Source organism: Electrona antarctica (genome assembly GCF_951216825.1).
Source record: "Electrona antarctica genome assembly, chromosome: 24".
Taxonomy (NCBI): Eukaryota; Metazoa; Chordata; class Actinopteri; order Myctophiformes; family Myctophidae; genus Electrona; species Electrona antarctica.
In genome coordinates this window covers 22,627,402-22,698,840 of record NC_136803.1, presented here as the reverse complement: position 1 = coordinate 22,698,840, position 71,439 = coordinate 22,627,402, and the positions used below count along the sequence as shown (strand labels likewise).

Sequence of the window (71,439 nt, the reverse complement as noted above, 5' to 3'; positions counted from 1 at the left end):
GCGGGATTTTGGTGGAAGTACCGCTCAAGGAAATTACGTTGATGCTTTACAAATCAGTTTACATTCTCCGTGTTGTGATTGGTCGGAATAATTGTTGTTTATTCATTTAGAAATTAAGTGTTATTGAGGTAAGAAACAATCATTTTGTGACACTTCACACTGGAATCAAAACATTAGGACAGATACGGAACTAACAACAGAAGTTTCATGTAATAATGTGTTTCTATTCTGTATCTTCTGTCTAGACTCCATACACCTCCTTGTGTGTAAAGAGGAGGTATTTACTGAGCAGCAGCAGGAGAGAACCTCCAGTCTGGTCAAAGAGGAACCAGAGTCTCCACAGATTAATGATGAACAGGAGGAGAGAACCTCCAGTGTGATCAAAGAGGAACCAGAGTCTCTACAGATTAAAGATGAACAGGAGGAGAGAACCTCCAGTGTGATCAAAGAGGAACCAGAGTCTCTACAGATTAAAGATGAACAGGAGGAGAGAACCTCCAGTGTGATCAAAGAGGAACCAGAGTCTCTACAGATGAAAGAGGAACCAGAGTCTCTACAGATGAAAGAGGAACCGGAGTCTCTACAGATGAAAGAGGAACCAGAGTCTCTACAGATGAAAGAGGAACATGATGAGCTACTTCAAAGATCAGAGGAGGATGGTGGATCAACGGAGACATTGCCATCAGTGAAACATGAAGATGATGAACACATACAAACAGAACCTGTAGCAAGTACCTCATCTAAACACATGGAAACACAAGCTGATGTAGAGGACCGTGGAACATCACAACAAACAACTAGTGATGATCAGCTCTTCTCTTCACACTGTTCTGAATCTGATATCACTGAAGACAGTGATGAGTGGGATGAAACCACGGATAACCAGTTAGGTTTAAACACACTGAAATCTCCTAATACACAACACATGGGAGGAAATAGTTTGTCTTTAAGCAACAAGCTGCTCCATGACCTCAAATCACCAAAACAAAGTAATTGCACAAGGAGTCACACAGGTAAGAAATATTTTAGTTGTGCAGACTGTGGCAAAATCTTTAATCATAAGGGACCTCTAAAGATGCACACAATGATTCATTCAGGGGAAAAGCCATTTGTTTGTACTGTGTGTGACAGTGGCTTTAATCAAAGGGGTAGTCTAAAAAGACACATGATGACTCATACAGGGGAAAAGCCCTTTACGTGTACCGTTTGTGGCAAGGGCTGTACTCATAATGACCAATTCAAAATACACATGAGGACTCATACTGGGGAAAAGCCCATTACATGTACAGTTTGTGGCAAGGGCTGTAATTTAAAGACTGATCTAAAAAGACACATGAGGACTCATACAGGGGAAAAGCCCTTTACATGTACAGTTTGTGGCAAGGGCTGTAATTTAAAGACTGATCTAACAAGACACATGATGACTCATACAGGGGAAAAGCCCTTTACATGTACAGTTTGTGGCAAGGGCTGCAGTTTAAAGGCTGATCTAACAAGACACATGAGGACTCATACAGGGGAAAAACCTTTTACGTGTACCGTTTGTGGCAAAGGCTACACTAATAATGGGAATTTAAATGTACACATGAGGACTCATACAGGGGAAAGGCCCTTTACATGTACAGTTTGTGGCAAGGGCTGTAGTCAAACGGGTGATCTAAAAATACACATGACTCATACAGGGGAAAAACCCTTTACGTGTACAGTTTGTGGCAAGGGCTGTAATTTAAAGACTGATCTAAAAAGACACGTGATGACTCTTTAGTCAGAATTCCAATCTAAAAACACACATGAGGACTCATACAGGGGAAAAAACATTTACGTGTACAGTTTGTGAAAAAAGCTTTAGTCAGAATTCCAATCTAAAAACACACAGGAAGACGTGTCATAAAGAGGAAAAAGCTTTTAAATAATGAGTGTTCAAATACGGCATTATGTTGACACTTAATGTAAATTATCAGCAGTTTAGCTAAATACATTAAACATGATGGACTTAAATTTTTTGTTATTTGTCAGCAATTACAATGTCATATTCATGAATATTCATGCAATAGAGGTACAATTGAAACTTGTCTCTGTGTGTTAACATGTTGTTTGGACTATGTGGACTGGTGTATTTCAATCACTTAGTTTGATTATGTGTTAAGATTTTCTGTAGTATGTTTTCTTCATAGCCTAGAATGCATTGTAACAGAAAATATTTACTCTGTAAAAAACACTGTCCGTAATTTCTTCTTTTTCAAATAAAGGTTTGACAGCTACAGATCCTTTGTGTGTTCATTACAGAAAGTTCATGACAACACATGTGTTTCACCTCTAAGTATGGACATCTTGTACTGCACTGAACAATACAGTGACAACTGCTTCATTTTACATCCTTCATACCAAACTATTACTATAAGGAACATGAGTATGAATTAATGATTACAGTCTACACGTATTTTACTTGAACTTGCTATATTGAACATGACATGAGTAAGTCTTAATGTTACAGTGTGCATACTGTCCATTGTCCTTAGCCTGTAACTACAAGTACATCTAGTAGAATAAGAACAGGGTGGTCCGCCTGTGCGCGCGCATCCGTGCACATGCACAGGTGCTGGGCGCAACAATGGCCAGGGCCGGCTGATGCTAATACCTGTTAGAAGACATGGGTTGTGAATGTTGTGGAATGTTTATAGGAGCATGTCTGTCCCTGTAAACAGGGTTAGGGTGTGGGTTAGGGTGTGTAACCCTATTGCTGAATGGATCGACCAACCAATTTGCATGTGATCCTTTTAGTGTGATAAGTAGAGTGCATATCCTACTCCTACACAATGTTGTTTTTGGCAGCAAATTTTGATTTTAGTTGTAGTCATAGTCTCTTGAATAGTTTTCATTTGTTTTAGTCACATTTTAGTAGGAATGGAACTTGTTATTCTTATTGATAACGATCACCTTATCGATCAGGCTTATCGAGACGGTTTCTTATATCGAGCCCACTATCGAGCATTTTCTATTATTTTGTTGAAAGACGGGAGATGACAATACATTCTGAACAGAACCAGTATCTTTTACTAGGGCCTTCAAATACAGTACTTTTGTAACAGACAGAAGGCAATTGACCTTTTTACCAATAAAATATATAGCCACTCCTACTGTAGTATAGTGTGAATGGAGTGGAACGTGTACAGGATGAATGGAGATCTTTAAATATGTGGCCTGAATACCGCCAGGTTGAACTCTGCTATTAAAACAAACTGCAACGATTAACATTCAGACACTGACATTATGTGATTGTCTACACGATTGTCACAGATTTCAGCAGGTCACCAATTTCACTGTAACACCATCGAGTGGCCGATAATTTGGCTTCAGAGTCTGATATTCAGGCTAGAGAGTTTCCTAACCTTTTTCCCCTCACTGTATATGTTTCTTTTCCCTTTTTACCTCCATTATGATGAATTCCTGTACTGTTCTTTGTCTATATAGAAGTGTCTATTTGTACGTCTCTAAATGTTTTGATGAATTGAACATGGTGGACCCTGTTGTAAACAAGTGTAATGCTTAATTAGGTCGTCCACTCACAGTTAACAGCCTTTGTATTGAGTTTGTGCTTGAAATGTACTGTAATTCTGCAAACTGTTAATGGGTGGGTGACGTGACATGCTGTCCTTTGCTGTCCTCAGTGTCAAACGCATATAAATACAAAATATATTTGTCAAAAACCTTCTGAATATTGTGCAGGACATTATGCTTCATGTGAACATACTCAAGATTAAAACATTTCATTCCTCATTTCTTCAGAATTTTCAACCAAACATAGCAAAACTCATATGGTGCGACTGTCCTGGCCCTGTTTCTCAAAGTAGGAACTTGAATAAAACTAAGGGGAAAAAATGCTAAAATTCTTTTAAAAATTCCATAAATATAATATAGATGTTTATTTGTGAGCCTAATCTTTTCAAAGTCCAAGCATAATGTTTTCAGTAATTTCTGATCAAAAAGATTTTGTCCCCCAAACCAAAATCATATTGTGTGACACCATTTTGGGAAATTTCAACAGGCAATTGTTTGGACACCCATTGGGATAGAGAGGTCCTTCTTCAGTAAGGCTGCTCAGCACTTGCATTACAATAGCATGACAGGTGTCTGTGGTGAATTATCATTTTAACATTTCCATGAAATACGATCTTGTTGGAACGCTGACCAATGCGACTCATCCGAGTGTCTGTGGGTGTGACACCTTTTTCATTAAAAAAGCTAAAGTTATTAGATTTTTTTGGTCATAATTACATGTAAATCTATGTTGCTTTGTTATAGCTAGCATGTTGTTAGCATGCTAATGTGTAGCTAGTAGCCTCAAGGTTATGTTAAGTGCAGAAAACATAATATGGTGTGACACTATATCATAATGGTGTGACTGTCTGCCTGTCACGCCATATGACTTTTTTGTCACACCATATGATGCAAACTGTATTTTCCTACAGATATAACAATAAATAACAAAGACCCATGTTTCTTTTGTCCATTTAAACATTTGTTTTAAACAGCTTCACCTAAAATCTGCAACTATCCACAATAAAATGTGTTTAATTTTGTTTTATTAAGTCATTTGCATGTTATTCAATGTTAAAGCAATTTTCCTGTTGCTGTTTTTCCTGAGTAATTGTTTAATCAATCTGTAAAGTTCAGTACTCACTAATAGGTAGGTTAAAACACAGTTTGCTTTGAGAAATGAAGATATGATCATACGGTGTGACACTAAAGGTGGCCTTAAGGTGGCCTTACACTAGCCGATAATCGGGCATTTTTTGACGCTCGGGGGGTGCCCGACTCAATCGATCTGCTCGGGGCGCGATCGGGATCGACCCGATCAACATCAAGCATGTTTGATATTTGTTCTGCCCCGCTCCGATTATCCTGTAGTGTGTGGTGCTATCAGATTTCAGATTGAAAAGAATCGGCTAGTGTAATAGACCGCATACATTGCTGTGTTTTAGTTGAACACTGGGTGACGCTGTAGTGTTGTATTATGGATTAGTCTGACTGTAGCAAGCAGACGATCTGTGACGCATGGCTTAGGGTCGGCGACAGGGGCGGCAGGTTCCTATAACGGCAGTGGGTGCCCCCCGCCCCGCCTCCCTGCCCCCGCCTCCCTGCCCCCCCCCCCCCCCCCCCCCCCCAGTTTGCTAATAAATACAGTGGTGCGCGCTTTCAGTTCACAACAATTAACGAACACATTAAATTGTTTCAGCATCTTGTTTCAACATTTCAGCATGATCAACAGTAAATAATTAAATTGTTTCAGGCAGCCATAAGCGGCGGGTGGATTTTACCTTTAGCTAGGTGGGACGACGACGACGCAGATTTATTTATTTCCCCCAGATGGTCTAACAATGTCATGATTTGACCAATTTATTACCAATCTCGTACACCATTGCTCACGAAAGCAAGATCCTTGACCCAATTACAGCCACTGCATCTTACCTTTTAAAGTAAAAGTAGTCTGAGGAAAAGGAACAGTTCTGTTCCCCGGACATTGTTTTGGGATATTTTGGCTGAGATGCAGCTCTGTTTGTCAAGTCTCAAGTCATGGCTCTTTACAGACGGGCCGACGGTACACAGACAGCAGCCTCTCCGCTGACTGTGTTAGTGTTGTGTTGCTGCAGGAGACGGAGTGTGAATGAACCGTGCGGTCACTGGAACAAAGCCACCGTATTAGCATTTGAATACCTGTTCTGTGAACACCGTAAAGGTGTGTGGCTGTGCCTACGTGACAAAATGACCAGGGGGAGAGGATCTTCAACTTAATCTCAGTGGGTGCTATTTGGCTTATTATTTTTTCAGTGGGCGCCCAAGCCCTCAGGCACTCCCAAAGTTGACGCCGCTGGTCGGCGACAGAGTACAGCATCTTGCAATGGGTCTGGTCCACAAGATTCGATACTCCACCAAGATACCCATGTACCTGTGTAGATACTTCCTTAATGTTAACAAAGTCCACACCCACAACACCAGAGGGAGTGCAACGAACCATGTTCAACCCAGATTCGGCACAAACAAGGGACTAAATTATTTTCGCTCCTATGCCACCAAAATGTGGAACGCCCTACCAACAGTCATTAAGACATGCGAATCCCTTGACTCCTTCAAAACCGCTCTCAAAGGGCACCTACGGATGGCTGCAATTCGAAACTGGCTCCCGTAAAATCTGAATCCCCCCCACCGCCCCCCCCCCCCTTTCCCCTCACTGTATATGTTTCTTTTCCCTTTTTACCTCCATTATCATGAATTCCTGTACTGTTCTTTGTCTATATAGAAGTGTCTATTTGTACGTCTCTAAATGTTTTGATGAATTGAACATGGTGGACCCTGTTGTAAACAAGTGTAATGCTTAATTGGGTCGTCCACTCACAGTTAACAGCCTTTGTATTGAGTTTGTGCTTGAAATGTACTGTAATTCTGCAAACTGTTAATACAATTTTCAATCAATCAATCAAAACGCAGGGCTCATTGACTATGACGTACTCTATGTATGGCTCTGGTGACAAATTAACAATGTGTGTGTGTGTGTGTGCGTGTGCGTGTGCGTGTGCGTGTGCGTGTGCGTGTGCGTGTGTGTGTGTGTGCGTGCGCGCGCGCGTGCGTCACAGGGGGCAAACTTTCATCACAACTACTTGTTTATGTAGTTGTGAACATTCCAAGTGACCTGTTCTGACGATTACTTTTAAAATATGCCTTATTGATTTGATCGTCTAAAGATTGGGGGGGGGGGGGGGGGGGGGGGGGGGGTCCAGAGATGAGGCCCAGAATGTTATTAATTCATTGAATGTCACCGATATGCAATGTCTGTCATGTGTGTCAGCTGCCACTAGATGGCGACAAATGCATTCCATATTATTTTGCATTTGGGGGAGAATTGATTGACTGCTTATTAGGCTCATGTTGTGATAAGAGAGACAGAGACTTCACTATAGATGTTTAATTAAAAAAGGCTTAAGCTATTTGTGGAAAAAGCTGAAGTAAACCCTTAAAGAATTTAGAATGTCAGCCACCCAGGCACTCACCGACTGACATGAGTTCGTTTTCAGTCACTCACACAATCAGTCAGCCAAACGAGGTTGTCACTTGCAATATCAGGTTTTATGGTTATAAAACGCTACCTAGCTGGCAGGAACAAACAGATGATGCAACAGTGGCAATCTCTCTCTCTCTCTCTCTCTCTCTCTCTCTCTCTCTCTCTCTCTCTCTCGCGCTCTGATTCACTCTCTTGTGCACATTGTGATCACTTAAATTTGTGAACTTGTGAACTTCACGATGAGCCAGCAACATCTGGAAAGAAGGAGAGAGAGAGATAGAGAGGCACACGCAGTGAGACAGAAAGCAGATAGTGTAAGGGGAAGATAATTATAGAGGGGAAAAAATAATACAGCAAAGTAAGAGCACGAAGAGAGAGAACAGCAGAGAACAGCAGATACACATGAAGATGGTGATCTTCATGTGTATAAGGGGGCAGGCAACGGTCCACGCCCCACCACCCCCCGCCCCGGACAGACAGGTTAAACAGACGTTAAGGTGTCAGACTTGGATGGTTAGAGCAGCGCGATTATACATACAAAGTAAATGCAAGCTAGAATTGCGCGAACGGGCGCGACCTGATGCGGCACAAACGGGACGAACCGAGGCGAATATATATTCAGGTCCAATTCCTCATGGGGGCCGAGATCCCTGGTCCAATTGATATGATATGATATGATATAGTACTTTATTGTCAGTTCACACTGAAATTTGTCTTGCGACACAGCAGCCAAGTATGCAGAACACTATATACGTACACACATTTGACATAACACAAAAAACAAGACAATTTACATACATAAAGACATGAAGACAAGAGCAATATTCCTCATGGGGGCCCTGGCCCCCCTGGCCCCCCGGCCCCCTCAGACTGCTATGAATGACGGTGACAAATATGTATTTATTTATATGTGGACTGAACTGAATATGTAAGTCAGAGAGACTACCTATAATAATTCCTAGTAGGGTCACCCTACAGACAAAACAAATGTATTTTTCCAGGCATTCAATTACGTTCCATTTCAAAGAAGTAAGGATGCATCATTCATTTCATGCCATTTTCTCCCATGTCTAGAAATAACTGGAAAAACGACATTCCTCACCTAGGCCTATGGGGAGGGGTGCTACAGTGCTAATGTCATTGTCGCAGTGGTCAGGGTGCCTAAATGGGCAGCTGTAGATATGCAAATGTGGGGCATTGTCTTCATGTCCAATACCTGCCAGGTACACTGTATAAAGGAGCACACAGCTGGGAACCAGAGACTATAGTTTATCAACAGAGAGACAACATGCCGGCCCTCCACCAACTAAAAAGAGACTCATCGAGGCGGGCCAGAGAACGCTACAATTCTTCAAGAATAAGATGCCAAGTTTGCCAACAGCCGCTGCCGGCTCCACGAAGACTCCACCAGCTGCCGCCGAGTTGCCGATCCTGCCTGCCCTGGCACAGGCACAGGACACCCGCATCACCAGCAGCGGGATATCCTCACCATCACCAAGCCCTGACGACGCCGAGATGCCGCCCACCACCACCAGAGCCAGAGGCAGCCGTGGCTGGGCCCTGCAGTGTCGAGCTTGTAGCAGAGGACGAGGCTGAGCTGGCAGCCGCCATGCCGCCGCATCAGTGCCATTTGTCAGGCGCCCCAGCCAGCAGCTGCATGCCAGATAATTTAGGCAAAGACAAACCAGTCCAGGTCCAACTGAAGCCGTTTCCCAAGCGGCAACATAAATGGAAAGGCATGCTGCTCAAGAGGTTCCACTCTGAAATCGAACGGCTTTTTTAAGCAGCAAACTGTAATTCCGAGACTATTTTAGTCTTTATACCCTTTTCCATTTCTTATTCTTATTTCTTATTATATTTTTTACCACGAATTATTGTTGCCTGCCTCTCTTTTTTTGATAGCCTAATTAAGCTGTCTTACTGAGGCCTTTTTGTATATAGCCTAAGCCACTGTATATATATCCATTTTCTTAACCATTTTTATTATTGTATGCTTTGACAATGCAAACGTATGTTTCTCATGCCAATAAGAAAATAAAAATCTTTCATTGAAATTGAAATTTGTACGTGTACCATTACTTTACATTTTACTTTTTAATTAATATATATTTTAATTTTAAAAATGCATGTGTGCTTGCCCTGCACAGTGCAGGTGCAATTAAAAAGATGATAATAATCTAATATGAGTTCTTTATAGATCTAGCCTCTTCATTTTTATCTCAAAGTGCACCAGATTGAAGCATTTTCATCGCAAAAAAAAATCTGGAGCACAGATGTGCAAGCCCCCCCGGACCCCGGTGGGGCAGTGCTATCATTGATAGCACTGAAACTTGAAACCCGATACTATGCACCACCCCCCATCCACTAGCTGCCGGCCGCTGCGGCTGATGAGATGTTGCATGTTGCCACACACACATTAAACTAAAAAGCTTTGCTGTTTGTTGAAGAGACACATTTTCGCTGAATTAATAGAGCTTCGGAAGGACCACAACAAGCCACTGGCTTTATTGCGTTGTGTGATGTAGGCTATATTGTGCGCACCTCAAAAGCTATAGTTAATTTCTCTCTGCATGCCTGAATGCACAGACTGCTATGAATGACGGTGACAAATATGTATTTATTTATATGTGGACTGAACTGAATATGTAAGTCAGAGAGACTACCTATAATAATTCCTGTTATAGTGTCCGTTATTTGCAAAGACCGTCGGAGGAGGGACTGTCCGAGGAGGGGGGGGGGGGGGTATTTATACGAGCAAATTTACTAGGGCCTTCAAATACAGTACTTTTGTAACAGACAGAAGGCAATTGACCTTTTTACCAATAAAGTATATAGCCACTCCTACTGTAGTATAGTGTGAATGGAGTGGAACGTGTACAGGATTGGGAATCATTTGCATTGAAATGATTTAGGCTGGAAAATACTTAGCATCCCTGTGACAGCATCTGAAAGGTGACAAAAGCAATTTGAGCTATTTGTCACCCCTACATTTGGATTTTACAAGGTTAAGCATTCCTAATCCTAAAATGGAGTTGATATGTTATCTGACAATTGGTATGAATGAAACATGTGAAACATGTCTTTCAGATTGACCATTTACTCTTGATGGACAATTGAGTTGTGTGTAGATGTGTGTCTTTACATGTACGGTAAGCATGACGCTACTGTACAATACCAGTGCATTATTATTTCTAGTCGTAGGCTATGGGAATTCCACCTTTATCTACCTTGTTAGAAGACATGGGTTGTGAATGTTGTGGAATGTTTAGGAGCATGTCTGTCCAATTGTTAATGGACGGGTGATAATGGGTTAGGGTGTGCAACCCTATTGCTGAATGGATCGACCAATCAATTTGCATGTGATCCCTTTAGTATGATAAGTATGAGTGGATATAGCCTACTCCTATACTGTAGTATAGTGTGAATGGAGTGGAACATGTACAGGATTGGGAATCATTTGCATTTAAATGATTTAGACTGGAAAATACTTAGCGTGACAACATCTGAAAGGTGACAAAAGCAATTTGAGCTATTTGTCACCCCTACATTTGGACTTTACAAGGTTAAGCATTCCTAATCCTAAATTCACAGCACCCACTGCAAATGAAATGAAATGAAATTAAATCTATATTTACCCAGGGTATCTGGGCTAAGCTCAAGAACTTGTTTCCAGCCAGGCCCTGCTCATAGAACACATTTCATCGTAGTGGTTGATGCCTTGTTCAAGGGCATTTCAGCGGTGGTAATTTTAACGTGTCGGACGGCCGATTCGAACTGGGAACCTTCCGGTATCTAGACCGCGCCGCTATCCGTTCGGCCACCGCTGCCACAGCACACAGCAATAGTCATTGTATGAAGTCATTCTCTCATGGTCAAATAGACATTTCATACATGCATGTTTTAATGGCCACTTCAGCCCCTTTGCAACCATATCTTTCCTGGTGACCAAAGTGACCAACCAATTGAACAAATGTGAATCACTAGACTCCTTCAAAACGACTCACCGGTATGAGGTATCCAATTGAAAACGGAGGACCCTGATGTAAACATTATAGGCTACAACGTATTGCTTTTTCTGGTTTCATCCTCTTTTTGTATTGACCTGTACTTTCTTTGAATTACCCATTCTACAAACTGTGAATAAAACCCAATCAATCAATCAATCAGTTGTTGGAAAAGGTAGAACATCGATATTTTACATTGCCTGGTCTTTTAGGAAAAGCAGCACACAACGTATATACAATTATTAAGTACATTGCATAAGAGTAACACACTTTAATAGTGAATCAATACAATATAGGAGTTCTGTTTTTATTTTATTGGTTTGCTGTGCAGTTCTACACAGTCCAGTTGGTGGCGGTAATGCACCTTGGTATGCGCGGTATGCGGCTCTACCTCGCGTCACCAGGCCGGCGCGCTGAGCGCTCGCTCATCTATGGCCCTGGATCTCCATTGCCAGTCAGCCACTGCTGTCCCAATCCGAGAATCCCATCGGCAACTCTTGTCCTGACTCCTCCATTGTTGAACTTTGTTTATAGTTCAGGTAAAACGTCTCCTCACTCTCCTGTATAAATGTACTCGCTTGTTGTTTTCTTGTGTTACTGTCTGTCACATGATGATGCACACCCTGGATAAGGATGGCTATTTAACACGACACAATAAGACAAGTTAACTACTTACTTAACATTGTGTGATAGGAGCTTAGCTGCTAACGCTAGTCCTAGCAGAAACAGCAGTGAATCTATGATAACCCGCCACAGAGATGATGATAACGGCAAAAAATATGTTAAGGACTGGTTTTCAGCTGATCTGTTTTCAGCTGCGGTAAGTGTTATTCATGCTGCTGGATGGTTTTTAATGGAAACAAGCCCTGGGGGCTTATCTGGTTTATCCTTTAGCATACCTTGTTTTTTTTGTTTTTTTTGCAAACTGTTAATAAAGTAATCACAAACTGTTAATAAAGTAATCAATCAATCAATTCAAATGAATGTTATTTAAAGAGAATTGTGATGTCTGCATCCAGACTTTAGCATTCCTTCTCTATTTGAGCGGATGCTGGCAAATACTGCGGCATGGTCATACTGGACCTCTAAAAGGCTTTTGACACTGTGAACCACTCCATACTGGTTAACAAGCTAAAAGCAATTGGTTTTGAATTTTGATAGCACATCAGTGAGCTGGATGCAATCCTACCTGGAGGGGAGAGAACAGATGGTGGAGGTGAACGGAACACTGTCCCCCACACACACCTCCCAGTGAGCTGTGGCGTTCCACAAGGAAGCATATTAGGGACTTTACCGTTCCTAATATATGTAAACGACATGACATCAGCTTGTTCCACTAATATATGTAAACGACATGACATCAGCTTGTTCCAGTTCGCAGATGACTCGGCACTGCTGGTCTCGGACAGGAACAAACTGGATGTTGAAAAGGCCATCAGCTCTGAACTCGGTAGTATCTGCACATGGCTCGCTGATAACAAACTATCTTTACACCTAGGAAAAACAAAAAATAATCTCAGCAAGGCAGAAGTGCCTTTTCATCCGTTTTGCATTGAACCTTAATCGTCAAGCCATGTAAAAGTCCTTATTCTATTCCTTCATTCCAGACCACTCCTGTGGAGTCCAGCCTGCAGGTGAAGATGAGTTCTCCAGCACCAGCCAGCACCGTTTCTATTAAACAGGAACCTGAAGACCTCCTTATACAGGAACCTGAAGACCATATGGACACCAGTAAGTTTCATGTCCTCGCTTTCTTTATTTTCTTCTGCTCCGCATTCCGCAGAAGAAAATATGTCTTTCTTTAAAAATTGTACATTGAGCCTTTTCCAAAGCATAGACTGCATATAAACAATACTGGAACGATAATGGCCAGAGAATTTATGTGTAATCATTTTTCACACTATATGTAAAGTAAGCTTTGTGGAGCCATGAGGGCAAATGGGGCAAGAGCTTGTTTCTATATCGTGAGGCAGCTTGATATCTCACGGTGTGTGTTAATAGCAGCTGTATTTTCCCCCAGAGTTGGTGTCGAAGTTAAATAAAGGGCCAAGGCGCTATATGTAAATGCACCATTTACCATTTATGGTAACAGTTATTTATTAAAACAAAAAGAAAAAGGTAAGCTTCATGGTAACATCCAGAGAGTTCTGAATAATAACGGCAAACTCTTATGGTAAGGGAAGGCTGATCTGGCAGTATGTGGTGCTGCAGCAGCTGTTTATTGATACAGATGTGTTGCTTTTCCTCATGTTTTCATTGCTGCTGCTTTATATTATTATAAGCTGTCCTGTTTTCAGCTGTTTACTGGTGTACTGGTGTGTTTACGGTTTAAGGTTGTGTGCTGTTGGCTGTTATGTGATTGTGCTACATCGATCCAGACTTATAGATATGAAATCTGTCTGTTAACACATGCTACACAGAAAAAAATAAGAGATTTGGCTTTTGCAAAAAAAAACATTGATCATGCTGTAACAGTTGCAAGCATGTTTTTTTTTTTTGCGAAAGCCAAATCTTGTGAGACCTACAGCAAGAGAAAAATTGGGCCTGAGATCTAAACACCTAAATCACTTGAAGCTTACACATGTACTGTATATTGGTTCACTACAACTTCAGTTCTTACCACTTCTGGTCCCTTTGTTTTACATTCAACCATCATCTACGACTACAACCCATGTCAAATCAAAATTCTATTCCTTCATTCCAGACCAGTCTGTGGAATCCAGTCAGGTGAAGAGTTCTCCAGCCAGCACCGTTTCTATTAAACTGGAACCTGAATATCACCTTAAACAGGAACCTGAAGACCATACGGACAGCAGTAAGTTTCATGTCCTAGCTTTCTTTATTTTCTTCTGCTCCGCAGCGATATCACCTTATGAACTGTATATGATTATTATCTCAGTATATGATGATCATGATACAAAAGAAGAACAATGCAACAGACACTTTGTGTTATAGTGTCATACAAAAGATATATCACTAAGATATATCTTTCCAATAGTATAATTGTATTTTATTTTGGTCCCTGCTCAATCTCCACGTATTTTCACCATCAGTTTAACACTGAACCTTCGAGTTAAACTACCTCTGTCTTACAACAAAGATTTATTTTTGAGAGTCCTACTCAGCAGACCTACAAGCTACAAGAGTCGCATCCGCGGCACATATGTGAGCTTGTAGATCTTCTATTTTCGGTGCAGGACGCCGTCATTCAATACAATATACATTAGGCTGAGGAAACGGCAAACAATAGCCAACGGATCGGGGCGTTTATCCGGAGGAGGCATTTAATAAGCGAATGCTGTCAGACCCCTGGCGGGTATTAGCTAGTGTGCGGGTATTTGCGGTAGGGCTACTATTTGGAAATATATGGCAATTGTTATTATTTAAGTCATTATTCTATTCCAGACCAGTCAGTGGAGTCCAGCCTCCAGGCGAAGATACATTCTCCAGCACCAGCCAGCACTGTTTGTCCAGAGCGCCCTGCAAGACGGGGGAAGAGACAGAGACGATTACCCCAGCACCTCCAGGACTTTGATTTGGGTGAGTGAGTGGGTTAGTGTGGACATTGGATCCCCTCATGTGGTGGCTGTGCGTGTGTTAGTTTCACCATTTAAACAAGGAAGAGGATGCATTAACATGTGTTTTGTTACTCTTAGGCCTCATCCCACGCTGGGCAAGACCTAAGCTGTAGAGGCTATTATTTGTTTTGGGGCGGAAGTTGTGGGATTTTGGCGGAAGTATACCGCTCAAGGAAATTACGTTGATGCTTTACAAATCAGTTTACATTCTCTGTGTATGAAACAAGTGTTGTGATTGGTCGGAATAATATCGTATCCGGGGGAAATTTGTCATTTGTCACTTCCGCCGATAGCGTCTCTGCCTTAGGTTGTGACCAGGCTTTACTCTATGCAGATGAGTAAGCCTGGGACCGAGGCTAGCCTCATCCAGACAGAGACGTTTACCCTACAGACGGAATCGTCACATGAAATGTATGTCTCCACTTGAGAATGCTCAGAACGCACTGAGAACGCTGTAGTGTATATGCCCAGCCTGTAGACGGTGCTGCAAAGCTGCCACAAAAGCACCCAAAAAGAGAGAAGATGTGGAGCATGCGGATTGACTGTGTACGGCGAAACGGAAACATGCCAGAAACTACTTAAGGGGAGGAAGAAAAATGAGCAACATAAACAATAATGGCTTAGTAGAAAACCGACAATTGTGTGGACTGACTGCCACACTTGACTACAAGGTGACCCATCCCAGTCCTTTTTCTATTCTTTCATTCCAGACCAGTCTGTGGTGTTCAGCCTGCAGGTGAAGACTAAGAGGAGTTCTCCAGTGACACACAAGACTGCTTCAATGAAAGAGGAAGCTGAGACACACATTAAATTGATTAAATTGATTAAAGATGGAGCTGAATTTGAATATGAAGTTGAAGATGACTTGGATCTCGGTAAGTTTAATGATCATTCTTTCTCTCTGTTCTGTTGTAGGTTCTATATCATATTATCAACAATAGGGCTTGCAAACCTCGCACCTTAGTATGCAAATTCGGGGGCGGGCGCCATTTTGAAGGACAGGTATAGCAGATCAACAACAGTGCATCAGCACTCCCAACAATGAATTTCATCAATGTTAAAATCCAGCTTCAAAATCTAGCCTACTTGGAAAAGGTGGACGGTGGACAGATTCATAAGGACAAATTGTGTTTAAGTAATGGCGCTGGTTCATATACAGTATATCGATCTCGCTATATATTAGATCCATCGAAAAGTAGCTAATACACACCCACACAAGTGCCTCCCGATAAATCACCGCCACTTAAAAAGCGACCGAAAAGTTCCGAAACACTAAAGCTAAAATACTGTGAGAACTAAGTTAGGCATTTCCACTCACCAAACATCCATTATTGTGGCTAACTGGTGGATTAAACAGACTAGGCCTCGATCAACTTGAATAATGATGCTTAAGAAATTATAACATTCATGTTTCTTCAAATCATGTTATGTTATAGTTTTCATGAAACATTTATTTGTTTTACCTCAATCTCTATCACAGATGTCTCAACTGCCCAACTACCAATGAAGAAACCTACCTTCTGTGACCAGTGTGGGAAAACATTCACAACACCCCAGAGTCTCAACATACACCAGAGGACTCATACAGGAGAGAAACCTTACCCCTGTGACCAGTGTGGGAAAAGGTTCAGTGTAAAGTATTATCTGACAACTCACCAGCGAACTCAGACAGGAGAGAAACCCTACCATTGTGACCAATGTGGGAAAAGTTTCACTATAAGCACAACGCTCAGAATTCACCAGAGAATGCATACAGTAGAGAAACCCCACCAGTGTGACCAGTGTAGTAAAAGGTATCGCAGAAGCGCTGAACTGAAACGTCACTATCAAATTCATACAGCAGAGACAAACTTCCACTGTAAGTGTGGGGATAAGTTCAGGACGAGAAATCTTCTTAAACGTCATGCGAAATTCAGGTGCTATGACCTCCCGGTAGGGCTCCTCACTGACAGGTTAGTCAATAGCGTACATGGTTATAAAATTCATGGAAATATATGATATATGGAACGTTATTGGAATTGTTTTTTGTTTTTTTTTACATCTGACCTCACTGACACCAGTGCTTGTGCTTCTCAACTGTGCCGTCTTAAGAAGCTCTGTTGTTTCAGGCCTGAAAACATCAATTAAAAAAAATGAAAAAATGAAAAGAATAAGTCAGAGGTTGCTTCTCGCCCTAAGGGCGTCTTACTGGTGTGTTATTGGCTTATGCTTATGCTTCCATATATGTGTGACATTTTCTTATGGTAAAGATATGTGCCCTATGGTTAATGAGGCCAACGAAGAAAGAGATAATCTTTCTTGACTGTAAATCCAGGCCACTTCTCTCTGTCCACCTCCAAGGTAAGATGTTGTGTAACGCTTCTGAAAAGACAGCACAGTATCATTGCTATGTCTTCAGAGGAACGAGAATGTGGCAGCGGTGGCCGAACGGATTGCGGAGCGGTCTTGATACCGGAAGGTCGCCAGTTCGAATCAGCGGTCCGACACGTTAAAATTACCACCACTGAAGTGCCCTTGAACAAGGCATTGAACCACTACGATGAAATGTTCTATGAGCAGGGCCTGGCTGGAAACAAGTTATTGAGCTTAGCCCATAAGAATCTGTATTTCTTAATAGGAGCTGGGGACTTGGGAGGGAATGACCGGTAGGTAGACTGTTCATATTAATATATTAATTGGAGATATAAGTATATATGAATTAATGCATTGACTGTTGATAGACTGCACTTACCGTAGGCCTATTTTGGTTTGTTTTTGGGTGACTGCAACTGCAAGTAGTGAAACCATGGTGCAACTTGCTGCCTTTTTAATATTTTGTCATGTAATTTCTCATATTGTCCACTAGAGGTCTGTCTTGCTTTTAAAATCATTGTATTTTAAACGAATACCAATACAAAACGCTCGCCTCAAAACAGTCGCCTCGGGCGCTGAAATGGAAGCCATTATTTTTGCGTCAACTTTACTTTAGTATGACTAAACAGAAATTACAGAACAGACCAGGAATTAAATCAGTGTAATATCGGGTGTACGCTTCCCATTGAAGTCAACACAATCTTTGAACTATTGCAGCTGAAGAGAGAGAGAGAGAGAGAGAGATGGTTGCAGTTATTATGCAGTTATTAACACTAAAGTAAGTAGGCTTCTTATAAGCCAGTGGTTCTCAAACCTTTTCATGTCAGGACCGCCAAATTGACACTATTATGTTAGCCAGAGAGACCCCAGAAGATTTTTATGGCGGTGAATCATTTTAATTCCAGTTTAATATGCACAATTTAAGGTCACAACATGCACCCTTTATTGATACCATTTGGATATCTGGGACCCCAATTTATATTGTATCATCAGTGTTCATCAGTGGTGGAAAAAAAATAGTAAAGTAATTTGTATAAATACAATTTTAGGTATTTTCTTTTACTTTACTGGAGTATTTTCAATTTTCAATACTTTTACTTCTACTCCACTATGAGGCAAATATTATACTTTAACTATTATTTGAAAACATGACTTTACAGGCAGGCCTACTTTGTAGATTTTGATTATTATAACATAGGCCAACATCATCAGTGCCATTTTGGCCATTTGACTCACAATACGTCGCATTGCGAAAAATTGTTATCTTGTATAGATCGGCTATTTTCAAAAAAATATAGTAAGATTTTTCATTGTAATTGAAAACTTGTGAAATGGGACATTCTGCAAATTCTTTCTTGTAACAGTCACAGTTGGTTCCTGGGAGTGGAGGCTCCCAGGAACCGCTTCAAGGACCCCTGGCGGCCTGGGGGAGTCCCTGGACCTATGCCCTGGACCCTGATAAACGAACCCGACGTCAGAGCAAAACAACAACCCCCGCCGCTTGGCTTGTTTGTGGCTTACGCCCGTCGCGATATCTGGCAACTTGTTAGTGAGTGAGTGTGGCAACTCTCCTCCTGTGAAAAGAGCGTCAGCCGCAGTTGTGCGGTTTTCATTGTCGAACTTTGTTGTTATTTCAGGTAAAATTACTATAATTGTATGTGCTTGTTGTTTTCGGTGCAGAATGTGTGTGTTTTACTGTGTCATATACTGCGCGCCGTGGATAAGGATGCATGTTTAACAACACAACTATAGTGTGCTAGCATAGCTGCTAACGCTAGTCCTTGCAGAGAGCCAGAGCCATCAGCCATGTGTGTTGTTGGAATGTCTTGTGGAATTGCATCGTGGTGGTCATTGTAGAAACAGTGGTTCCCAAACTTTTTCATGTCAAGGACCCCCAAATGGACACTAATTAGCCCGCGGACCCCCATATGAAAAGATATGCCAGGGACCCCCATAAGAGAATATTTTTACGGCTCTATAGCAGTGAATCTCAACCCGTTTAATTTCAAGTGTTGTAAAATGTAAAAAGGACCCCCTTGCAGTTTGACATGCATTAGGCAACAGACCCCCATTGAATGTCATTTCTATCCCTGAGACCCCCAATTTATATTGTATAATCAAAGTTGATTTAACTCTGAGTCTGAGAGTGTACAAATGGAACCAAATGCCTAGCTCTGGTTCATAGCTCTAATGCCGTTGCAAGTAACGGAAGCAAGAGCAGTAGGCTATGGATCAGAGCTACCAAATGCCATTTGGTTCCATTTGTACACTGAGTTACAGACCCATGAGGGTCCATTTGGTTCCTAATTATCATTTAGCTGTCTACCATTACTGTTGCTAAGAATAAATTGGGAGTTGTTGTTTTTTCTATCAAATAATACAATTTCAAAATGCGGAAAGCCTCTGGATAAAACGCCATCTGTCACTCTGAGCTTATCTGTACTTTGTAGACTCATGGGTACAGGTCAATACAAAATCTGCTAGGATCATAGAAACGGAAAGACAACTAAGACTTGTTTACATAAGGGTCCTCCTCAATATCTATTGTAATTGTGCATTACGCTACAATAACAATATATTGTGTATTGTTATTACTGATTATGATCAGGGCTGCCAACACTGCTGGAGGACCCCTGCATTGTCATTTCTCCTGGATTTGGTATCATAGTTCCAAAATTCACCAGAAAACAGGAACTTTCATCTACTACACAGTCTGTTAAAAAGTTTCTGGCGGAGGACCCCCTGACCCTCTGCTTGGGGGGCCTTGGCAGTGAATGCAATCATACAGAGTTTACTTAAATAATGAATGTGTTTTAAAGATGGGACTATCCTGCCAGCAAGGTGCTACCTAGGTGCAACTTCCCATAGACAGCCCATTCATCCAAACAGAACTGTCCTATCAAATTGTATTAAATGTCAAACTCACCAACATTGCAGCTGTACGGAAAGCTTGAATTAATCCTCTTTCTCTCTGCAATGTGTTTGTTTAATAAAAATCCACATGTTATGAGCTACTCCCTGTAGAAATTCCTTGCAGATGATTTTTTTCCCCAAGTGCTGGAGTTTGGAAGTGCTCGTTGAGTATCACTCAACAGCCCATGTGTACCACCTGTTTTGAATGTGCACATGCAGCAGGAGGTTGCTTTACTTACTGTAACAAGCACTTCCAACACACAAGGAATTTCTGACAGGAAGTAGCTCATGTCTACGGTGGATTTTTATGAAACAAACACTTTTGCAGATAGTAAGACGATAATTCAAGCTCTTCGTACAGCTGCAATGTTGGTGAGTTTGACGTTATTTAATACAATTAAATAGGACTTTTCTGTTTGGATGAATTGGCTCTTGGGCTGTCTATAAAGTTGCACCTAGGTAGCACCTTGCTGGCAAGATGGCAGCCGTGTGCATATCATCAATGGTGGGGCCCTATTCAGAATCACATGATTGGATCCAAAAACATCAGAGTTTCTATTGTACATTACCATTAAAGCCAATGCAGCTATGTCTTTAGTATCAAGAACCGAAATTATGTCTTGAATATTTAAAAAGAGTACTGTACGTTTTAGACTGACAAATGTGTAGCTATTCTTTAATCAAATGTATGCAGTCAGACTCAGAATAGTAAAGGTACCATGTGTGGCTTTAATTAGTTTACATTTATTTTGTCTTTTATTTGAATAGCAGCCTAATCAGCAGCTCTGAGCAAAATGTAATAATTCATGTATTTTTTAAAATTAATTATTCATCTTTCAGGCCAGGAGGAGGATGCGTCCCTACCTTTTAACCGTGAATAATCATGCTCGGCTTAGTGGAGTCGTCTCACTCTTCATCCAGGATGATACTACAGAGGTATTCTCATGTTTTATCTTAAAGTGTATCTATTATTGGGGTAAGTGATAGAGCACCGAAGTCCTGACGTCACTGCCCTCTACTGTCAGTAGAAGGCGTCAGTCCACAGGTTCATGTACTTTTTATTTGCATTGTAATCTCCATAGGGGGATTTTAGATCGCCTCATATAAGAACTGTGTTTGAAAAATAAACCGATCACCCCGGCCTTTTCACTCATATGGATATGAAGCATCGACTGAATGTGGAAATGTGCAAATATACCCAAAGAGTAACAAAATAAGCGTTAGAAACGAGTCAAACAACCCAGAGACTACATTTCCGGGTATGCGTGTGGCTGCATCTGTCCGTCACACAACAGAAACTGGATGTCAATTACGTTTATTTTTATTTTATTGATATTTAATGTTTCGTGGTTAGTACGAGTCGAGTCACCACCAGCTGAGCTTACGTCAACGAGGAATCTCAGGAACGCAATGTGTTGACAGCTGGGCGTGACGTATATTAGCAGCGACATTGCCTTCATATGTAGTTTCAAGGCTTTTGCGGCCACATTAATTCCATTTTCTCCAGAAACTGGCTGTATCAAATATGAATGGACATCATTAACGATGCACAGCCACTCCCCTGACAGAAAGGCCGGGGTGGTCGGTTTATTTTTCAAACACAGTTCTTATATGAAGCGACCTAAAATCGCCCTATGGAGATTTCAATGCAAATAAAAAAATATGAATCTGTGTGTTGGTGCCCTCTACTGAAAGTGACGTCAGACTTCGGTGCTCTTAGTAATGTGCTCCTCGGTCACGTCAGGCTAGGTAGTAGTAGAAATCAAAGATGAAACATTGGACAGGTACGGCTTGATGACATGACTATAGAGATAATGTGTACCGATTTTTGTGATGTTTGGGCACAATCAGTAGGAGATTAGCTGTAGCCTACACAGACGATGGATGGACATGGGCAAAAACATAGTTCCGTCCACGCCTTCACTTCAGCCTGTTGGAGACAATAACTATGTATTCTGATAGTAATTATTGCTATAGATAGAACGTTCACTCAGTAACAGGGGTCTCATTGCCTCCTCCGCTCTTTATAATCAGAAAATACATTTTCAGGTCAGGACACCAATTTTATCCAGTCAGGAGAGAGAAGTCATACTCAACAGAATACAAGATGAACAAGTGACGTGATGACACATGAGCAGACACAATTGGAACTGGAACAATGTACAATTTAAGCTGATAAATGCATAGCAACCCACCTGAACAACAATTCAAAAGATTTTAAAAGATTTGAATCTGCTCTGAGGAAGGCTGAGGCCGAAACGCGTTAGCGTTACATATGAAGAAACGTGCATCTGAACCAGTATTGCATCCTTTATTTTCGAGCGCTGTCTTTTCCACTTTGAGGTATTTGAAACGGCTAGTTGTATTTATAGCCGAGCACCCACCCAAACAAAAGGCATCCAGAGGAAGCGCACCTGTTGTGTTTCCTACCTGAACATGTATTTTCTGTTTATTAAAGTGCTATAGACTCTATTGACCTTATGCACACCGCTGCCATCTTGCCAGCAAGGTGCTAACTAGGTGCAACTTCCATTCATCCAAACAGAAAAGTCCTATCTGATTGTATTAAACAACGTCAAACTCAGCAACATTGCAGCTGTACGGAAAGCTTGAATTATCCTCTTTCAATCTGTAAAGTTTTTGTTTCATAAAAATCCACCTTAGACATGTTATGAGCTACTTCCTCAAGAAATTCTGTGCAGGTTATTTTTTCCTAAGTGTCAGTTTGGGAGTGCTCGTTTGATATCACTCAACAGCCCTGCATACCACCTGTTTTGAATTTGCACATAATGTAGGAGGCAGCAGGAGGTTGCTTTACTAAAAACGAGTTCTTCCAAACTCCAATACTACAAAAAAATCACCTGCAAGGAATTTCTTTTTTTTTCTTATTTTTATCCCACGATTTTGTAACCCATTTTTCACCCAGTGTCGATTATCTAATGTAATCCTTGGTGCTACACTTCCTCTGCCAACCTGGGGGGGCAGCGGACTGACCTCATGCGTCCTTCTATGCATGAGGAGTCCAAGCTGCTTCATAGCGCGTAGAAGGAACACGTTATTCCAACCAGTTCCTTTCCCCTCCATCAGGTGCCCCGGCTGGCCAGGGGGAGGTAGTTTAGAGACCAGGATTACTGCATGTCTTTTGTGAGGGTACCTACCCTAGGGGACATGGGGAGAACATGCTAACTCTAAGCCCGCCTCGGGTATGGGCATTGATGACACGGAGGAGAGAACACGCCCCAGTGGGAATGAACCCAGGACCTTCTAGCTGTGAAGCGACAGCACTACCGACAGGAAGTAGCTCATAACAAGTCTACAGTGGACTTTTATGAAACAAACACTTTGCAGATAGAGGATAATTCAAGCTTTCTGTACAGCTGCAATGTTGGTGTGTTTGACGTTGTTTAATACAATCTGTTTCTGTTTGGATGAATGGGCTGTCAATGGGGAATTGCATCTAGTTAGCACCTTGCTGGCAAGATGGCAGCAGTGTGCATAAGGTGAATAGCAGACACAGGGAGACCCCTGCTATTTGAACAAACACTTTATTCCAATGAAAACTTTCAGAATATAGAGCTTTAATCTTTTTTGTGTGCATCTATTCTGTTCGGCATTGTGCAGACTCCTCTGAGGCTCTTATTTTGTATCGCTACCCTTGATGTATCTTATACTTAGAGTACTCCACTTACTCTGTAGCCTATCTTGACTGCAGTGCTGCCTCTGGCGACTGAACTTCTGGATCAGTATAAGATTGCTGAACTGTCTCTAACTTGTATTTATTATTAAAAAAGAAATGTACCCGTGATTTCCACAGACGATCAAAGGGAGACGTCTACGGTATCAGAAGAGGGCCTCCAAAAGATTTTCAACGTTGTCTGGGGAACAGCGAGACGACGGGTGTAATGCAAAGAAGAAACCTGTGTTAAAGTTGTACATGATAAAGAAGAAGCCTCTGTTAAAGTTGTACAGAATAGGTATGTAATACTGAGTTGTTTTACTGGTGGGTTACACTGACTACTGCAGAGAGATACATCTAGTTTTCATCCTGGCCACTAGATGTCGCAGTCAGATGGACATGAATCTAAAAATTGAAAGTGTACATCAAATTCAACACAATGGTTTGGTGGTTTCTATGGAGCTTCTCCGAGCAAAAACGCAGGTCTCATTGAAAATGAACTATAGGCACGTTTTATCGCTCCCCGTTAGTGTAAGTAGGGGTGTGCTGAAATATCGATATTGCGATATATATCGATACGTCATCCCGCGATAAATAATCAATATCGATTATTAAGATATCGATATCGAAAAAAGTTTTTTTTTCTTTTCTTTTTTTAAATAAAATAATCTTGTTCATAATGAAGTGATGAACAACATGTTTAGAAAAGGAGGAAATGACAGCTAAAATAAAGCAAATCCCACTCTCACATTCCACAGCAACCAGAAGTACTGAATTACTGGATGGTGATTTGTCCAAACAGCTTTGTGGGAATACAAAATGCAGAATGCATTTCCCCAGCAGTGGACAAGTCCACTGACACCAGTGATAATGGTCAGTTGGTGGTGTTTGTGAGGTATTATAATGATACCAGTGATAATGGTCAGTTGGTAGTGTTTGTGAGGTATTATGATGAGGGTATGAGTCAAAGGGGGAGTTTATTGAGTATTAATTTAGTGTTTGAGTGGTGCAACCACTCCTATAGACAGCTATGTGTGTGTCCCTCCCTGTGTCCGAGCACGAAAATAGCGTTTTTTTCAGTTCCAAGTATTTTGTAGTTGCAGATATTGTGATATATCGTTGATGAAATTTCATACAATATATCGATATATCGCAAATATCGCAATATATCGAATATCGCGTTATTATCGTTATCGAGGGCCTACTATCGCGATATATATATCGTATCGTGAGGTACCCATATCGTCCCACCCCTATTTGCAAGGCCCTTAAGACTACCAACCGATAACCGCATATTTGTATTGCAATGCTCGAAACGATGAAGCTCTATAGCTCCTCTCTGTTGCATATGATCCAGCCATGTTGACCATTTCTGTACTAGTTCTGTCCACCCTCTTTACACCCTATTTTCCCTCCGTTTTCCACTAAACTTTCATCTACAACCAATGCCAAATCAAAGTCCTTATTCTATTCCTTCATTCCAGACAAGTCTGTGGAGTCCAGCCCGCAGACGGTGGAGAAGAGTTCTCCAGCACCAGCCAGCACCGTTTCTACTAAACGGGAACTTGAAGACCACCTCAAACAGGAACTTGTAGACCACGTTAAACAGGAACCTGAAGACCACTTCAAACAGGAACTTGAAGATCACCTTAAAGAGAAACTTGAAGACCACCTTAAACAGGAACCCGAAGACCACCTTAAACAGGAACCTGAAGACCACTTCCAACAGGAGTTTGAAGATGACATTAAACAGAAACTTGAAGAACAGCTTAAAGAGAAACTTGAATACCACCTTAAACAGGAACCTGAAGACCACTTCCAACAGGAGTTTGAAGATGACATTAAACAGAAACTTGAAGACCGCCTTAAACAGGCACCCGAAGACCACCTTGAACAGGAACCTAAAGACCACCTTGAACAGGCACCTAAAGACCACCTTGAACAGGAACCTAAAGACCACCTTGAACAGGAACCTAAAGACCACCTTGAACAGGAACCTGAAAGCCACCCTGAACAGGCACCTGAAGACCACCTTTACTCCAGTATGTTTCCTGTTCTCTTTCTGTGTTTCTTCTGTTGTCGCTATCACCCAGAGATGCAAACTCGGATCAAAATAGGGCACCTATGAGATACATGTTTTTATTTGTTCTTAGTGTGGAGTGGTTCAATGCATGTTTGGTTACGGTTAACTTCAGTAACGTTGCAGGAGTCTGGCTGTTCAATATGACAATTCAATAATTTGTTTTGGACTACGCATTGGCATTGGCACTTTCCTATTTTCTATTACATTTTGATCCCATGATTTTGCAACCCATTTTTTCCCGGTGCCAATTGCCTAAGCTGTAACCCTGGGCGCTGCTCTCCCTCTGCCAACCTGAGGTGAGCCCCGAACTGAGCTCATGCTTCCATGAGGAGCATGACGCGTGAGCAGGCCACTTCTTATCACAGGAGGGGAGTTTCCCCGGTAGGACGTAGCACGTGGAAGGAACACATTATTCCAACCAGTTACTTTCCTCTCAATCAGGCTGACCGGGGGGAGGCAGTATAGACACGTTCAGAGACTGGTCCCCTGGTCGCAGCGAACGTATTTCCTGTAGGTGGAGACGACATATCTGCGGTGTAAACAGGAAGGTCTTCTACTATATTGAATGGTAGAGTGACTGATGTTGGTCTGCTCAAACGTTACTCTTTTACCTGTATTTACTAACACTAACTTTACAAAGATCCCCAGAACATCAGGATGAACCTGTGTAGTTTATGGCTGCTCCAACATTAGTGGCTGCTGTACTTTATACCTCATACTCTGTGTGGGTGTGTGTGTGTGTGTGTGTGTGTGTCCATTCCAGGAAGAACAGTATACCAGCCTGTTACTGTAGTCTCTCCACAAGGCCAGCCGGTTACACGGGCCATTTCTCCTGGACCTATACGCGTCCAGAACAACCAGGTAGTACATCCTAATACCGTTTTCTCTTCTACAGTTGTGCCTCTGGACAGTTGTATACTGTATCTTGATGTGATGGGTTGAAATTGAGAAATACATTGAAGTGCCAATTAATGTTGAAATGAATCATATTTATAAATAAAATGTAAAATAAAAAGTTGGTCACAAAAAAAAATCATATATATTTTTTAATTAATTTGGCAAACAAATGAATGATGGAACCTTTTTGTCTGTGTGTCTCAGCTACAGTTGCCGCTCCACCAGGATCTGAACCTTGTCAATGACGACGATGGCTCGTCTAAGAACAAGCGTGTCATCCCCAAGCAGGCCACCAATGTATTGCGCTCGTGGCTCTTCCAGCACAACCAGGTGAGTGCAAGTATTCAATTTTAAAACCCATAAATTGAGGCCGATTCTAAAAATGATTGCTTCTAAATCCTAACGGTTTTCTGAAAAAGCCTATGTTTCTGTCAGTGGTGCTCAACCTTTTTCAAGTCAAGGACCCCCAGAATTGTCTGTATTTGGCTGCGGACCCCCATCTGAAAAGATGTTGTTCCAGGGACTCCCCCAGAATCAAAGATTTGAGATTTGTGCCTCATTTTCAGGATTTTTCAAAAATAGCAGATCTACAAATGTCGCGCTACGAGCTTCAATCCACGAGCTTCAATCCATGTTAGGCCAAAGTAAAACTTGTGTTTCTTGAGGGGCCCGCTGGCCTAGTGGACAGCGGGTCGCGTGTTCGAGTCCCATTCATGACAACCTTTTTTCCCCCTTTCTCCCTCCCCCTCTTTCCCGTCCGTAACTGTCAATAAAGGCCAAAAAGCTTGAAAAAAATACTTGTTTGTTTTCCAAATTTCCACAGTATCCATATCCAACAGAGGATGAGAAGAAACAGATCGCCACCCAGACGAACCTGACCCTCCTACAGGTTAACAACTGGTGAGTTAAAGAAGTTCCACATACAAAAGAATCATTAGAAACATGTATGTTTGGTCAGTTAATAGTGATTCTCAACGTTTTTACATATAAGGGCCCGCAGTTTGATATGCATTAGATTGGAGAGTAGACCGCAGACCCATCTCGTTTGATAAAATATCGGGGACCCCAATCTACACTGTAAAGATTCTTAATTTAACTCTGGGAGTCTACAGATGTAACCAAATGGACTGAATGAATTGGGTGTCAACTATATGACTGGCTTTGACACCAAATGCTTGCCAAATATTTTCGCAGTGTTTGGAAAAGGCCTTTAAAAAGCCCCTCGTGGTTGCTTTGAGTCGATTCTTTTCTCTCTCATGGACAAATGGTTCCAGTTAGCAGCTCACATAAAAAGGTACACCCTCCTGTCTCCAGGTTCATAAATGCCAGGAGGCGGATCCTGCAGCGGATCCTGCAGCCATCCATGCTCGACGCCAGCTCCTCGGAGACGACCAAAATCAAGAAGACGCCAGAGAACCGGCCACTTCAACGCTTCTGCCCTGACTCCATCGCCGCGAGAGGGGTCACCCAGCAACAAGTTACCGTGCCAGGCGGTACGGCACTTTGCTGCTGCATTGCAGTTTACAATTTAGCAGACGCTCTTAATCCAGAGTGATTTACAATAAGCAAGGTCAACACAAGTTAATATGTCATCAATTGCATAGAAATAGTAATCCTGGATCATAGGTAAACCAAGAACCTATCCTCAGTCTGACCCCCCAAAATCCCCACAAAAAAATCTTGAATCTGAAACTATACACACTACTATAGGATACCATAACATACTATTTAAATTCCATTTTAGCCTTTTCATAAGCCTGCAACGGTCGTTGAGACTAGGGCAAGTGCTATGGGCTAAGTATAGGCATTGTCATTTTAAGCAAAACAAGTTACTCCTAATAAACGGGTTGGGTCACGACCCTTTTCAGTCACGCCAATGTCAAATCAGAGGGTGTAAAGAAGTGAAAAAGACTTCTTTACGACCTCTGATCTGACATTGGTTGTGGATGAAGTCACATGCAACCTTCATCCACACAACCCATGTCAAATCAAAGTCCCTATTCTATTCCTTCATTCCAGACCAGTCTATGGCGTCCAGCCTGCAGGAGAAGATGAGTTATCCAGCACCAGCCAACACCGTTTCTATTAAACGGGAACCTGAAGACCTCCTTATTCAGGCACCCGAAGACCACCTGGACACCAGTACGTTTCATGCTTTTTTTCACTTTTGATTTGACATTTAAGTAGTAGTATTAGCATGACACAATACAAATAAAACATGGTAATATTAAGGCATCTTTAGTTTTTTCATCAAGTTATTAGGGTTTTGTATAAGAATATTCTAATCCTTCATTCCAGATCAGTCCAGCCTGCAGGTGAAGATGAGTACTGCAGCACCAGCCAGGACAGTTGGTCCAGAACGCCCAGGACGGGGGAAGAGACAGAGGCGATTACCCCGGCACCTCCAGGATTTTAATTTGGGTGAGTGGGTTACCTCTCACCTCTCCTCAGAGAGTAAAGTTGTTACTATAACGCTTACGGTGTTGGTTTAACTTTGATACTAGTGCTTAGAGCGGTACTGCTAGTTTTCACACAGTGGGAAGTTACTTTATCAAAGACGCTAGTAATATCAACCACAGAACAAGGAACAAGGACTGCTTACATAGACACATCAGCAACGTCCATACATTACAGTGTTGTGTGCAGGTCATTCAATCCTGTTTCACTACTGGACTTCATCTATTCTAGATTGTGCATTAATATGTAACCTCAGTCATTTCATTCTTGAGTATCGTGAAATAATGTTACTGATTTACTGTGTCTACAGTGTCTCGAGCGTCAAAAGCCGACATTTCATATGCATCAGAGCCTCCAGGAAACAGTACAAACAGAGAGGACTTCTTAAAATGTGAGTTGTGGAGTGGAGTGATATTATGTAATGCCAGAGTGTGGACGGGCCAACTTGAAGACCTTTGACTAAATGTATAATTCCTCCCTGTCTTCAGTTCCAAATTTGCATTTCCACTTTACAATGTCCGCCATTGTTGATTTTCCAAACTGGCATGGAATGGAAACAAGCCTGTGTTTATCTAGCATCAGTATTATAATGACTCAAATATTAAATAAGTTGCATATCAGCACCCCCACCACCTCAGTGGTGGTACTGCAGCTAAAACAGCTTCAGAAGCAAAAAAGGAATGCCATGGACTGGTTATATCAGAGTGGTGATTGAGGCTCAAACCATTAGAAATAAGTTTGAGGGACATAGACAAAACTGTTTTAAAATTCATGTTATAGCTGGTTAGGTTTAGGGTTTCTGGGATTTTTTTCTCATTCAAATTTAGGTTTTGAGGAGTTTAATTTTTCTCATTCAAATTTTGGTTTAAGGAGTGCGTCTGTGTCATCATCACAATGACACCACAGAGACTAAATACATATGACTGCCAGTGAAATAATTTCCGACTGTACAAGGAGTCTGACCAATCGATTTCGCCCCCACTCCCAATACAATTCCAATCAAAGGACCTTTATTGGCATGGGAAAACATCTTAAAAACAATAATAAAAAAATACAATAAAAACTAAGAAATACTAAGAAATTGTTAATTGTCTCTGTTCTTTTCACAGATTCCTTTCCACTGTCATTAGACCCCAACACTACCGGCAAGTACCTCCAGCTGTTGGAAGAGAACCGGAAGGTAGTCGCTACACTACAAAACCAAAGTTATCCCGATCATCCAGAGAGATTTAGCCTTTATGAGCAGGTGCTGAGTAGAGAGAGTCTTTCGGAACGTTGTTACTTTGAAGTAGACTGGATTGGATATTTGTTTGGCATAGCAGTCTCCTACAAAGACATCAACCGAAAGATGGAGGATATATCGGTCTTTGGATACAATGACAAGTCCTGGCGGTTAGATTGTGAAGGCGGGGTCAGTGGCTTCACGTTCACGCACAACAGCGTTGTGACTTATGGGTCACTGCGTTGTTCCTCGAGAGTCGGGGTGTATGTGGACCGCAAGGCGGGAATTCTGTCATTCTACAGTGTTTCTAACGACACGATGACCCTCCTCCATTCAGTTAAAGCCACCTTCACAAAACCTCTCTACGCAGGGATATGGCTTTTTGGTATAGCAGAGTTTTGCAACACTTAAAACCATATACTGTATACGTAGTTGACCAGGGTCACACGGGGCTCTATTTTTGACCCACTCCATCCCCCTACACACACACACACACACACACACACACACACACACACCAAATGGCTTCACTGAAAATAGCTGATCTACAAGCTAGTGTTTAACCACACACTGTATACCCGTAACCAGGTGTCATGTCTGTATAGGAAAAACACGCAAACATACAAGAATCACACCCAGTGTGAAGTAAACTGTGCCTTTAATGAGATTACTATAATGCCTTATTCCTGACTTCCTGCTGATCCCCCCCCCCCCCCCCCCCCCCACACACACACACACACACACACAAACAATTACCTTATGCTGCCTTATTCCTGACGGCCTACTGCCTTATGCTGCCTTAATGCTGACTACTGCCTTGTGCTCCCTTATATTTTGGGTGCAGTACTGAGTTCCGACACGTGTTTTGTTCCGACGGTCATTAGACCGACAACCTACCTCAAGCCCTAACCTAACCATGACCGCAAGCACGGGAGCAGCGCATGTTCGAGCGGTAGTCCGACAGTTGTTCCCGCATGTCGTAGTAATGCTCCGTCGGAATTTCGTTCGGATCCCTATATGGGAAGTGGCGTTGCGGTCCTGTTTGTGTTGTAATCAATTGCAGGTGTACGTGCTACATACATACACACACTGCCAGTCAGAGGCAGCTAGCACCGCTTAAAATCAGTTCTGTAAGCTCACATGTCAAATGTCATGTCAAAAATCTTTAAATATTTGAAACGGAGATCATTATACAGTACATATTGAAATACTAGATCATTACACAGTAATATTGGTAAAAATATTGATGTAATTGATCATAATACAGTATGCATTGATATAATACCTCTCTGTCTATCTACCTCACTGTCTGTTTATCTACCTCTGTCTATATCTCTGTGAGTCTTGATTTTTTTAAGTACTGTTACAATTATGTGATGTAATTTCTTACTGGTTTGATGTTTTATTTATTTATGTAAAACCATTGAAAACTGTGCACTGGAGTAACATGGTATGAAGACCAGTTTAAATACGGTTTAAAATAAACAAAGTATTTTAATTGAAACTATACCTTTATGATTTATGTCTATCTAGATTGATTATCCGCTTATTGGGTGGCTTGTAGACATTAGTTTTTGTTTTCTTTTAGTTTAGTTTTGGTTTTGGGAGAGGGGAAGGAATTGGCTAACTTTACAAAAGATTGTGAAAGTCTTTGAAAAAGACAAACATTTTGCATAATGCCATGCCCAGAAGAGGGACTAATTTGTAACTTTGTAAATGATTTGTCGTATTGGGCATAACAGTGGTGGCCTTGTGTGGTTCCACCCAAAAGTCCATTCATTTTTACCATAGTGATTTCCAAAAATATTTTTTTCAATTATTTTAAGCCTAGAATGAAGCCACCGGTGAATCATGACCATAACACATTTGAAGTAAAAAAAATAAAAATATTCAGACATATCTTTTCACAGAATCAAATGTTTTATGGTCATGGATTCACTCTTGTCTGAGAGACCGAAACGTCATAGCAGCACTCACAGAGCGTTCTCTTTTTTTGTTCTCATGATTCACCATGCACCTGCTTAATTCTAGGCTTGGAAATCTCTATTGGGAAAAATGATTAGATTTTGGATCAGTGGAGCCGCCACTGCTATACTCTATTAGCAGACACCCGACATCTCTTTATGTCTGGTGTCTGCTTCCCTCACCTGTCCTCCAAGCAGGACATTTTCTATTTTCTCACCAGTGATCATGGAAATCGCTGCTACACTTTGGGACGAATGACTGAGTGAATTGTTGTTGGAAGAGCCCCTGGACAATGCACAAGCTACACACTGAGATACACAACAGCTGGCAGTGCATCCCCTAGCTCAATTTGCGTTAACCAAAGCAGGCCTACTCAAAACATGGCAGTGAGGCAGTGAGGTTTACATGCCGTAACCAAAGTTGCGTCTCCCATTGGGGAAATGCGCCCATTTTTGTAGAGCACTCTTAACTCTTGTGCTCGAATAACGCCTTCATACATTCACCTAGAAACTTAACCTAGAAAGTGAATGTATTTATTTGTGCATGCTGCTACCCTCTGTTTAAGTGCACTATACTTTATTGTGGACATGTGAGTTGGACCCAGAATTCAAACCTCACAAAAAGGTATTCACAAGACAAAGTAATGAATACAAGAAACAACAGGATACTATTCTTGCCACCTTTATTGAATACAGTGGGTCATATTTTATGACTGTATTGTTCCCTTGAATAAACAACAACATACTGTTGTTTCACCTTTGTTGAATACAATGGGTCATATTTTATGACTTTGTACGCCGGTGACTTGAATTGGAGAACTTATTCAGCAGCTTCTTTTCCCTGCAACGATAGGACAATAATGTTAGATATTCAATATGAATCTTTAGATAAATCTTAGTTGAAGATAATGAACCTTCAGTTCATATTGAACATGTATTACCTTGGCGTCACGACTTTTAGTTCTCATCTTGTTGACCTGGCATTCAGCGATGTCCGCACGCTCCTCCGCCTCTTCTAGCTCATGCTGAATCTTCCTGCTCTTGGTCAGGTGAGAGTTGGCTGCTTCCTCCTACAATATGATAGACATGGTTCAAAGCCTCAATATTTGAAAAGCAAATTGCAATACAATAAATCATTGTCTTCGTGCAAGTACTCAATTGGGGAAGTTTCATGGTGATAACAATCTAATAGGTATGGCTTTGCCCACTCAATTCATAATTAACGTTCCAATTGTGTAGCTCTGGCTCATGGACTAAGAACCAAAAAGAAGTTAAAGTTGTGTTGACATTACATAAGTGATTCCTGTAGTTAAACTATGATAACACCACACGTCAAAAAAGACGTAGATTTGTCTTACCGCTTCCTCCGCCTGCCTCTTGTAGGCCTTCACCTTCATCTGCAGCTTGTCTACCAGATCCTGAAGCCTGGCAAGATTTTTCTTGTCCTCTTCAGTCTGAAGTGAGAGATAATTTATAATGTCAGTTGTATGTCCATGCGATCTCTGTTCATTTTGTCGGTGGCACGATGGTCATTAAAGTGAGCATGATAATATAGTAGTGTACCTGGTATGACAGCTCCTTCACTCTCCTCTCGTACTTGCGGACACCTTTAATAGCGTCTGCTCCGCCTCGCCCTGCATTTTCAACCTCTGCCTCCAGTTCTCGCACCTTCACAGTTGAATGATACATTATGAAATGATGTCTTCTTAATATTTCATTGACTATAAGCCGTGTTGAAGTAAAACTACACCTTACCCTGACTTCCAGTTTCTGGAGCTGCTTCTTGCCTCCCTTCATGGCCAGGTTCTCAGCCTCGTCGAGGCGGTGCTGCAGGTCCTTGACCGAGACCTCCAGGTTCTTCTTCATCCTCTCCAGGTGAGAGCTGGTGTCCTGCTCCTTCTTCAGCTCCTCGGCCATCATGGCTGCCTGGAAAGGAGATAAAATATACAGTACATGAAAATGTGGACTCGAGACCAGACTCTATAGATATACTTATAATAACGGTGTATTAACCCATGTAGACCTGAGGCCGATTCTATAACCTAACATATGGTTTTCTGAAAACCTAATAAAATAAATACAAAATTATGATTCTATATGATACTCAGGTGTATGAGACACAGAGGTGGTATGAAAGGTATAACAACAATGAAAGGTACAACAACGTATAGATTACACCAGGTTTAAATGGGTTTATTATATGTATATGTATATATGTATTGTATATGTATATATATATATATGTATATATATGTGAATGGTAGAATGGATAAGGGGTGGAGCTCCTAACTTACATCAGTGATGGCCTTCTTGGCCTTCTCCTCAGCGTTCCTTGCTTCTTGAACACTGTCGTCCACTTCACCTTGGACCTGCATCAGGTCGGTTTCAAGTTTCTTCTTGGTGTTCAAAAGGCTTGTGTTCTAAAAAAAAAAGTAAAATAAAGATTCGGTTTTGCAATGTTTGTGTGCATGACTTACTTGTATGTTGGATATGTTGAGAGTTATTTTTCATGGACTTACCTGGGAGTGCAACAGGCCAGCACGTTCACTGGCGTCCACCAGTTCTTGCTCGGCCACTTTGCGGCCTCTCTCCGTCTGTTCCAGAGCCACTCGCAGCTCCTCGATCTCGGCGACCATGAGGCCGTTCCTGCGCTCCACCATGGCGGCTTGTTCCTTCACGTCATCCTGGCCTCTGCAAGCATCGTCGAGGTGCAGTTGGGCATCCTAAAACAAATCACATTTGAGGTGGTCATGTTAAGAGAAACATCAGAATGTGTTCAGATATTCGGAGAAGTTCCGTTGTTTGAATGTGTCTTAACGAATATGTTTCTAACTACTATGTTTTGCACCTTAAGCTGTCCCTGGACGTTCCTCAGCTGCTTCTGGGCCTCGGCAGCCTGGCGGTTGGCGTGGCTCAGCTGAACCTCCATCTCGTTCAGGTCTCCCTCCATCTTCTTCTTGATTCTCAGGGCATCGTTTCTGCTCCTGACCTCAGAGTCCAGAGTGCTCTGCATGGTGTCGGTCACCCTCTGGCTGTTCCTCTTGATCTGCTCCATCTCTTCGTCCTTCTCTGCCAGCTTTCTGTCCACCTCACCCTTGATCTGGTTGAGCTCCAGCTGGACCCGGAGAATCTTAGACTCCTCGTGCTCCAGAGTACCCTGAAAGGTAATACAGGATCAAAAGGTTATAGGATGTTTTAATGTAACATTGAATTGATCATATACTCATTACTCCTACACTTTTTTAATATAAAACCTGTTGCGAGAAATTTAAAATATGGTGCATTGTTCATCTAGGAGCTAAAAGTGTTACCTCGGCTTCCTCCAGGGCTGTCTGGATCTCTGACTTCTCTGTCTCCACTTGTTTCTTTGACTTCTCCAGCTCATGGATGTTCTTTCCAGTCTCACCGATGTGTTCAGTCATGTCTGAGATCTCCTCTGCAGTGGGTTGAAAATAATGAGTGAATTAACTTTCCATTCAGCAATTATTTTGTATTTGCATTGCAAACTTTCTTTTATTTTTATTCCCTCCCCCCTCTTTTTTTGTACAGTTATTAAAAGAATGATGTAGAGAAAACTCACGTTGCAGGTTCTTGTTCTCACGCTTCATGGTCTCCAGTTGGTCCAGGGACTCCTCGTAGGAGTTCTTCATCTTAAACAACTCGGTGCCGAGACTACGAGCCTCTTTCTGCGCTCCCTCCAACTCCGCCATGCCCTCTTCATGTTTCTGCTTCCATTCTGCCAAGACCTGCACAGGAGCAGTAATGAAATGTGTCATTTACCCTCCCTTTAATTAAGGACCTGCACAGCATTTGAAATGTGTCAATTACCCCGACTTTAAGGAGGCAAGAATGATTTATGTTTTAAAATAATGTATGTCAAAGCACCTTATCGAAGTTCCTCTGTTTCTTGTCGAGGTTGGCGGCCAAACCGTTGGCCCTCTCCACATCGATCATGAGGTCTTCCACTTCACCCTGGAGTCTCTGCTTGGTCTTCTCCAGAGAGGCACACTTGGAATTCACAGCCTCGATTTGCTCCTCGGCCTCCTGGAGACGCTGGGCGAGCTTCTTCCTGTTGGTCGGTTTTGAATAGAATCATTGTGAGCAATATTTTGTTACAGTGAGGGGAACCTTTTTCATATCAAGGCCCATTATTCATTCAGCATTTGATCCACGGATCACCATTTGATGAGTTCTAGCCTCGCAGCTAAAGGATATTTTGTTGTTGGATACGATTTTGATGTGGTACCATAGTACAGGGTTGAACTGTAAAAGAATATAAAAATCTACATTTTCTAATCGTGTAGACATCTTGTAAATTAAGTAATGCGTACAATGAGCGTACAATGAAACCAATACGGGTCCATTTGGTTTCATTTTACACTCAGAGTTCAAAATCTATAAGGGTCCATTTTAGTTACCAACTTATGTTTATGTTTATTGAAGGATTCCCATTAGAGACACATGACTGAGCCTCTAGTCTTCCTGGGGTCCTCCATCATTTAGCTGGGGACCACCTGGAAGTTAACCCCCTCAAGGACCGCTGGTTAAAAACCACTGGTGTGAACAACACTGATCACTTACTTGGCCTCCTCCAGCTCCTCGGTGCGTTGGACAGCGTCAGTCTCGTACTTGCTCCTCCACTGAGACACCTCAGCGTTGGCCTTGGACATTCCACGCTGCAGCTCAGCCTTGGCCTCTTGCTCCTCCTCAAACTGCTCCCTCAGGAGGTCACAGTCGTGGCGAGCTGATTGCACGGCGTGGGCGAGGGCGTTCTTTGCCTGGCGAAAGAAAAACATGCCAAAATAATGTCAGACGGATAAAATTACAAAAAGACGGAATTAGGCCTATTCATATAAACAAATAAAAGAAAAGGCCGCCTCACCTTAACCTCCTCTTCAACAAGTCTCTTCAACTCCTCAATCTGCTGGGTGAAGGCCTGCTTGCCTCTGGTGAGCTGAGAGACGAGAGCTTCTTTCTCCTCAAGTTGACGACCAAACTCACCTGGTTCGACATTTTTATGTTAGTTTCAATCATGTAAATAATCTTTGATCAATACATATTCCTTATATTCCTGGGAGAACTGCTGATGAAAGCATTATCTCTAATCAAGAAATTTGCCTAATTGTGCCTAAATTAAAAATAGTGCACATTTACCATTTTCAGTCAACAGTCTTGCTCTCTGAGCTCCAATATCATTGATCTGGCGAACATTCTCATCACTCTTGGACTTGATTTCACTGAGTTGGTCCTCAAGGGTGCGGCACATCTTCTCAAGATTTCCCTGTTAACATTGGACACATTCAATCACTGAAGTAACCTACAATGTATTCCCTCTTTTTCTTTCCCTGAAGTATTTTGTCAAGAATTAACACAAACGCAATCTATTCTACCTTTGCCTTAGCGACGGCCTCCATGTTGCTCGACAGGTCATCGATCTCCATCTTGTATTCACTCTTCTCCTTCTCCAGCTTCTGCTTGACGCGCTGGAGGTTGTCGATCTGCTCGCCCAGCTCTGCGACGCTGTCCGCCTGTTTCTTGCGGAGAGCAGAAGCGGTGGCCTCATGCTGCAGGGTGGACTCTTCGAGGTCACGGCGCAGCTTCTGGAACTCAGCCTCGCGCTTCTTGTTCATCTCAATCTGAGCGACGGTGGCACCACCAGCCTCCTCCAGCCTCTCGCTGATCTCCTCCAGTTCCCTGGAGAGATCGGCTCTCTGCTTCTCAACCTTGGCCCGAGCGGCGCGCTCTGCCTCGATCTCCTCCTCCAGTTCTTCAATACGAGCCTTTCAAATTAATGGACATATTAGAATCCTAATTTACACTTATCACTAAAATCCAAATTTACTTATCAATCGTAAAAAATATATACCTGGAGTTCTTTGATCTTCTTCTGCAGCTGGGCCCCCATAGATTGCTCATCCTCAATCTTACTCAGAAGCTGGCATACTTCAAACTCCTTCCTATGGAATACAGTAATATATATACATATGTTAGTGGTAGTTTTTCTCCATCGCATTTCATATTATTATTAGGGGTACAGCCCGAAGGGCGTAGACCCCTTATTGTTAACGTAAATATTCCGCTGTTTTAACAGTTTTGACATTTCTGAGCTATCGTTTTTCACGAATTTCGATGGAGGGTAGAGGGTTGTGAGGATCCCTGAGGAACTGAAGCTCACGCTCATTCGTCAAAAGACCTCTAACCTTTAGATCTCTAGATGAAATTATTTTTATGATTTGCTTGATCCATTTTTTTGGATATCATATTTCATGATCATATTTCATCATATTGGCCCAGGCGGTGGCGTAACCGTCTGGGCACCCGACTGGTAATCCAGTCGCAGTGTGCCGCGGGTTCGACTCCCGAGCCCGACACGGCCTTTACTGCATGTCTTCCCCCATCTCTGTCCCGTTTCCTGTCAGCCTACTGTCTGTCCCTTCAAAAACCAATAAAAGGCGTAAGCCGCAAAAAAAATATCTTTAAAAAAAATATATATATTTCATGATATTATATATTATTATATATTATATCATATTTAATTTCATCATCCACGGAATGTGAACAGTTCTCAAGTTATGTGGATTACAGATGTACGTACACAAACAGACAGAGACATGGTGCATTTATAGTTAAGATTGTGCTACACATTACTTCTTAATCTTCTCATCAGACTGCTGCTTGTCATTCTCCAGATCCATGATGGCTTCCTGGGCCAGTTTCAGATCTCCCTCAAGCTTTCTCTTGGTTCTCTCGAGGTCCATGCGGAGCTTCTTCTCTTGCTCCAGAGAACCCTCCAACTGCACAGCAATATATTTGTCTTATTATTCGGTACGACAATAAACGCACTGTATTCAAATTCGAAACATCCAATTGACTTGATAAACTCACGTCGTCAACTTGCTGTTCCAGCTTCGTCTTGGCCTTGGTCAGAGTGTTGACCTTGTCCTCCTCTGACTGCAGGTCATCCAGGGTCTGCTGATGTGCTTCTTGGAGCGCCTTCTTCTCCTTGGTCAGCTTAGCAAGACCCTCGTCCTGGGAGGCCATCTCCTCGGTCAGGTTTTTCACCTTTAGGCGAAGAAGCACAACGAATGGGTCATTATTGTTCTAGAACTTGATAAGACCGCTATGCTAGAGTGTACCATCGTGAATTGATCGTTATTGTTCTATAACTTGACAAGACGGCTACAGTGTATAATCTATACCTTGTTTTCAGTGGCGTGTTTCTCTTTCTCCACTTTGGCCAAGGTGAGTTCCAGGTCGTCGATGTCCTTCTTGAGCTCAGAGCATTCGTCCTCCAGTTTCCTCTTCTTGGCGGTCAGTTCAGCGTTCATCTCCTCCTCGTCCTCCAGTCTCTCGCTCGTCTCTTTGAGCTTTGCCTCCAACTGGATCTTACTTTTAATAAGACCTTCACATCTCTCCTCAGCATCATTCAGAGCCTCGTCTCCCTAGTTGTCATTGAAAAGGATACGTGAGGGACATGTCGAGCATTTGTTCTGGGTGAGATATATCAGATTTGTTTTGCAGCTGCCTCCTTGGGGGACTGCCATGCCATCTACATTCGATATCATAACATATATAAGATCGGATGATAAACATATAATTAGCAAGGGTATCTTTGAAAAACAAAGAAAAGGTCCCGCACACTGTCAGCCACTCTGGACAGACAATGTTTAAGTAGCTACTTACTGATGACGCTGCCAGTGCAAGGCCATTCTTCTCCTGCACCAGAGCCACCATCTTCTCTTCCAGGTTCTTCTTCGAGGCCAGGGCAGTGGCCAGGTCAGTCGTCATCTTTTCATAGTTCTCCTTCATCGCTGACAGCTCCTTCTCAGTCTCAGCGCTCTGCAGAAGAGGCTTGATCTTGTAGTAGACCTTCATCCATGGCCAGTGTTTCACAGAGACGAACGAGCGGAGGTTGAACTGGATGGTGTAAACAGCGTCTCTGTGGAAAACCGTTTCAGTGGATCATGATCGAGGGTTTCCAGGTAATACTGCAGGCTGTGACTATAGTTTATATTATTGTGTCATAGTTGTTACTATTGTTGTTATTACTACTCGAGGGTTCTTCTCTTGTTTTTTCCTTGCCACCGTCACCAAAAGCTTGTTCGGCAATGTTTGATATTTTATTAGTGATTTGACACTTTACATTTCTTTCATTGAACAGCAATGACAAAGTTTACTTACAAATTGTTTCCAATATTAAATTGATGTTTTCAAAGTACCTTGTCTTCATCATCTTCACAAACTCCTTCCTCATGAGGTAAGCTCGTCCGAGAGCCTGAGTCATGGTGACCAGAGTGAACAGCTTTTCATCTCGCATCTCCTCTAGCGTACCCAGCAGACCAGCTTTGAAGAACACCTGAACACAATGTTACAAACAATCTATTAGAGTAATGTTAACTCCTACTCCTTTGACACATACAAAACAGAAAGTGCAAAACTATGGCACCCCATCTTTAAACCAGATTCAGTGTATTTACCTTGGTGTGTCCAAACTTGTACTCCTCAACAGGGACATCAATGGACCCGAGCAGCTTCTCTGAAGCTTTCTTGTTGTCCATGAACGCGCCGTCAGGGCACGCGCTGGCGTTCAGTACTTTGTACCTGTTTTATAAAAGTTCTTGGTCATTTTGCTCTGGAATGTGGTAATTTATTTATTTTTTACTTTGTAAAAGTGGGTCATTTTGCGTTATTAGGTTTGGAACTTAAAAGCTGCTGGAAAAAGGAATAAATACCTCTGTTTGAAGTCAGCGTATGGGATCCTGCTGGGGAAGCCCTTTCTACAGATCCTGATGCCCTCCAGGACACCGTTACACCTCAGCTGATGGATGACCAGGAAGTTCTCCATAAGGCCTGTATACAGTAGATGTTGCTTCATTATTAGAAGAACAAACTCTGGCCAAAGTTGCATTGAATTGCCTCACAATCAATCATAGTCTACATTTGTATTTTCTGTGTTTACCTGGAGTCTTGGACTCGTTGGGAATCAGGCAACGCACAAAGTGAGGATGAGTGCTCCTCAGGTTTGTCATCAACATGTGCAAGTTTGCCTATTGAGACGTAAAAGAGCCAATTTGGCTTGTTATTAGTAAAAAGGTCATACAATATTGTAATTTTTCCTCCACTGCAATTATTTGAACTCTTTAGATACTAGTTACTTTTCAGATTTAGGTTTTTAAAACATACATTAACCACAACCCCTATTTTAAACATCAGCCACAACGGAAATCGTTTAATTCCAACATGAGATGTGCCTATTTCTTATATAATGTTCATAATAATAATGCTTCATTCTTACAGGAATATAATGTTGATAATAATAAATACAAATTCTTACCCTGAAAGCGCTAGACACAGTCTGCATGGAACCACCCTTCTTCTTGCCTCCCTTCTTTGTATTATCTGTTTATATTTGTTAGAATCATGAGTTATCATTAGTCCTACAGAATGAAAATGCCTTCCTTCTTGCCAGATTCTGAGAGTTTATAATAGGGACAGGCTGTAATTGCTTAAGTCCAGTCCCTCGGTGTTCCTGTTGGCTGGCCTTTAAACAGCCATAATAACCCAGCATGCTAAAGGCCCCAAACAGTTCCCAGCATCCCAGAACACATTATATTATATTATATGAATAAACATACCTTCAGGCTCAGGTGGGGGATAGAACACAGCGAGCAGTTTAACTGAAGACTTCTGGAACAGCTGAATGACAGAGTCGTTCAGAGGATCCTTGTTCTTCTCCAGCCATCCTGTGACGCTGTAGTCCACAGTGCCAGCGTAGTGGACCAGGGCGAAGTGAGCCTCGCCCTTGCCTTTACCAGGCTTGGGCTTCTCAAATGCCTTGTTCTTCCCCAGATGCTGGTCAAGCAGCTTGTCGGAGAAGGTTTTGTCTGAAGCCTTCGGGAACATGCACTGCTCTTCAAGGATGGAGAAGATACCCAAGGGCTGTGTAAAGGAGACAAAAAGAAGATACCAAAAACAATATTAACATCATGTCCATTAAACTAAAGCACAAAATAATTGTGTACCTTCTCAATACTTGGACTTGGGTCCATGGTAATGCATACAAATATAATAATAATTGTATACCTTCTCAATCAGCTCAATGCAGACAGCCAAATCCATGCCGAAGTCAACGAGATCCCAGGGAATTCCCTCTTTCATGTACTCTTCTTGTTCCAGAACAAACATGGTGTGGTTGAAAAACTGTTGCAGTTTCTCATTGGTGAAGTTGATGCACAGCTGTTCCAGGGTGTTGAACTGTGAGGGGAAATATATCATTAGCCCAAATTGCCAATCACTTCTAATTTTAATTAATTTAAAACAAGTCCATGCTTACATCAAAGATCTCAAAACCAGCGATGTCCAGCACACCGATGTAGAAGTTTCTCTGCTGCTTGGTGTCCAGCATCTCGTTGATCCTAATGACCATCCAGAAGAACTCTTTCTCATAGATGGACTTGGCCAAGGCACCGACTGAGTTCATGACCTAAGGAAATATTATTATTCATAGGGGTGTGAATTACACACTTTACAATTTAGACATTTAGGAAACTCTTAATCCAGAGCGATTTACAGTAACAAGGAAGGAGAATATAAAGTGTGTATGAAATCAGAACATGTGAATCATGCAACGTACTCACCTGTGGCACAGTTTGTCCTTTAGTGACATACTCGTTTCCCACTTTCACTCTGGGGTAGCAATACGCCTTAAGCATCTCAGCTGAGTTGATACCCAACAGGTAGCCAATCTTGTCAGCCTCTGGAAAAAAATGGTCATACAATTTGCATTTTAGGCATTTTAGCAGACGCTCGTAATCCAAAGAGCGATTTACAGTAAGCAAGGGCAACACAGGCTAGTAATCTATAGAATCATAGGTTAACCAAATAATCATCAGTCTAAACAGTGATAATAATAATAATAATTAGGATTGTCCCGATCCGATAACGTGATCGGAAAACGGGGCCGATAACGGATCGGGAGCAAAGAAACGTAATCGAGACATCCCTACTAGTATCAATATCAATTATATCCATATTCCATATTATCCATATTGTATTGTTGTGATATGGTATAAAGTGTTCTAGAAAAATACAAATTTCGGATCGGGAAAGATCGGTATCGGCAGATTCTCAAAATCAAATAATCGGAATCGGGAACAAAGAAACGAGATCGGGATATCCCTAATAATAATAATGGAACTATATTGAAGATATATTTTGGTTAGGTTTGATTAATAATAATCATAAAGGTGCAGCTCACCCTCTGTGCCGTCAGGTTCCGCCTGCTCCTCACGCTGCTTCTGCTTGAACCTCATGACTCCATGGTGCATGACTGCGCCGGTGAACTTGTAGATCAGCTGTTTCTCCTCACCGTTGAAGCCCAGGATGTCAATAGCTTCCTGATGTCAATGAGCAGAGATGTGTTCAAAAGATTGAGATTAGGCATTAGATTAACAAACATCCTTGATCCTTTAGAACTGTACACTCAACGGTAAACAAAGCAACATACTATATACATCTATTCAGGCTGTCGGCACATTTCTAAACTGACAATTTAAGGACTTAAATAAGACCATTACTGCGTCAAAAGTAATCAACAAATACTTGTCAAGTATTGGCCAAATTGACAAATGATTTCCTAACAAGAGGCAAAACACGTAGATCGCCTATTTTCACAATATTTATCTGTGAAACTGAGTCAAACTAAATATAATGCCTCGACTCTTAACAATTCCAAGTGCTTGTCGGGAAGCACTGCTTTAGAGAATACATTTTGCAGAGCAACTGACTGCAGTGCAGATAGTGAGTGACCCTTAGAAAGATTAATGTCCACTCACGTCAGTAGCCTCGAGCTCAAGCTTGTCGTCAATGCTGGCCACAGTGACCACACCCATGCTGATCAGCGGGAAGTCGTAGGGGTTGCTGGTGATCAGACACATTTCTGAAAAGGGAGTAAAAAAAGGGGTGAACATGTGTTTTTATTCATCAATTTATGTTCTCACTGCATCGTCAGTAATTTCACTTACCAACAATCTCAGGTTTGTGGTTGGTCATCATCTGGAAAAAGATGTGGTAACCTCTCTCTGCAGCAAGCTGGTAGGTCACTCTGGACTTCTCCAGCAGATCTATATGGGTTCAGGGTTGTAGTTATGATTACTCATAACTAATAATAATAATAATAATAATAATAATAATGGGTTGTACATAACTCATAATAATCTAAATGGGTTGTGCATTACTCAAATTGTAATCCTCAAATAAAAGCATATATAATTTATCATCTGAACTTCATACTTACATGTCTCAATATCAGCACTGGCCAGTTTACCCGTTGTGCCGAAATGGATTCTGATGAATTTACCCTGTTTGATATAGCACAATTTGTTGCATCCAATCCATCTACATTGTGGAATTATTGCAGGTCTTCTCAAAATATATGTAATAATATGTATAATATGTTACACTTACAAAGCGAGAGGAGTTGTCATTCCTCACAGTCTTGGCATTACCATAGGACTCCAGCAAGGGATTGGCTGCAATAATCTGATCCTCCAGTGACCCCTAGAATGTTTTAAGTTTAAAGTTTGGTCAGAATTATTTTAAACTGAATTGCCATCTTGCAATAAATGCTTTATGTTCAAAAATATGTATTTGTTAAAGTAAAAAAAAACAACATATATACCTTGATTTTACCGCTATCGCCTGCTGATTTCTCTCCACCAGAACTAGCTGTTGCAAAGTACTGGATGACACGCTTGGTGTTCACAGTCTTTCCAGCACCGGATTCTCCACTGGATATAAATGCATACATTCACAGAAATACAGTTAGTGAATTTGTGTAGGCCTACAATGATCTTTTTTTAATGCCTATGTGATGGAAACTTACGTGATAAGGACAGACTGGTTCTCTTTATCTGTAAAATGTAAATCAAAACATAAATAAATAACATAAATCATAGTTACAGCACAAGATCATTATAGTTTCCTGCAGCAATGCAGGCGTGCCGTTAATGATGGTAAATCACATCCTCGTGTAATATTGCGATTATACAACAGCTACCCTTAAAAAAAACATGTCAACTCAATTTCAAACTAAGATATTCAATAATGTCTTTAATGACAGATGTAGCTGCTATGACCGAAAATGTCCTTTGAAAAAGGCTGATTTTCTTATTTAAGCACGGCTAGATGTCCCTTTCAACCCATCAGATTTCTTCCTCGAAACTGATATAAATATATATTTTTACATTGTACCGACTAGTACGTACCCATCAGCATGAACTGATAAGCGTTGTCAGAGACAGAGTAGATGTGGGGTGGAGCCTCAATACGCTTCTTGCCTCTGTAGGCATTTACAACCTCCTGGTCGTACACTGGGAGCCACTTGTAGGGGTTCACAGTTGCACAAAACAAGCCGGAGTAGGTCTGAAGGGGAGAAAGAACAGAGAGAGAACATTTACATCATCCAACATAGCAATGAGCATACCACACACTGTATCTCTGGGACAATGGATCAAGTAGCAGTGAGCAAGTTAAATTCAGAACCATGTCCATGAGTTTGTTTGAATTTAAACTTGTACTCTGAGTCTGTACTTTTCTTTCTTTGCTATCTACGGGTGCAACACTGTGCTGTTCTTAGCATGTAGAAAAGCTTACATAGATCATCCATGCTGCATAACGCTCTTTGAGGTTATACAGGACAGTGGCTTCATTGAGGTGGGTCATCATGGCCATGTCCTCAATCTTGTCATACTTGGGAGGGTTCATAGGAGAGACGTCGGCCTCAGGGACAGTTCTTTCCTAAAATAAAATAAAATAAAATAAACTTTAGAATGTGTTATGATTAGAGCGCTACTGTGCCACAATTGGATGTTAGAATACACCTGTACATACCTCCTTCTTATCGAGCAGTTCTACGGTGATTTTGGCACCGTCCTTCTTTAGAATTTTACACTTGAGGTACAGCTCTTTCTTGTCAGCCACATATGCTGCCGTTTTGGCATCAAAGGGGGCAGACTGAGACTCCATTCTCTCCTTCTCTGGCTTACGGAGGTAAATGGCAGCCTTGCCGTACTGCTCCATCTCTGCGTCGGTACTCATGGTGGCGGCTTTCTGTCGACAGACAAATAGATGGCGTTGATGCCTTTGCTGCAGTGTTGATTTTGTCGACTAATACTATGACAAAAAATGTTCGTCGACTACCTTTTTTAAATGACGAAAACTAAATGGAAACTAAATTAAAACTAAGCTATGATGACTAAAAATAAGACTAAATATACTGACAATTTCATCAACAAATAAAAACTAGACTAAAATGTTAGTAAGGGACTAGTGGACAAGAGATCCCGTATAAGTCATTTTACACTTAGTTGCATGCTGAAAATAGCAGATCTACAAGCTTACAACGCGTCCCAGCGTGACACGTTGTGAGCTTGTAGATTGGCTATTTTCAGCAAGTGTAAAATCAGCCATTACGACGGCATTAAGTTCCGCCAAAATACATTTTAGTCGACTAAATCAAGTGTAGATCTAGTCTAGTTGACTATAACTAGACTAACACTAAAACATTCCAGGTGACTAAAAGATGAGAGAAACTAAAGGAAGTTTCATTCCAAAGAAGGTTATTGTAGGTTTAATAGAAAAATATGAACTCACTTTTTCCCTTCTACCAGTAGTGGTGGAATCTTGTGTGCAACCCCTGTGTGGGTGGAAAAACACATCATTTTGAAAACATTAACACAAGTTGAATGATTTATTACAATGTATAATCATGAATTAAATTGGATATATATCCCAATGTTCATTCTTGCCACACATCACTTTGTAAGAGAGATGTTTTTAAATGTGGCATTAGTTCCACATCTGAAAATAGATTTTTGTTTGTTTTGTTTTTTTGCTCATTCATAATTTCACCAAGTTATGTTTTGTCATTAGAGCCATGTTTTTTTTTCTTTTTTGTACTGAAACAATGCTAGATTTTATTCTCTTACACTTCTTATACTGCATTCACATGGGCAAAGATTCACAGCATATTTGTCGCTTTGTACCTGAAGTTGAAGCCAGTTCAACTTATTTGTAGCTTTGCATCTTTTGCAGCATCTACAAACATCAGATTTCCTCTGTATCTTTGTATTTGCCCATCTGAACGCAGCATTACACTACATTTCTATTGTATGAATTTAGGTTACATTCAGAGGTGTTTAGACCAGCCAAACTGTACTCAAGTAAAAATTATTGTTACTTTAACTCATGAAGATCTGAGCCTTCTAATTCCGTTCTTCTGACACTTTCAAGATCTTTCGTGGCACAAGTGACACGCTTGTACGTCTGCTATTTTTGAATAGTCAGCGCAAAAATAAAAAATTAGATGGATGCTTTCCCTGTTTTAATGGGTTAAAATAATAATAACTCTAGTAGATATCAAAGTACTCTTCCAAATACTTGATTACGAGTAAGAAAGTGTCTGGTAAAAAATACATGCAATGCTAATTATTATTTAAATAATCACAACATAATCGAAATGTCTATAAATTGAAATGAATGAGCAAAAGCAAAAACAATTTGGGGGTCCTTGACATGAAAACGTTTGGGAACCACTGCTGTATAGGCTACTATGTGTACGGACTAGTCATGTTAAAAATGAATAGCTAACATGTCTAATAGATGTTTCATGCACTAGTGCTTAATTTCAGCCGGAGCTTGGCTCGGGAGCTCAAGCCACCTGTAGAGGCAGCTCCGGTAGCTGTAGAGAGCGCTCCGCCACCCCAAATGCACATTACAATATACAATACGTCCCTATTATTATTTTAGTTTCATTTTCAAGTCAACTAGGCTTCTTCCTCTTCATAGTTACTTCTATTTCCAGTACGATTCCAAAATAAAATATGGCTTGAATGATCGCATTGCAAGTGCAAACAAAAAAACACTCTTATTTTGAAATGTGTGCCCGTTGTGAGAGGAAATAGGTGGCTATGGAACCCCGGCTTGAGTTGACGCCTCACTGTTGACTGTGTCGGATGCGTAAATAAAAACTCAATTGCATCTGTTGTCGTTCGTTGCATATGGAATATGGAACTTTCATACTTTTATGGAGCAATATTAGATGAACTGCTACTTGGAGTTTAGCCCTGGGGACAGCATGCGTTTTGTTTTCAACATGCCGGTGAGTTCTTGTTCTTATGAACAGAATTCCATTTGTAGAATGGGTACAGTTCAAACGAAAGTAGCCTACACAAGGTCAATACAAAATCTGACTGCTACGAGTATAAAACCAGAAAAAGACTTCAGGGTCCTCCATTTTCAATTCATCAGAACATTTAAAGACATCTATATGCTACTCTATTGTGTTCTGATTGGGTTGGTTGTGCTAAAAAAAAGGCAAAAAAAACCGGGATAAAAAACGAATTTTGCGCGTGCGTGCGCGTGCGTGCGCACGTACGCGAGCACGCACCCGAGCTCCGGCACCTAAGAATTTAGAAATTAAGCAGTAAGCACTAATAGCTATTGCATAGTGCCACTATGCAATAGCTAACATCACTGAAACATTTCTATGACTGCATAGCTAACATCAGTAAAAGCATTTCTATGACTATGATGGACATTAGTAAGGACAGATAAGAGGCTCACTCACCGCCAAGAAGAACTCAGTACTCCTCTGCAATGGGTTCTATGTCAACCATCTGAGCAGGCTTATATATTGGCTGCTAATTGCAGACTATGCAGAAAAAGTTTCAGGTTCCTCCCATTCCTGCTGACATACGATAGGCCTACCCTCTGTTCTTTACGTCCTTGCCAACGAATAAAATAGTACGACTGCCAGGGTGGTGGGATGCTCTTCATTTGGAACAAGGTTGTTATAGTTCACTAAAACTAACAAAATAACGAAAACTAAAATTTAACATACATTTACATTAACTGAACTAAATAAAAACTATAATAAAAAAAAAACTAACTGAAATTGTATTGTGTGTTTACAAAACTGACTAAAACAAACTGAAATGGTAGACAAAATGCCCCTTTTTTAAAATATTTGTAAATGGCATCTTTTGTTGAGTTATACTCAACCTTTTGGAATCCTGCACCTGACGATAACCCAAAGTATGAAGAAAAACTAACTATGAAAAATCCCAAACTATGATATGCTTGATTTGGGAAAAGTCTTGAATTACTGCATGTCTTGTCAGATAATTGACAAGGTTGGTGGTGTGCTGGGTTTCTTCATTTAGTAAAGTCATTAGTAATCTTTGTCTATATTAGGCCTACTACTGTATACTGAATGTCTTGTCAGATACATATTTTGGAACATGTTAATATTCAGTCAGGAAGATAAATGAGTAAGTACTCAAATACTGTACTTGAGTATAACTTTTAGGAGGTTGTAATTTTAGTTGAGTATTTCCATTGAATGCTACGTCATACCGGTAGGCCTACTTCTACTGCACTGCATTTCAGGACGAAACCTCACTGTGATTTACAGCTTTAGTTTGGGGGTGTTGATGTTTTTGTAGTCATGGTTCAGGTGTTTATGAGTTGTTAACTGTCACTTCATCCCTTACTGGCCCATAACGTTATTTACATGCCTTGTACTCATCACATCAGCAGTAGCCTACCTTTCAGCATATACAGTAATTTGTTTAATTAATTAACAGACTGTAACAGATAATTCTTTGAGCATTTATTTTTGAGGGGCGCATGCCCAGCTTTGTGTGTTTGAAATGATTTGATTGGCTGAGCACGGAATGCGATGTATGATGATAAGAGCGCCCCTCACTTCACACGAGTGATTATTTATTTTTATTTTTATCAATCACTCACCTCATGAAGCCTTGCATAAATAGATATTGTGTTTCGGTCCAATTCCTGATCTATTTCCTGATTGATTTAATTAATTAAACTAAATAGGAGGCACGGCAAAACTATAATTAAAAAAGGTATATACTCCAAAACAACTCTCAGCGTAATCACTGGGAGGCCTACTACTGTCCAGGTTATAAGCAAATCCTTTAAATATAGTATTGCTCTTGCTAGGATTGGCCTCCTATTTACTTTAAATAATTATACATTTTGGAATTAGACAAAAACTAAACTGCGTGAATCCAATTAAGGTTTCATGGGGTAGGTATTGATTACATTGTGTGTGTGTGTGTGTGTGTGTGTGTGTGTGTGTGTGTGTGTGTGTGTGTGTGTGTGTGTGTGTGTGTGTGTGTGTGTGTGTGTGTGTGTGTGTGTGTGTGTGTGTGTGTGTGTGTGACTGTATCCTCTTCAAACTGGGCTTCAAACTTTAAATCCTTAAACATGCACACAATGATTAAACAATTGTGTGTAAACAATTACACAAGTGCGCTCGCGTGCGTGCACACACAATCTCTATATGGTGGTGTTTTATGGGGGGTAAAGTTCCTAACGTCCTTTGTGGAGACTAATTAGTAGGGTTTCAATTCATCCAGGGTGGTGTCTCCACCTGGGCCTGGCACTCCAAAAAAGACAAATGGCCATGCTTGGAAGGCTAAATTTGACGGCTTTCCGTTATCACTGCTTCAGAAAATAGCCTGGCACGGGCTTAACGGAACTATACATGTCTTCACTCCCTGTAGGGGCAATGTCACTGACGGCCAAGCTACACCAGGCTTTTCTCGCGCGTTTACCCTAAACACGCGGCCCGCGCGTGCGTTTTTTAAAATAGGACTGGACCTAAATTAAACGCACGTGCGGGGGTAAACGCGCACGTTTTGTGCGCGAAAAGCCTGGTGTAGCTTGGCCGTTAGGTGACCTTCACACCAGAAATCTTTACTGCGATTAAAACGAATCCTGCTGCACATTGTCGGAAAGTGCACTTTGTTTGGCAGGTGTGAAGCATCATTCGAATCCTAATGCGCATCAAATAACCGCATTCTACTCCGACCAAAAACAAGGGTTTCACTTCGCTTCAAATCCCACTTGATTACGATTCGGTATTTAGAAGACATTTCTACAATCGTCCTGGGGTCTAAATGGGTTAGGCGAGGGGGCGGCTGATGGAGTACAACGCCGACTCCATCTCTTCATGGGAAATTAGGCACATTAATATAACACATGAGATGAGATATACTTTATTGTCCCACGAGGGGAAATTTGTCTTGGGCAAAAGTGCAGTAGTACATGACGCTTTTTAAAACAGACAGACAATACACAGTAGACAATACACAATATCAGCAATGTACAAGTACAGTATCACAAGAGTATCACAAGAAAGGTGCAAAATTGCAGTCAGAGGAGGTATATAAATATAAAGTACTAGAGTATTCACAGTTTATAGTATCACAGGTATAAGTGCATTAACTAACTGATGAAGGTCAATAAGTCCCTTCCCCACTAAGAACTATGAACTATGAGGCGGTTGTTTAGTAGGACATCTCTGTTTACATGTTTATTGTATTGTTTTATCTTGATTGTTTTGTTACACTTTTGCTTTGGCAATGTAAACATATGTTTTCTCATGCCAATAAAGCTCCTTTGAATTGAATTGAATTGAATTGAGAGAGAGAGTGGGAGAGAGAGAGAGAGAGGTCCAGTCCCCGACGGCACGACACATGCACGTTATGAGTATAATTTTAACACCATAGATTTCACTGTGTAGGCTATAGTTTATGAATTGAACACATTGATGAAGGTCCCTGCTGCGGATGACAGCGCAGTGTGAAGGCAAACCGCAGCAAATTAAATATGCAAGAATCCCAACTTCTCCGCCCATTCGCATCGAGTCTACCGAAGTATTAGATGAGAATGTGACCTTAACCATTTACTGGCCCATAACGTTATTTCCATTCCTTGTACTTGTCATATTTCATTTCAGCATCACATGCCTAAATCTGTTCATTTAATGCACAGACTCTGTAACAGATAATTGCACACACAGCCAAGGCTGATACAGGCTTGTTGTCACAGCTTGCTTATCAAATCAAGCCTATAGTCAGGGCTAGTCAGGGCCGAGCACAGAACTAGCTGGGCCCCTAAAAAGGTGAAAAGTGAATGACCACTACCAAGGTGTAGTTTATTTTTATTTATCAATTACTCACCCCATGAAGCCTTGAATACAAGGAGATTGTCGCATTCCTGATCTAATATTGTAATATTTAATTAATTGAAATAAATAGGAGGCCTTCCGGCAAAACTATAATTAACATAAAACAACTGTGTAATCACTGGGAGGTCTACTGTCCAGTTTTTATTAAAAAAATCTTTATATACTACTACTAGTGCTCTCTTTAAGATTCATCTCATATTTAGTACTTCAAATTATAAATATTTTAATATTGGATCAGGAATGCGAGAAAAACACAATTTCCATGAATCCAATTAAGGCTTCATGGGGTGAGTAATTGATAGAAGAAAAATCACACCCGTGTGAAGTGTGAAGTAAGTGGTGCAATTCCGTGTGGGTTTCCCCGGGGGGGGGGGGTTCCAGACCCACAGGAACGCACCCAGGGTGCCGGCCCGATTCCGGCGAGCCGCCCCGCGTCCGAAACGGTTGAGAAATGACAGAGTTACCGTGTGGGGGTCCCTCTACTATACTGTACTGTCACTGTACTATACTGGCACACCCACAATCACCATATATACAGTTAATATGTGCGTGTGTGTTTGTGTGTGTGTTCGGTTGCGCACAGGTGGTGAAAAACAACCATGCTGTTTTCGTGCTCAGACGCACCCAGCCAGCCAGCCACCCAGGCAGGCAGGCACCCACACCATAGACCCACACACATACTCACTTAAGGCGGCTACCAGGGGGGAGGGGGGGGGGGGGGGGGGGGTCACACCCTGGCCCGGACCTCCTGGGGGCCCGGGCTGTCAGATGATCGATGGACGATTATTTACACAATCACTCACGACAGATAAAACCAGCGGGCCCCCGCGAATCCCGCATCCTCCCGCAATTAACCAGATACAGAGCTTATAGCTATAGCCTATAATAGCCTACACTTTAGCAAAATATCATGTCTGATGAGAATGTACTGCGCTGGACTTCACTGTACAAGCACCGTGGAGTCTGTCTCACACTCTCTCCAACAGACATCCTCAGCCACACTCCAAAAGTGGCAGCACCTGTCACTCATTAGTATGCTAATCACTCTGTGAGGACTTAGGAGTGCATATGTGTGGAGTTACTTTTCTCCACAACGGACTTTTTCGCTTCTAAACCAAACCCTTGCTTTTCCCTGTGTGCGTCACTCAGCAATAAGGTGAAGCAGAACACAAAGATGAGTAGCCTATTTATTTTTTAACACGCAGCACCTCTCTCTCTCTCTCTCTCTCTCTCTCTTTCTGTCTCTGTCTGTCTGTCTCTCTCTCTCTCTCTCTCTCTCTCTAGCATGTGTGCGCACAGCTGCGCAATGTCTGTGACTGTGACACAGACGCGGTCAATCTCAGCAACTGTTTGCGTAAACGTATAATTTATTTTCCGATGGGGGGGTTGGGGGGGAGGGGGTGCTGCTTCTGTTGGGAGCCTGGCCCAACGTAGTTCCGCCAGTGGGTTGCACCACTTAAAAATGTGGGTGAGCTACCTCTTTAAGCTGGGCGCAGCCAGGACACACTACAGGAAAATCAATCTTCTTTTTCAATCAGGCAGTTTCAGTCAGAGATAGGACTTTGTGACTCTGATGATGATTTTGACCAACAAGCTTATGCAAAGGTTCACATATAGGGGAAGGGGATACAGTCAGAAATCATACACTGTGACTGCACTATTCATACACCAAAGCAAAATCTCCGGAAAGGATAAGTATCTTAAAAACAAACAAAAAAGTGCCCTTATTTAGTAGTATTTATTAACTGTTGCGGTCCTGTTTGTGTCAATCAATCAATTGCAGGTGTACGTGCTACAGACATACTGTACACACACACTGCCAGTCAGAGGCAGCTAGCACCGCTTAAAATCAGTTCTGTAAGCTCACATGTCAAATGTCATGTCAAGAATATTTGAAACAGATCATTATACAGTACATATTGAAATACTAGATCATTACACAGTATATTGGTAAAAATATTGATGTAATTGATCATAATACAGTATGCATTGATATAATACCTCTGTCTATCTACCTCACTGTCTGTCTTATCTACCTCTGTCTATATCTCTGTGAGTCTTGAAGTACTGTTACAATTATGTGATGTAATTTCTTACTGGTTTGATGTTTTATTTATTTATGTAAAACCATTGAAAACTGCACTGGAGTAACATGGTATGAAGACCAGTTTAAATACGGTTTAAAATAAACAAAGTATTTTAATTTAAACTATACCTTTCTTATGATTTCTGTCTATCTAGATTGATTATCCGCTTATTGGGTGGCTTGTACATTAGTTTTTGTTTTCTTTTAGTTTAGTTTTGGGGAGAGGGGAAGGAATTGGCTAACTTTACAAAAGATTGTGAAAATCTTTGAAAATGGGAAAAGGACAAAGAAACATTTTGCATAATGCCATGCCCAGAAGAGGGACTAATGTGGTTAAATACAGGAATTTGGAACATTTGGAAAAGGTTTGATTTTTACTTTTGTAAATTATTTGTCGTATTGGGCATAAAAGTGGTGGCCTTGTGTGGTTCCACCCAAAAGTCCATTCAATTTTACCATAGCGATTTCCAAAAATATATTTTTCAATTATTTTAAGCCTAGAATGAAGCCACCGGTGAATCATGACACATAACACATTTGATTCTTTGAAGTAAAAAAAAAAAAAAAAAAAAAAAAATATTCAGACATATCTTTTCACAGAATCAAATGTTTTATGGTCATGATTCACTCTGTCCGAGAGCCCGAAACGTCATAGCAGCACTCGGGTGCAAAAAATGAAAATCCTACAACTGGAGCCTACACAGTTGAGAGTGTTCTCTTTTTTGTTCTCATGATTCACCACGCACCTGCTTAATTCTAGGTTTGGAAATCTCTATTGGGAAAAATGATTAGATTTTGGATCAGTGGAGCCGCCACTGCTATACTCTATTAGCAGACACCCGACATCTCTTTATGTCTGGTGTCTGCTTCCCTCACCTGTCCTCCAAGCAGGACATTTTCATTTCATTTTCTATTTTCTCACCACAGTGATCATGGAAATCGCTGCTACACTTTGGGACGAATGACTGAGTGAATTGTTGTTGAAAGAGCCCCTGGACAATGCACAAGCTACACACTGAGATACACAACAGCTGGCAGTGCATCCAGCGCTACTCAACCCGCGGCCCGCGGGCCGCATGCGGCCCGTTCAACATGTCTGTGCGGCCCGTCCTCCCGTCATGGTCATACCAATAAAAAATATTTTTGTTCTGCTTTCAGTGAGGAAAAGTCATTTCTAGTGTTTCTAACCACACAATGCGACCATGCGCTACTGAGCTGTTTGTTCTTCCTGCTGACAAAAAGTGTCCGTGTTGTTGTGGATTTACAAGTCCACACTCACAGCTGCAGCATGCATCCACGGCGCGCTGAGCAGTTGTGTATCGGCTCGCGTTCGGTAAACAACATCGTCATGAGGAAGTGCAAACAAGTTACGGGCGCGGACAGAAAACAGCATGTTTTGGGCTTGTGCAAAGCAGATCCTCCTGGCTTGTTTCGGAAAGGATCAACCTATGTATCTGAAAGTGCCTTAACAATGGGAATTATCAAGTAAAACAGCGCAAGTCTTTCATTGACAAGACCCATGCATGCACGACTATCGGAGGAGTGGCGAAAATGCACTCAAGTCACTTGAGTCTGCATTTTCGCCACTCCTCCGATTCACATAGTAAGAAATCTCTCTCTCTCTCTCTCTCCCTCCCTCTCTCTCCTATCTCTCCCCCTTCCCTCTCTCGCTCTCTCCCTCCCCATCTCTCTCTCTCTCTCTCTGTGGGCAGATGTTTTCAAGTATAGGCCGAGTATTTTGTCTTTTTTTGCACTTATTACATTGTTGCACTGTTACTATTCACGTGTGGTGAATGAAGCCTGATTCTTGATTTGGAATCAAGTATATCCAGAGAGCCATAACATTATATCCAGATAGCCTGAACCCATTAAGTAGGAAATATATGTTTGTTTCCAAAACTGTAATTTATAGGTATGTTATTATTTGTACCAGTACATGAGACTGTGATATGGCTTATTACTTTCAGTAGTATTGGCCTCTTGGTTATCTCTGATATTTGATTTATTTGCAACAGTAGTCTGTTCATGTTCTCATCTCATTTTGTAACTTAATTTCATTATTAATCATTCCATGATGACAACAATTTTGTTCAATGAGGTTTGGCCTTTTCTAGATGGAAATGTAGTCCGTTCTGTGTGTTTCCTCAATTTTTAGACTACTCATAGTGTGTTAGAAAATCACAGACAAAAAAATCCAATATAGGACCAACATTATTTGGGCTTGCGGCCCCTTGGACTTTTGGTATTTCGCTAAGTGGCCCCTGAGCCATCCTAAATTGAGTAGCCCTAAGCTCAATTTGCGTTAACCAAAGCAGGCCTACTAAAAACATAGTGGGCGGGGTGAGGTTTACATGCGTAACCAAAGTTGCGCCTCCCATTGGGGAAATGCGCCCATTTTTGTAAAGCACTCTTAACTCTTGTGCTCGAATAATGCCTTCATACTTTCACCTAGAAACTTAACCTAGAAAGTGAATGTATTTATTTGTGCATGCTGCTACCCTCTGTTTAAGTGCACTATACTTTATTGTGGACATGTGAGTTGGACCCAGAATTCAAACCTCACAAAAAGGTATTCACAAGACAAAGTAATGAATACAAGAAACAACAGGATACTATTCTTGCCACCTTTATTGAATACAATGGGTCATATTTTATGACTGTATGGTCCCTTGAATAAGAAACAACAACATACTGTTGTTTCACCTTTATTGAATACAATTGGTCATATTTTATGACTTTGTACGCCGGTGACTTGAATTGGAGAACTTATTCAGCAGCTTCTTTTCCCTGCAACGATAGGACAATAATGTTAGATATTCAATATGAATCTTTAGATAAATCTTAGTTGAAGATAATGAACCTTCAGTTCATATTGAACATGTATTACCTTGGCGTCACGACTTTTAGTTCTCATCTTGTTGACCTGGCATTCAGCGATGTCTGCACGCTCCTCCGCCTCTTCTAGCTCATGCTGAATCTTCCTGCTCTTGGTCAGGTGAGAGTTGGCTGCTTCCTCCTACAATATGATAGACATGGTTCAAAGCCTCAATATTTGAAAAGAGCACCATGCAATTAGAATCCAAACAAGACGATTTCAGGAACTTGTATTGTGTGTGCCTTGGGACCACAAGAATCGACAGGTATTCATTGGAATGGCACTATCATGGCTTTGTTCTTGTTCGGCACCCCGAGCCAAAAAGATTCTCAGCTTACAGGAAACGACATTCAATGATTTCTGTAGTCTATTTTGGAAATGTTTTACTCTCATGCCTGAAACACATTGCCTGTGTCCGCAGCATGTGTGCCTTGTTTAGCAGCAGCAGCATGCTTCTTTCAGCACCCATGTTACAGTCCCAGGTTCTACAACGCCCATGTGGGCAGTGCAGTTTCACTGTGTGCGTGTCATACAGCACAAGCATGGCAAGCTAGAAATGCAATGTGCCGCTCGTGGAAAGCAGCAAGATGGATACTGAACAATGCTCTGTTGTTGGTCATATTGACATTACATAAGTGATTCCTGTAGTTAAACTATGATAACACCACACGTCACAAAGACGTAGATTTGTCTTACCGCTTCCTCCGCCTGCCTCTTGTAGGCCTTCACCTTCGTCTGCAGCTTGTCTACCAGATCCTGAAGCCTGGCAAGATTTTTCTTGTCCTCTTCAGTCTGAAGTGAGAGAGAATTTATAATGTCAGTTGTATGTCCATGCGATCTCTGTTCATTTTGTCGGTGGCACGATGGTCATTAAAGTGAGCATGATAATATAGTAGTGTACCTGGTATGACAGCTCCTTCACTCTCCTCTCGTACTTGCGGACACCTTTAATAGCGTCTGCTCCGCCTCGCCCTGCATTTTCAACCTCTGCCTCCAGTTCTCGCACCTTCACAGTTGAATGATACATTATGAAATGATTTCTTCTTAATATTTAATTGACTAAGTCGTGTTGAAGTAAAACTACACCTTACCCTGACTTCCAGTTTCTGGAGCTGCTTCTTGCCTCCCTTCATGGCCAGGTTCTCAGCCTCGTCGAGGCGGTGCTGCAGGTCCTTGACCGAGACCTCCAGGTTCTTCTTCATCCTCTCCAGGTGAGAGCTGGTGTCCTGCTCCTTCTTCAGCTCCTCGGCCATCATGGCAGCCTGGAAAGGAGATCAAATATACAGTACATGAAAATGTGGACTCGAGACACCAGGTCTAAATGGGTTCATATATACTATATATATATATATATTATAATAATTGAATGTTAGAATGGATAACTTACATCAGTGATGGCCTTCTTGGCCTTCTCCTCAGCGTTCCTTGCTTCTTGAACACTGTCGTCCACTTCACCTTGGACCTGCATCAGGTCGGTTTCAAGTTTCTTCTTGGTGTTCAAAAGGCTTGTGTTCTAAAAAATAAAATAAAATAAAGATTCGGTTTTGCAATGTTTGTGTGCATGACTTACTTGGATATGTTGGATATGTTGAGAGTTATTTTTCATGGACTTACCTGGGAGTGCAACAGGCCAGCACGTTCACTGGCGTCTATCAGTTCTTGCTCGGCCACTTTGCGGCCTCTCTCCGTCTGTTCCAGAGCCACTCGCAGCTCATCGATCTCGGCGACCATGAGGCCGTTCCTGCGCTCCACCATGGCGGCTTGTTCCTTCACGTCATCCTGGCCTCTGCAAGCATCGTCGAGGTGCAGTTGGGCATCCTAAAACAAATCACATTTGAGGTGGTCATGTTAAGAGAAACATCAGAATGTGTTCAGATATTCGGAGAAGTTCTGTTGTTTGAATGTGTCTTAACGAATATGTTTCTAACTACTATGTTTTGCACCTTAAGCTGTCCCTGGACGTTCCTCAGCTGCTTCTGGGCCTCGGCAGCCTGGCGGTTGGCGTGGCTCAGCTGAACCTCCATCTCGTTCAGGTCTCCCTCCATCTTCTTCTTGATTCTCAGGGCATCGTTTCTGCTCCTGACCTCAGAGTCCAGAGTGCTCTGCATGGTGTCGGTCACCCTCTGGCTGTTCCTCTTGATCTGCTCCATCTCTTCGTCCTTCTCTGCCAGCTTTCTGTCCACCTCACCCTTGATCTGGTTGAGCTCCAGCTGGACCCGGAGAATCTTAGACTCCTCGTGCTCCAGAGTACCCTGAAATGTAATACAGGATCAAAAGGTTATAGGATGTTTTAATGTAACATTGAATTGATCATATACTCATTACTCCTACACTTTTTGAATATAAAACCTGTTGCGAGAAATCTAAAATATGGTGCATTGTTCATCTAGGAGCTAAAAGTGTTACCTCGGCTTCCTCCAGGGCTGTCTGGATCTCTGACTTCTCTGTCTCCACTTGTTTCTTTGACTTCTCCAGCTCATGGATGTTCTTTCCAGTCTCACCGATGTGTTCAGTCATGTCTGAGATCTCCTCTGCAGTGGGTTGAAAATAATGAGTGAATTAACTTTCCATTCAGCAATTATTTTGTATTTGCATTGCAATTGATCTTTCTTTTATTTTTATTCCCTCCCCCCTCTTTTTTTGTACAGTTATTAAAAGAATGATGTAGAGAAAACTCACGTTGCAGGTTCTTGTTCTCACGCTTCATGGTCTCCAGTTGGTCCAGGGACTCCTCGTAGGAGTTCTTCATCTTAAACAACTCGGTGCCGAGACTACGAGCCTCTTTCTGCGCTCCCTCCAACTCCGCCATGCCCTCTTCATGTTTCTGCTTCCATTCTGCCAAGACCTGCACAGGAGCAGTAATGAAATGTGTCATTTACCCTCCCTTTAATTAAGGACCTGCACAGCATTTGAAATGTGTCAATTACCCCGACTTTAAGGAGGCAAGAATGATTTATGTTTTAAAATAATGTATGTCAAAGCACCTTATCGAAATTCCTCTGTTTCTTGTCGAGGTTGGCGGCCAAACCGTTGGCCCTCTCCACATCGATCATGAGGTCTTCCACTTCACCCTGGAGTCTCTGCTTGGTCTTCTCCAGAGAGGCACACTTGGAATTCACAGCCTCGATTTGCTCCTCGGCCTCCTGGAGACGCTGGGCGAGCTTCTTCCTGTTGGTCGGTTTTGAATAGAATCATTGTGAGCAATATTTTGTTACAGTGAGGGGAACCTTTTTCATATCAAGGCCCATTATTCATTCAGCATTTGAGCCACGGACCACCATTTGATGAGTTCTAGCCTCGCAGCTAAAGGATATTTTGTTGTTGGATACGATTTTGATGTGGTACCATAGTACAGGGTTGAACTGTAAAAGAATATAAAAATCTACATTTTCTAATCGTGTAGACATCTTGTAAATTAAGTAATGCGTACAATGAGCGTACAATGAAACCAATACGGGTCCATTTGGTTTCATTTTACACTCAAGAGTTCAAAATCTATAAGGGTCCATTTTAGTTACCAACTTATGTTTATGTTTATTGAAGGATTCCCATTAGAGACACATGACTGAGCCTCTAGTCTTCCTGGGGTCCTCCATCATTTAGCTGGGGACCACCTGGAAGTTAACCCCCTCAAGGACCGCTGGTTAAAAACCACTGGTGTGAACAACACTGATCACTTACTTGGCCTCCTCCAGCTCCTCGGTGCGTTGGACAGCGTCAGTCTCGTACTTGCTCCTCCACTGAGACACCTCAGCGTTGGCCTTGGACATTCCGCGCTGCAGCTCAGCCTTGGCCTCTTGCTCCTCCTCAAACTGCTCCCTCAGGAGGTCACAGTCGTGGCGAGCTGATTGCACGGCGTGGGCGAGGGCGTTCTTTGCCTGGCGAAAGAAAAAAATGCCAAAATAATGTCAGACGGATAAAATTACAAAAAGACGGAATTAGGCCTATTCATATAAACAAATAAAAGAAAAGGCCGCCTCACCTTAACCTCCTCTTCAACAAGTCTCTTCAACTCCTCAATCTGCTGGGTGAAGGCCTGCTTGCCTCTGGTGAGCTGAGAGACGAGAGCTTCTTTCTCCTCAAGTTGACGACCAAACTCACCTGGTTCGACATTTTTATGTTAGTTTCAATCATGTAAATAATCTTTGATCAATACATATTCCTTATATTCCTGGGAGAACTGCTGATGAAAGCATTATCTCTAATCAAGAAATTTGCCTAATTGTGCCTAAATGAAAAATAGTGCACATTTACCATTTTCAGTCAACAGTCTTGCTCTCTGAGCTCCAATATCATTGATCTGGCGAACATTCTCATCACTCTTGGACTTGATTTCACTGAGTTGGTCCTCAAGGGTGCGGCACATCTTCTCAAGATTTCCCTGTTAACATTGGACACATTCAATCACTGAAGTAACCTACAATGTATTCCCTCTTTTTCTTTCCCTGAAGTATTTTGTCAAGAATTAACACAAACGCAATCTACTCTACCTTTGCCTTAGCGACGGCCTCCATGTTGCTCGACAGGTCATCGATCTCCATCTTGTATTCACTCTTCTCCTTCTCCAGCTTCTGCTTGACGCGCTGGAGGTTGTCGATCTGCTCGCCCAGCTCTGCGACGCTGTCCGCCTGTTTCTTACGGAGAGCAGAAGCAGTGGCCTCATGCTGCAGGGTGGACTCTTCGAGGTCACGGCGCAGCTTCTGGAACTCAGCCTCGCGCTTCTTGTTCATCTCGATCTGAGCGACGGTGGCACCGCCAGCCTCCTCCAGCCTCTCGCTGATCTCCTCCAGTTCCCTGGAGAGATCGGCTCTCTGCTTCTCAACCTTGGCCCGAGCGGCGCGCTCTGCCTCGATCTCCTCCTCCAGTTCTTCAATACGAGCCTTTCAAATTAATGGACATATTAGAATCCTAATTTACACTTATCACTAAAATCCAAATTTACTTATCAATCGTAACAAAAAATATACCTGGAGTTCTTTGATCTTCTTCTGCAGCTGGGCCCCCATAGATTGCTCATCCTCAATCTTACTCAGAAGCTGGCATACTTCAAACTCCTTCCTATGGAATACAGTAATATATATACATATGTTAGTGGTAGTTTTTCTCCATCGCATTTCATATTATTATTAGGGGTACAGCCCGAAGGGCGTAGACCCCTTATTGTTAACGTAAATATTCCGCTGTTTTAACAGTTTTGACATTTCTGAGCTATCGTTTTTCACGAATTTCGATGGAGGGTAGAGGGTTGTGAGGATCCCTGAGGAACTGAAGCTCACGCTCATTCGTCAAAAGACCTCTAACCTTTAGATCTCTAGATGAAAATGTATGATTTGCTCGATCCATTTTTTTGGATATCATATTTCATGATCATATTTCATCATATTATATATTATTATATATTATATCATATTTCATTTCATCATCCACGGAATGTGAACAGTTCTCAAGTTATGTGGATTACAGACGTACGTACACAAACAGACAGAGACATGGTGCATTTATAGTTAAGATTGTGCTACACATTACTTCTTAATCTTCTCATCAGACTGCTGCTTGTCATTCTCCAGATCCATGATGGCTTCCTGGGCCAGTTTCAGATCTCCCTCAAGCTTTCTCTTGGTTCTCTCGAGGTCCATGCGGAGCTTCTTCTCTTGCTCCAGAGAACCCTCCAACTGCACAGCAATATATTTGTCTTATTATTCGGTACGACAATAAACACACTGTATTCAAATTCGAAACATCCAATTGACTTGATAAACTCACGTCGTCAACTTGCTGTTCCAGCTTCGTCTTGGCCTTGGTCAGAGTGTTGACCTTGTCCTCCTCTGACTGCAGGTCATCCAGGGTCTGCTGATGTGCTTCTTGGAGCGCCTTCTTCTCCTTGGTCAGCTTAGCAAGACCCTCGTCCTGGGAGGCCATCTCCTCGGTCAGGTTTTTCACCTTTAGGCGAAGAAGCACAACGAATGGGTCATTATTGTTCTAGAACTTGATAAGACCGCTATGCTAGAGTGTACCATCGTGAATTGATCGTTATTGTTCTATAACTTGACAAGACGGCTACAGTGTATAATCTATACCTTGTTTTCAGTGGCGTGTTTCTCTTTCTCCACTTTGGCCAAGGTGAGTTCCAGGTCGTCGATGTCCTTCTTGAGCTCAGAGCATTCGTCCTCCAGTTTCCTCTTCTTGGCGGTCAGTTCAGCGTTCATCTCCTCCTCGTCCTCCAGTCTCTCGCTCGTCTCTTTGAGCTTTGCCTCCAACTGGATCTTACTTTTAATAAGACCCTCACATCTCTCCTCAGCATCATTCAGAGCCTCGTCTCCCTAGTTGTCATTGAAAAGGATACGTGAGGGACATGTCGAGCATTTGTTCTGGGTGAGATATATCAGATTTGTTTTGCAGCTGCCTCCTTGGGGGACTGCCATGCCATCTACATTCGATATCATAACATATATAAGATCGGATGATAAACATATCATTAGCAAGGGTATCTTTGAAAAACAAAGAAAAGGTCCCGCACACTGTCAGCCACTCTGGACAGACAATGTTTAAGTAGCTACTTACTGATGACGCTGCCAGTGCAAGGCCATTCTTCTCCTGCACCAGAGCCACCATCTTCTCTTCCAGGTTCTTCTTCGAGGCCAGGGCAGTGGCCAGGTCAGTCGTCATCTTTTCATAGTTCTCCTTCATCGCTGACAGCTCCTTCTCAGTCTCAGCGCTCTGCAGAAGAGGCTTGATCTTGTAGTAGACCTTCATCCATGGCCAGTGTTTCACAGAGACGAACGAGCGGAGGTTGAACTGGATGGTGTAAACAGCGTCTCTGTGGAAAACCGTTTCAGTGGATCATGATCGAGGGTTTCCAGGTAATACTGCAGGCTGTGACTATAGTTTATATTATTGTGTCATAGTTGTTACTATTGTTGTTATTACTACTCGAGGGTTCTTCTCTTGTTTTTTCCTTGCCACCGTCACCAAAAGCTTGTTCGGCAATGTTTGATATTTTATTAGTGATTTGAAACTTTACATTTCTTTCATTGAACAGCAATGACAAAGTTTACTTACAAATTGTTTCCAATATTAAATTGATGTTTTCAAAGTACCTTGTCTTCATCATCTTCACAAACTCCTTCCTCATGAGGTAAGCTCGTCCGAGAGCCTGAGTCATGGTGACCAGAGTGAACAGCTTTTCATCTCGCATCTCCTCTAGCGTACCCAGCAGACCAGCTTTGAAGAACACCTGAACACAATGTTACAAACAATCTATTAGAGTAATGTTAACTCCTACTCCTTTGATACATACAAAACAGAAAGTGCAAAACTATGGCACCCCATCTTTAAACCAGATTCAGTGTATTTACCTTGGTGTGTCCAAACTTGTACTCCTCAACAGGGACATCAATGGACCCGAGCAGCTTCTCTGAAGCTTTCTTGTTGTCCATGAACGCGCCGTCAGGGCACGCGCTGGCGTTCAGTACTTTGTACCTGTTTTATAAAAGTTCTTGGTCATTTTGCTCTGGCATGTGGTCATTTATTTATTTTTTACTTTGTAAAAGTGGGTCATTTTGCGTTATTAGGTTTGGAACTTAAAAGCTGCTGGAAAAAGGAATAAATACCTCTGCTTGAAGTCAGCGTATGGGATCCTGCTGGGGAAGCCCTTTCTACAGATCCTGATGCCCTCCAGGACACCGTTACACCTCAGCTGATGGATGACCAGGAAGTTCTCCATCAGGCCTGTATACAGTAGATGTTGCTTCATTATTAGAAGAACAAACTCTGGCCAAAGTTGCATTGAATTGCCTCACAATCAATCATAGTCTACATTTGTATTTTCTGTGTTTACCTGGAGTCTTGGACTCGTTGGGAATCAGGCAACGCACAAAGTGAGGATGAGTGCTCCTCAGGTTTGTCATCAACATGTGCAAGTTTGCCTATTGAGACGTAAAAGAGCCAATTTGGCTTGTTATTAGTAAAAAGGTCATACAATATTGTAATTTTTCCTCCACTGCAATTATTTGAACTCTTTAGATACTAGTTACTTTTCAGATTTAGGTTTTTAAAACATACATTAACCACAACCCCTATTTTAAACATCAGCCACAACGGAAATCGTTTAATTCCAACATGAGATGTGCCTATTTCTTATATAATGTTCATAATAATAATGCTTCATTCTTACAGGAATATAATGTTGATAATAATAAATACAAATTCTTACCCTGAAAGCGCTAGACACAGTCTGCATGGAACCACCCTTCTTCTTGCCTCCCTTCTTTGTATTATCTGTTTATATTTGTTAGAATCATGAGTTATCATTAGTCCTACAGAATGAAAATGCCTTCCTTCTTCTGAGAGTTTATAATAGGGACAGGCTGTAATTGCTTGAGTCCAGTCCCTCGGTGTTCCTGTTGGCTGGCCTTTAAACAGCCATAATAACCCAGCATGCTAAAGGCCCCAAACAGTTCCCAGCATCCCAGAACACATTATATTATATTATATGAATAAACATACCTTCAGGCTCAGGTGGGGGATAGAACACAGCGAGCAGTTTAACTGAAGACTTCTGGAACAGCTGAATGACAGAGTCGTTCAGAGGATCCTTGTTCTTCTCCAGCCATCCTGTGACGCTGTAGTCCACAGTGCCAGCGTAGTGGACCAGGGCGAAGTGAGCCTCGCCCTTGCCTTTACCAGGCTTGGGCTTCTCAAATGCCTTGTTCTTCCCCAGATGCTGGTCAAGCAGCTTGTCGGAGAAGGTTTTGTCTGAAGCCTTCGGGAACATGCACTGCTCTTCAAGGATGGAGAAGATACCCAAGGGCTGTGTAAAGGAGACAAAAAAAAGATACCAAAAACAATATTAACATCATGTCCATTAAACTAAAGCACAAAAGAATTGTGTACCTTCTCAATACTTGGACTTGGGTCCATGGTAATGCATACAAATATAATAATAATTGTATACCTTCTCAATCAGCTCAATGCAGACAGCCAAATCCATGCCGAAGTCAACGAGATCCCAGGGAATTCCCTCTTTCATGTACTCTTCTTGTTCCAGAACAAACATGGTGTGGTTGAAAAACTGTTGCAGTTTCTCATTGGTGAAGTTGATGCACAGCTGCTCCAGGGTGTTGAACTGTGAGGGGAAATATATCATTAGCCCAAATTGCCAATCACTTCTAATTTTAATTAATTTAAAACAAGTCCATGCTTACATCAAAGATCTCAAAACCAGCGATGTCCAGCACACCGATGTAGAAGTTTCTCTGCTGCTTGGTGTCCAGCATCTCGTTGATCCTAATGACCATCCAGAAGAACTCTTTCTCATAGATGGACTTGGCCAAGGCACCGACTGAGTTCATGACCTAAGGAAATATTATTGTTCATAGGGGTGTGAATTACACACTTTACAATTTAGACATTTAGGAAACTCTTAATCCAGAGCGATTTACAGTAACAAGGAAGGAGAATATAAAGTGTGTATGAAATCAGAACATGTGAATCATGCAACGTACTCACCTGTGGCACAGTTTGTCCTTTAGTGACATACTCGTTTCCCACTTTCACTCTGGGGTAGCAATACGCCTTAAGCATCTCAGCTGAGTTGATACCCAACAGGTAGCCAATCTTGTCAGCCTCTGGAAAAAAATGGTCATACAATTTGCATTTTAGGCATTTAGCAGACGCTCGTAATCCAAAGAGCGATTTACAGTAAGCAAGGGCAACACAGGCTAGTAATCTATAGAATCATAGGTTAACCAAATAATCATCAGTCTAAACAGTGATAATAATAATAATAATAATTAGGATTGTCCCGATCCGATAACGTGATCGGAAAACGGGGCCGATAACGTCATTTTCGATGTATCGGAATCGGATCGGGAGCAAAAAAACGTAATCGAGACATCCCTACTAGTATCAATTATATCCATATTATCCATATTGTATTGTTGTGATATAGTATAAAGTGTTCTAGAAAAATACAAATTTCGGATTGGGAAAGATCGGTATCGGCAGATTCTCAAAATCAAATAATCGGAATCGGAATCGGGAGCAAAGAAACGAGATCGGGATATCCCTAATAATAATAATGGAACTATATTGAAGATATATTTTGGTTAGGTTTGATTAATAATAATCATAAAGGTGCAGCTCACCCTCTGTGCCGTCAGGTTCCGCCTGCTCCTCACGCTGCTTCTGCTTGAACCTCATGACTCCATGGTGCATGACTGCGCCGGTGAACTTGTAGATCAGCTGTTTCTCCTCACCGTTGAAGCCCAGGATGTCAATAGCTTCCTGATGTCAATGAGCAGAGATGTGTTCAAAAGATTGAGATTAGGCATTAGATTAACAAACATCCTTGATCCTTTAGAACTGTACACTCAACGGTAAACAAAGCAACATACTATATACATCTATTCAGGCTGTCGGCACATTTCTAAACTGACAATTTAAGGACTTTTAATACCTATATAATAAATTAAACAAATAAGACCATTACTGCGTCAAAAGTAATCAACAAATACTTGTCAAGCATTGGCCAAATTGACAAATGATTTCCTAACAAGAGGCAAAACACGTAGATCGCCTATTTTCACAATATTTATCTGTGAAACTGAGTCAAACTAAATATAATGCCTCGACTCTTAACAATTCCAAGTGCTTGTCGGGGGTCCGGGTCACAGCCTAAAAAAAACCTTTGGGAAGCACTGCTTTAGAGAATACATTTTGCAGAGCAACTGACTGCAGTGCAGATAGTGAGTGACCCTTAGAAAGATTAATGTCCACTCACGTCAGTAGCCTCGAGCTCAAGCTTGTCGTCAATGCTGGCCACAGTGACCACACCCATGCTGATCAGCGGGAAGTCGTAGGGGTTGCTGGTGATCAGACACATTTCTGAAAAGGGAGTAAAAAAAGGGGTGAACATGTGTTTTTTTTCATCAATTTATGTTCTCACTGCATCGTCAGTAATTTCACTTACCAACAATCTCAGGTTTGTGGTTGGTCATCATCTGGAAAAAGATGTGGTAACCTCTCTCTGCAGCAAGCTGGTAGGTCACTCTGGACTTCTCCAGCAGATCTATATGGGTTCAGGGTTGTACATGATAACTCATAACTCATAATAATAATAATAATAATAATGGGTTGTACATAACTCATAATAATCTAAATGGGTTGTGCATTACTCAAATTGTAATCCTCAAATAAAAGCATATATAATTTATCATTAGAACTTCATACTTACATGTCTCAATATCAGCACTGGCCAGTTTACCCGTTGTGCCGAAATGGATTCTGATGAATTTACCCTGTTTGATATAGCACAATTTGTTGCATCCAATCCATCTACATTGTGGAATTATTGCAGGTCTTCTCAAAATATATGTAATAATATGTATAATATGTTACACTTACAAAGCGAGAGGAGTTGTCATTCCTCACAGTCTTGGCATTACCATAGGACTCCAGCAAGGGATTGGCTGCAATAATCTGATCCTCCAGTGACCCCTAGAATGTTTTAAGTTTAAAGTTTGGTCAGAATTATTTTAAACTGAATTGCCATCTTGCAATAAATGCTTTATGTTCAAAAATATGTATTTGTTAAAGTAAAAAAAACAAACATATACCTTAATTTTACCGCTATCTCCTGCCGATTTCTCTCCACCAGAACTAGCTGTTGCAAAGTACTGGATGACACGCTTGGTGTTCACAGTCTTTCCAGCACCGGATTCTCCACTGGATATAAATGCATACATTCACAGAAATACAGTTAGTGAATTTGTGTAGGCCTACAATGATCTTTTTTTATTGTATATGTGATGGAAACTTACGTGATAAGGACAGACTGGTTCTCTTTATCTGTAAAATGTAAATCAAAACGTTTAATCATAGTTACAGCACAAGACCATTATAGTTTTCTGCAGCAACGCAGGCGTGCCGTTAATGATGGTAATCACATCCTTGTGTAATATTGCGATTATACAACAGCTACCCTTAAAAAAACATGTCAACTCAATTTCAAACTAAGATATTCAATAATTTATTTAATGACAGATGTAGCTGCTATGACCGAAAATGTCCCTTGAAAAAGGCTGATTTTCTTATTTAAGCACGGCTAGATGTCCCTTTCAACCCATCAGATTTCTTCCTCGAAACTGATATAAATATATATTTTTACATTGTACCGACTAGTACGTACCCATCAGCATGAACTGATAAGCGTTGTCAGAGACAGAGTAGATGTGGGGTGGAGCCTCAATACGCTTTTTGCCTCTGTAGGCATTTACAACCTCCTGGTCGTACACTGGGAGCCACTTGTAGGGGTTCACAGTTGCACAAAACAAGCCGGAGTAGGTCTGAAGGGGAGAAAGAACAGAGAGAGAACATTTACATCAGCCAACATAGCACTGAGCAATGAGCATACCACACACTGTATCTCTGGGACAATGGATCAAGTAGCAGTGAGCAAGTTAAATTCAGAACCATGTCCATGAGTTTGTTTGAATTTAAACTTGTACTCTGAGTCTGTACTTTTCTTTCTTTGATATCTACGGGTGCAACACTGTGCTGTTCTTAGCATGTACGAAAAGCTTACATAGATCATCCATGCTGCATAACGCTCTTTGAGGTTATACAGGACAGTGGCTTCATTGAGGTGGGTCATCATGGCCATGTCCTCAATCTTGTCATACTTGGGAGGGTTCATAGGAGAGACGTCGGCCTCAGCGACAGTTCTTTCCTAAAATAAAATAAAATAAACTTTAGAATGTGTTATGATTAGAGCGCTACTGTGCCACAATTGGACATTAGAATACACCTGTACATACCTCCTTCTTATCAAGCAGTTCTACGGTGATTTTGGCACCGTCCTTCTTTAGAATTTTACACTTGAGGTACAGCTCTTTCTTGTCAGCCACATATGCTGCCGTTTTGGCATCAAAGGGGGCAGACTGAGACTCCATTCTCTCCTTCTCTGGCTTACGGAGGTAAATGGCAGCCTTGCCGTACTGCTCCATCTCTGCGTCGGTACTCATGGTGGCGGCTTTCTGTCGACAGACAAATAGATGGCGTTGATGCCTTTGCTGCAGTGTTGATTTTGTCGACTAATACTATGACAAACAATGTTCGTCGACTACCTTTTTTCACTGACGAAAACTAAATGAAAACTAAGCTATGATGACTAAAACTAAGACTAAATATAATGACAATTTCATCAACAAAAAAAAACTAGACTAAAATGTTAGTAAGGGACTAGTGGACAAGAGATCCCGTATAAGTCATTTTACACTTAGTTACATGCTGAAAATAGCAGATCTACAAGCTTACAACGCGTCGCAGCGTGACACGTTGTGAGCTTGTAGATTGGCTATTTTCAGCAAGTGTAAAATCAGCCATTACGACGGCATTAAGTTCCACCAAAATACATTTTACACATTCCAGGTGACTAAAAGATGACTAAAACTAAAGGAAGTTTCATTCCAGACTAAGACTATGACTAAACTAAAATCTAAATTTACTGCCAAAAACAACATTGCTCTGTTGACTTGAGATCTGTGCCGATAATTGTAGGACTACAGTATGTATAGGACTATTATGGTTATTGTAGGTTTAATAGAAAAATATGAACTCACTTTTTCCCTTATACCAGTAGTGGTGGAATCTTGTGTGCAACCCCTGTGTGGGTGGAAAAAACACATCATTTTGAAGACATTAACACGAGTTGAATGATTTAATACAATGTATAATCATGAATTAAATTGGATATATATCCCAATGTTCATTCTTGCCACACATCACTTTGTAAGAGAGATGATTTTAAATGTGGCATTAGTTCCACGTCTGAAAAGAGATTTTTTTTTGTTTGTTTGTTTTGTTTTTTTGCTCATTCATAATTTCACCAAGTTATGTTTTGTCATTAGAACCATGTTTTTTTTCCTTTTTTGTACTGAAACAATGCTAGATTTTAATATACACTTCTTATACTGCATTCACATGGGCAAAGATTCACAGCATATTTGTCGCTTTGTATCTTTGTATCTGAAGTTGAAGCCAGTTCAACTTATTTGTAGCTTTGCATCTTTTGCAGCATCTACAAACATCAGATTTCCTCTGTATCTTTGTATTTGCCCATCTGAACGCAGCATTACACTACATTTCTATTGTATGAATTTAGTTTACATTCAGAGGTTTTTAGACCAGCCAAACTGTACTCAAGTAAACATTATTGT

General features: G+C 41.5%; 5 protein-coding genes across 6 annotated transcripts in view; 3 read left to right on the top strand and 2 right to left on the bottom strand.

Annotated features, from left to right (window-relative positions):
- LOC306917657 (uncharacterized protein) overlaps positions 1-2,256 on the top strand; it is a 5,653-nt gene extending 3,397 nt beyond the window's left edge. Inside the window, exon 5 of the mRNA XM_079495951.1 lies at positions 246-2,256. Coding sequence (XP_079352077.1) covers positions 246-1,765 — 1,520 coding nt within the window. The 3' untranslated portion in view covers positions 1,766-2,256. The remainder of the gene's footprint in view (positions 1-245) is intronic.
- Positions 2,257-11,775: 9,519 nt separating this feature from the next.
- On the top strand, positions 11,776-16,792 carry LOC306917660 (uncharacterized protein). The gene is made up of 6 exons (XM_079495952.1): positions 11,776-11,881; positions 12,669-12,792; positions 13,766-13,876; positions 14,467-14,601; positions 15,350-15,514; positions 16,120-16,792. The coding sequence occupies exons 1-6, from the start codon at positions 11,801-11,803 to the stop codon at positions 16,635-16,637; spliced, it is 1,134 nt and encodes a 377-aa protein (XP_079352078.1). The 5' UTR covers positions 11,776-11,800; the 3' UTR covers positions 16,638-16,792.
- A 1,699-nt stretch (positions 16,793-18,491) lies between these two features.
- Positions 18,492-31,737, top strand: LOC306917068 (uncharacterized protein). 2 transcript variants are annotated; one of them, XM_079495191.1, is made up of 12 exons: positions 18,492-18,628; positions 20,745-20,840; positions 23,719-23,878; positions 25,065-25,622; positions 26,427-26,524; positions 26,765-26,890; positions 27,384-27,460; positions 27,875-28,053; positions 28,580-28,702; positions 28,859-28,981; positions 29,328-29,408; positions 30,127-31,737. In XM_079495191.1, exons 2-12 carry the CDS (start codon positions 20,757-20,759, stop codon positions 30,648-30,650), a joined length of 2,133 nt encoding a protein of 710 aa, XP_079351317.1. In that variant the 5' UTR covers positions 18,492-18,628; positions 20,745-20,756; the 3' UTR covers positions 30,651-31,737. The 2 variants fall into 2 exon arrangements, with proteins under 2 accessions (XP_079351317.1, XP_079351318.1); XM_079495192.1 differs by lacking the exons at positions 18,492-18,628; positions 20,745-20,840; positions 23,719-23,878 and adding an exon at positions 24,343-24,453.
- A 1,286-nt stretch (positions 31,738-33,023) lies between these two features.
- LOC306917131 (myosin heavy chain, fast skeletal muscle-like) lies at positions 33,024-45,991 on the bottom strand (the record flags this gene model as incomplete). The annotated part of the gene is made up of 38 exons (XM_079495264.1): positions 45,857-45,991; positions 45,469-45,625; positions 45,087-45,114; positions 44,883-44,991; positions 44,669-44,761; positions 44,499-44,562; positions 44,227-44,325; positions 44,038-44,141; positions 43,461-43,599; positions 42,841-42,959; positions 42,537-42,686; positions 42,287-42,457; positions 41,839-42,142; positions 41,538-41,602; positions 41,163-41,250; positions 40,936-41,053; positions 40,681-40,804; positions 40,423-40,559; positions 39,887-40,142; positions 39,403-39,645; positions 39,089-39,265; positions 38,852-38,997; positions 38,070-38,160; positions 37,594-37,983; positions 37,358-37,484; positions 37,086-37,204; positions 36,785-36,981; positions 36,089-36,272; positions 35,784-35,949; positions 35,515-35,639; positions 35,052-35,360; positions 34,723-34,926; positions 34,498-34,623; positions 33,959-34,129; positions 33,767-33,871; positions 33,562-33,657; positions 33,145-33,273; positions 33,024-33,044 (listed from the first exon to the last, which is right to left on the bottom strand). The coding sequence occupies exons 1-38, from the start codon at positions 45,965-45,967 to the stop codon at positions 33,024-33,026; spliced, it is 5,562 nt and encodes a 1,853-aa protein (XP_079351390.1). The 5' UTR covers positions 45,968-45,991.
- An 11,123-nt stretch (positions 45,992-57,114) lies between these two features.
- On the bottom strand, positions 57,115-69,414 carry LOC306917130 (myosin heavy chain, fast skeletal muscle-like; the record flags this gene model as incomplete). Its single annotated transcript, XM_079495263.1, has 37 exons — positions 57,115-57,135; positions 57,236-57,364; positions 57,920-58,015; positions 58,125-58,229; positions 58,315-58,485; positions 58,611-58,736; positions 58,838-59,041; positions 59,167-59,475; positions 59,630-59,754; positions 59,903-60,068; positions 60,208-60,391; positions 60,905-61,101; positions 61,206-61,324; positions 61,478-61,604; positions 61,714-62,103; positions 62,191-62,281; positions 62,750-62,895; positions 62,987-63,163; positions 63,301-63,543; positions 63,785-64,040; positions 64,321-64,457; positions 64,579-64,702; positions 64,834-64,951; positions 65,061-65,148; positions 65,436-65,500; positions 65,729-66,032; positions 66,177-66,347; positions 66,427-66,576; positions 66,731-66,849; positions 67,369-67,507; positions 68,004-68,107; positions 68,193-68,291; positions 68,457-68,520; positions 68,627-68,719; positions 68,839-68,947; positions 69,043-69,070; positions 69,411-69,414. The coding sequence occupies 37 exons, from the start codon at positions 69,412-69,414 to the stop codon at positions 57,115-57,117; spliced, it is 5,298 nt and encodes a 1,765-aa protein (XP_079351389.1).
- Positions 69,415-71,439: the final 2,025 nt, after the last annotated feature.

Excerpts from the sequence above, each read along its gene's own strand:
- LOC306917660 (XM_079495952.1), top strand. The coding sequence starts at position 11,801 with ATGATAACCCGCCACAGAGATGATGATAACGGCAAAAAATATGTTAAG. Across the intron at positions 11,882-12,668 it reads CTGATCTGTTTTCAGCTGCG|ACCACTCCTGTGGAGTCCAG; the intron begins GTAAGTGTTATT and ends CCTTCATTCCAG. Across the intron at positions 14,602-15,349 it reads CCTCCAGGACTTTGATTTGG|ACCAGTCTGTGGTGTTCAGC; the intron begins GTGAGTGAGTGG and ends CTTTCATTCCAG.
- LOC306917068 (XM_079495191.1), top strand. The coding sequence starts at position 20,757 with ATGCGTCCCTACCTTTTAACCGTGAATAATCATGCTCGGCTTAGTGGA. Across the intron at positions 28,703-28,858 it reads CGAAGACCACCTGGACACCA|ATCAGTCCAGCCTGCAGGTG; the intron begins GTACGTTTCATG and ends CCTTCATTCCAG. Across the intron at positions 28,982-29,327 it reads CCTCCAGGATTTTAATTTGG|TGTCTCGAGCGTCAAAAGCC; the intron begins GTGAGTGGGTTA and ends CTGTGTCTACAG.